Consider the following 51,044-nt stretch of genomic DNA (forward strand, 5'->3'; position numbering starts at 1 on the left):
CCCTAAACCCTAAACCCTAAACCCTAAACCCTAAACCCTAAACCCTAAACCCTAAACCCTAAACCCTAAACCCTAAACCCTAAACCCTAAACCCTAAACCCTAAACCCTAAACCCTAAACCCTAAACCCTAAACCCTAAACCCTAAACCCTAAACCCTAAACCCTAAACCCTAAACCCTAAACCCTAAACCCTAAACCCTAAACCCTAAACCCTAAACCCTAAACCCTAAACCCTAAACCCTAAACCCTAAACCCTAAACCCTAAACCCTAAACCCTAAACCCTAAACCCTAAACCCTAAACCCTAAACCCTAAACCCTAAACCCTAAACCCTAAACCCTAAACCCTAAACCCTAAACCCTAAACCCTAAACCCTAAACCCTAAACCCTAAACCCTAAACCCTAAACCCTAAACCCTAAACCCTAAACCCTAAACCCTAAACCCTAAACCCTAAACCCTAAACCCTAAACCCTAAACCCTAAACCCTAAACCCTAAACCCTAAACCCTAAACCCTAAACCCTAAACCCTAAACCCTAAACCCTAAACCCTAAACCCTAAACCCTAAACCCTAAACCCTAAACCCTAAACCCTAAACCCTAAACCCTAAACCCTAAACCCTAAACCCTAAACCCTAAACCCTAAACCCTAAACCCTAAACCCTAAACCCTAAACCCTAAACCCTAAACCCTAAACCCTAAACCCTAAACCCTAAACCCTAAACCCTAAACCCTAAACCCTAAACCCTAAACCCTAAACCCTAAACCCTAAACCCTAAACCCTAAACCCTAAACCCTAAACCCTAAACCCTAAACCCTAAACCCTAAACCCTAAACCCTAAACCCTAAACCCTAAACCCTAAACCCTAAACCCTAAACCCTAAACCCTAAACCCTAAACCCTAAACCCTAAACCCTAAACCCTAAACCCTAAACCCTAAACCCTAAACCCTAAACCCTAAACCCTAAACCCTAAACCCTAAACCCTAAACCCTAAACCCTAAACCCTAAACCCTAAACCCTAAACCCTAAACCCTAAACCCTAAACCCTAAACCCTAAACCCTAAACCCTAAACCCTAAACCCTAAACCCTAAACCCTAAACCCTAAACCCTAAACCCTAAACCCTAAACCCTAAACCCTAAACCCTAAACCCTAAACCCTAAACCCTAAACCCTAAACCCTAAACCCTAAACCCTAAACCCTAAACCCTAAACCCTAAACCCTAAACCCTAAACCCTAAACCCTAAACCCTAAACCCTAAACCCTAAACCCTAAACCCTAAACCCTAAACCCTAAACCCTAAACCCTAAACCCTAAACCCTAAACCCTAAACCCTAAACCCTAAACCCTAAACCCTAAACCCTAAACCCTAAACCCTAAACCCTAAACCCTAAACCCTAAACCCTAAACCCTAAACCCTAAACCCTAAACCCTAAACCCTAAACCCTAAACCCTAAACCCTAAACCCTAAACCCTAAACCCTAAACCCTAAACCCTAAACCCTAAACCCTAAACCCTAAACCCTAAACCCTAAACCCTAAACCCTAAACCCTAAACCCTAAACCCTAAACCCTAAACCCTAAACCCTAAACCCTAAACCCTAAACCCTAAACCCTAAACCCTAAACCCTAAACCCTAAACCCTAAACCCTAAACCCTAAACCCTAAACCCTAAACCCTAAACCCTAAACCCTAAACCCTAAACCCTAAACCCTAAACCCTAAACCCTAAACCCTAAACCCTAAACCCTAAACCCTAAACCCTAAACCCTAAACCCTAAACCCTAAACCCTAAACCCTAAACCCTAAACCCTAAACCCTAAACCCTAAACCCTAAACCCTAAACCCTAAACCCTAAACCCTAAACCCTAAACCCTAAACCCTAAACCCTAAACCCTAAACCCTAAACCCTAAACCCTAAACCCTAAACCCTAAACCCTAAACCCTAAACCCTAAACCCTAAACCCTAAACCCTAAACCCTAAACCCTAAACCCTAAACCCTAAACCCTAAACCCTAAACCCTAAACCCTAAACCCTAAACCCTAAACCCTAAACCCTAAACCCTAAACCCTAAACCCTAAACCCTAAACCCTAAACCCTAAACCCTAAACCCTAAACCCTAAACCCTAAACCCTAAACCCTAAACCCTAAACCCTAAACCCTAAACCCTAAACCCTAAACCCTAAACCCTAAACCCTAAACCCTAAACCCTAAACCCTAAACCCTAAACCCTAAACCCTAAACCCTAAACCCTAAACCCTAAACCCTAAACCCTAAACCCTAAACCCTAAACCCTAAACCCTAAACCCTAAACCCTAAACCCTAAACCCTAAACCCTAAACCCTAAACCCTAAACCCTAAACCCTAAACCCTAAACCCTAAACCCTAAACCCTAAACCCTAAACCCTAAACCCTAAACCCTAAACCCTAAACCCTAAACCCTAAACCCTAAACCCTAAACCCTAAACCCTAAACCCTAAACCCTAAACCCTAAACCCTAAACCCTAAACCCTAAACCCTAAACCCTAAACCCTAAACCCTAAACCCTAAACCCTAAACCCTAAACCCTAAACCCTAAACCCTAAACCCTAAACCCTAAACCCTAAACCCTAAACCCTAAACCCTAAACCCTAAACCCTAAACCCTAAACCCTAAACCCTAAACCCTAAACCCTAAACCCTAAACCCTAAACCCTAAACCCTAAACCCTAAACCCTAAACCCTAAACCCTAAACCCTAAACCCTAAACCCTAAACCCTAAACCCTAAACCCTAAACCCTAAACCCTAAACCCTAAACCCTAAACCCTAAACCCTAAACCCTAAACCCTAAACCCTAAACCCTAAACCCTAAACCCTAAACCCTAAACCCTAAACCCTAAACCCTAAACCCTAAACCCTAAACCCTAAACCCTAAACCCTAAACCCTAAACCCTAAACCCTAAACCCTAAACCCTAAACCCTAAACCCTAAACCCTAAACCCTAAACCCTAAACCCTAAACCCTAAACCCTAAACCCTAAACCCTAAACCCTAAACCCTAAACCCTAAACCCTAAACCCTAAACCCTAAACCCTAAACCCTAAACCCTAAACCCTAAACCCTAAACCCTAAACCCTAAACCCTAAACCCTAAACCCTAAACCCTAAACCCTAAACCCTAAACCCTAAACCCTAAACCCTAAACCCTAAACCCTAAACCCTAAACCCTAAACCCTAAACCCTAAACCCTAAACCCTAAACCCTAAACCCTAAACCCTAAACCCTAAACCCTAAACCCTAAACCCTAAACCCTAAACCCTAAACCCTAAACCCTAAACCCTAAACCCTAAACCCTAAACCCTAAACCCTAAACCCTAAACCCTAAACCCTAAACCCTAAACCCTAAACCCTAAACCCTAAACCCTAAACCCTAAACCCTAAACCCTAAACCCTAAACCCTAAACCCTAAACCCTAAACCCTAAACCCTAAACCCTAAACCCTAAACCCTAAACCCTAAACCCTAAACCCTAAACCCTAAACCCTAAACCCTAAACCCTAAACCCTAAACCCTAAACCCTAAACCCTAAACCCTAAACCCTAAACCCTAAACCCTAAACCCTAAACCCTAAACCCTAAACCCTAAACCCTAAACCCTAAACCCTAAACCCTAAACCCTAAACCCTAAACCCTAAACCCTAAACCCTAAACCCTAAACCCTAAACCCTAAACCCTAAACCCTAAACCCTAAACCCTAAACCCTAAACCCTAAACCCTAAACCCTAAACCCTAAACCCTAAACCCTAAACCCTAAACCCTAAACCCTAAACCCTAAACCCTAAACCCTAAACCCTAAACCCTAAACCCTAAACCCTAAACCCTAAACCCTAAACCCTAAACCCTAAACCCTAAACCCTAAACCCTAAACCCTAAACCCTAAACCCTAAACCCTAAACCCTAAACCCTAAACCCTAAACCCTAAACCCTAAACCCTAAACCCTAAACCCTAAACCCTAAACCCTAAACCCTAAACCCTAAACCCTAAACCCTAAACCCTAAACCCTAAACCCTAAACCCTAAACCCTAAACCCTAAACCCTAAACCCTAAACCCTAAACCCTAAACCCTAAACCCTAAACCCTAAACCCTAAACCCTAAACCCTAAACCCTAAACCCTAAACCCTAAACCCTAAACCCTAAACCCTAAACCCTAAACCCTAAACCCTAAACCCTAAACCCTAAACCCTAAACCCTAAACCCTAAACCCTAAACCCTAAACCCTAAAACCCTTAACCCTAAACCCTTAACCCTAAACCCTTAACCCTTAACCCCTAAACCCTAAACCCTAAACCCTAAACCCTAAACCTTAAACCCTAAACCCTAAACCCTAAACCCTAAACCCTAAACCCTAAACCCTAAACCCTAAACCCTAAACCCTAAACCCTAAACCCTAAACCCTAAACCCTAAACCCTAAACCCTAAACCCTAAACCCTAAACCCTAAACCCTAAACCCTAAACCCTAAACCCTAAACCCTAAACCCTAAACCCTAAACCCTAAACCCTAAACCCTAAACCCTAAACCCTAAACCCTAAACCCTAACACCCTAAACCCTAACACCCTAAACCCTAACACCCTAAACCCTAAACCCTTAAACCCTAAACCCTAAACCCTAACACCCTAAACCCTAAACCCTAACACCCTAACACCCTAAACCCTAACACCCTAAACCCTAAACCCTAAACCCTAAACCCTAAACCCTAAACCCTAAACCCTAAACCCTAAACCCTAAACCCTAACACCCTAAACCCTAAACCCTAACACCCTAAACCCTAACACCCTAAACACCCTAAACCCTAAACCCTAAACCCTAAACCCTAAACCCTAAACCCTAAACCCTAAACCCTAAACCCTAAACCCTAAACCCTAAACCCTAAAACCCTAAACCCTAAAACCGTAAACCCTAAAACCTAAACCCTAAACCCTAAACCCTAATCCCAAAATTCGATGTTTCACATTCTAGCCCCTTAACTTATATATGTTAATTCCTTAGCATTGTTATTTGTTTGATTTTGTGTTGTTTTATTGTTTTCAGATTTTAAATAAAGATACAATTAATTCCATTAATTTTAGGCTTAAAGCATACTTTGAGAAGATCTAGAATATATTGGTAAGCTTAACCAATCATAATAGAATACCTATATGATGTGGTTAAGTTTAATCACATCAATAGAAGGGTCAAATCGGAATTTCTCTACTAAGAGTCAAAATCGGATTGGATTCAAATTTGGATTCTGCATATATCTCAATGTTTGGATCATAACTTTTGCGTTAGATATTGGATTGTAATGAAATTGGTCGCGTTCGAAAGCTAATAAAAGTGCAACAAATATGTCAGAAATACCTTTTCCTAAATTCGGACATTTACTATGTCAAAATCGCCCTGCAGTAAAAGACCGCAATTCTGGCCGAATTTGGAATCCTTTTCCTACTTGGATTGAAGTTTCAATCTCCTGCTTGGACAAGAAGACTCAAGAGACGGTTTTTCTGGAACTCTAAGAGCTTCTAGGCCTCTCATAGTCTCTATAAATAGACCCCAAAGCTTCAAGAGAAGGTGTGCTTGGTGCTTGGTGCTTGGGCTTGTACTTAGATTTAGACAGAAAATTCTTTTCGGAGTCCTGACAAGTTGAAGAGGAGAAGAACATGGTAGGAGGCCATCTCAGAACTACGATGAGTGGTTAAATTCCTAATAGGGTGTGTTGATGTAGCCCTTTTCAAGTAACAATGGTTTAATTGTATTTTAGTTTGGGATTTTCTCTATGCATGATGGTTGTATAACTGTGAGAATTGATTTTAATGTTTATATTCAATCATTATGAATTTCTTATCTTGTCTTAGAAAGTCTTTTAAATTGATTGAACTCAATCATTCATATTTTCTGTGATTATGTGAATGATTGTTATACAACGGTTTTAATTGATATATGATCAAGAGGATTAGATAGACCATGCCTAGGGAAGACGGATTGTATTACACCCTAGTTTAGTGTAATTTAGGTAGACAGTCTGTGCCAACCGAAGATGGGTTATACTATTCCATTGATTGTGTGTATATCCTATTAAAGACGTAGCTAGTCCATGCCTAGGGAAGACGGGTCGTACCGCATCTTAGTAGTTAGGTGGACGGTCCGTGCCAACCGAAGATGGATTATACTTATTCTTTAAAGGTAATTTCTTGACTACTCGAGTGAGACGAGCCCTATATCATGCATAGTATGAATTTTCCTTATTAATTTACAATTGACCATTGTTATGTGGTGAGTGGTGAAATCAATCCCCTATTCTTTATCTCATCCCTACTATCTTTAAATTTATGTCTTTTACTTTTATGTATTTATTTTAAGAAAACAAAAATCAAATATCTTTTTAATTAAGTTATATTTAATCTTGTGTTATTAAGTTTTAAAGATTGAATTTAACTTGATTCTTTTCTTTTTTTTTTTTTTTTTTTTTTTTGGTTTCTTTATTTTTATTTTTTGTTTTCAATCTTTGTTTTTATTTTAATTTTAATTTTAATTTTAATTTTAATTTTAATTTTTTTTTGTCAATTTAGTTCATGTGGGGAGGCATTCCAACACCCCATGGACCATGTTCATATTGCTATAGTCCTTATCATCATGTTAAAGATTGTCCTACTGCAAAACAATTTTCTAACTATTCTTATGAGCATATGAACATACAGTTCTCTAGACCGAGGAATGAGCCTTACTTTGATTCCTATGACCCGGCATGGAGTAACCAGTCTAATGTCTCGTGGCAAGCTCAAGCTCCTGAAAATTATGCTCCACAATTTCATGAACTATACCATCAGGCATATCCACAGTTCAATGATCAAGCGACCCATCCACCATCTAACTTCCATCCTCCCCACCAGCAATGGCAATCATCTCCATATTGTGCTGAATTTGAGGATAATTGGCAACCTTCTTCTCAGGCTACACCATCTATTCAGTCAGGTTCTGACTTTCAAGCTCAGATGTTGAAACTTATGGGTAAGATCAATCAGGCAATGGAATCTCGGGGTCAAGCACTGATCTCTCTCTCCCAAGCCATTGACAAATTTGAGGCTCAGATGGGACCAATGGTTCAATCCATTGCCGAGTTAAAAGTTTCGATGGAGCAGATAACAAATCAAATAGAAGAAGAAGAGCTTCAAAGACAATCGGTGGCCAATCTTGATAAACACTACGTGGTGGATGAAAGTATTTCTTATCATAAGCAAGCCATCACCATAATGAATAATGGAAAAGTGGTCGAAACTCACGGGAAAGAGAGGAAGGAGGAGCAAATTGAGGCCCCACAAGCTCTACATCAAGCAAAGGGCGAGAAAGTCAACACTGAGGCTCCTTCATCACCCACTCTTATTCTCGAGACACCATATGAACCCCGAGCCCCTATTGCTTGTGATTCACCAAGAGGTCAGGAGAGTAGTTTGTTAGGGATATTAGAAGAGCAAAAAGAGACCATCAAGGTAGAAAACTTCATTGTGTATTATCCTCATTCTACTCCAGTTCATGATTCCCTTCCAGATGAGAAACTGTTTGAGAATACTCAAAGAGATCTACCTCGATATGCGGGCATTCAGAATTACCTTTCTGTATGTAAGCTTTATTCTCTCTGGTCCAAGAGAAGAAAAGATTGGTGCTTCAAATTTAAACTTAAGGGTCAGAGAACACTGAGCGCATCAAGGATGTGGATTTCGTTGGTTTGGCGAATCCCACATATTTCGACTGAATGAGTCAGTTTCATTGGTTCGAGCACAGGTCATGTACGCTCGAGTCCTCTATCAAGCCAGGGTACATGATCTCCGTCCAGGTTTATCTTCTCCATTGTTGCTTTATTCTTAGTTTATATTTTTACAATAATGTGTTGCATTTGACTAGTATTTGGTTGGAGTATCACTCTCTTTTTCAAGACAAGTGTTTTTACAATCAAGTTTGGGGATATGATATGCCTCGCATCTGCTCATTCAGGTATTCTTATCCTCTTATTGTTATGTTCAGTTCTATACACACATTGGGGACAATATGTGATTCAAGTTTGGGGGTATGGAAGAACAAAACACTATCCAATATTTTGCTATGTTATTCTTGAGCATGCTGTTGATTTTGAATTTTGATTCGTATTTCATTGGTGAGCTTAACATGATGAACACATGATCACTTGACTAGGGAATTAAGAAGTTTTGTTATTTTCTTTGGCAGCATGAGATATTACTTGTTTCAATTTGATTCTCACAAGCACACTAGCACGTAGTCTGTGGGGTATGAAATTTGAAATCAGTTATGTCTGTTATCAATATTTTGGATGCAACTGGGTAACTTATGAGAGGAATAACCTTGGCATAAAAAAAATGAAAAGAAAAAAAAAAAAAAAAAGAGAAAAAAAAGAAGTGGAAAAGAAAGAAAGAAAAAAAAAATATTGATCACTTTGAGCTTTTCACTGAATAACCGGATCTCTTGCCTCATTAAGCATTGAGTATTCGCGTCAAAAGATGGAAGTTTGTTTTGATTGATAAAATGACTAAGTTTAGCTTTGTAGCCTTTTTGACTCGAGTTAGTAAGTCTTTAGGGTGTTTTACACCTAATGCCCTAAAACCATCTGGTTTGGGAGTCATTGACCTAACACTTGGTACATGGGCCAATTAGAAAGCTTAAGGGAGCTAAGCATTGCACAGCCTGCATATATAAAAATAATAATAAATATATATGCCTTGGTTGTTTTATCTAATGGGGAGTCCAGCGAATTTTGAGTATTGAACCATTCATGATTGAGATTAATTTTGAAACCTCATGACTATGTGTTAAGTTTACTTTACACTAGTTGAATCTTGTGATATCTCATAATGCCATGTTAGCAGCTTAATTTTTAGTTCCCTGAAATTGTGAAGATGGAGTTTATTTTGTTAAGCTTGCTAATGAATGAGAACCATTATTTTTATGATGCTGCATTCTTGGGGATAACATGGTAGGAAAATTGTTTGTGGGTATCAATTCTGGCAAACCCTCACGAGACTTCACTCGTCCACTAGGGAGTCCTAGGGGTTTAAAAGGCTTGTTGCATACGCTAAATGCAATCGTACATCCCACGAAAGAAGGATTTATCTTCTTGTTTTTAAGTTTTATTTCTTGTTTTATATTGCTAAGGGACTAGCAATATGTAAGTTTGGAGGTGTGATAAGCGTTGAATGTTGCACATTCAAGCCCCTTAACTTATATGTGTTAATTCCTTAGCATTGTTATTTGTTTGATTTTGTGTTGTTTTATTGTTTTCAGGTTTTAAATAAAGATACAATTAATTCCATTAATTTTGGGCTTAAAGCACACTTTGAGAAGATCTAGAATATATTGGTAAGCTTAACCAATCATAATAGAATACCTATATGATGTGGTTAAGTTTAATCAAATCAATAGAAGGGTCAAATCGGAATTTCTCTACTAAGAGTCAAAATCGGATTGGATTCAAATTTGGATTCTGCATATATCTCAATGTTTGGATCATAACTTTTGCGTTAGATATTGGATTGTAATGAAATTAGTGGCATTGGAAATCTAATAAAAAGTGCAACAAATATGTCAGAAATACCTTTTCCCAAATTCGGACACTTACTATGCCAAAATCATCCCGCAGTAAAAGACCGCAATTCTGGCCGAATTTGGAATCCTTTTCCTACTTGGATTGAAGTTTCAATCTCCTGCTTGGATAAGAAGACTCAAGAGACGGTTCTTCTGGAATTCTAAGAGCTTCTAGGCCTCTCATAGTCTCTATAAATAGACCCCAAAGCTTCAATAGAATGTGTGCTTGGTGCTTGGTGCTTGGGCTTGTACTTAGATTTAGACAGAAAATTCTTCTCGGAGTCCTGACAAGTTGAAGAGGAGAAGAACATGGAAGGAGGCCATCCCAGCACTACGATGAGCGGCTAAATTCCTAATAGGGTGTGTTGATGTAGCCCTTTCCAAGTAACAATGGTTTAATTGTATTTTAGTTTGAGATTTGCTCTATGCATGATGGTTGTATAACTGTGAGAATTGATTTTAATGTTTATATTTAATCATTATGAATTTCTTATCTTGTCTTAGAAAGTCTTTTATATTGATTGAACTCAATCCTTCATATTTTCTGTGATTATGTGAATGATTGTTATACAACGGTTTTAATTGATATATGATCAAGAGGATTAGACAGACCATGCCTAGGGAAGACGGATTGTACTACACCCTAGTTTAGTGTAATTTAGGTAGATAGTCTGTGCCAACCGAAGATGGATTATACTATTCCATTGATTGTGTGTATATCCTATTAAAGACGTAGCTAGTCCATGCCTAGGGAAGATGGGTCGTACCACATCTTAGTGGTTAGGTGGACGGTCTGTGCCAACCGAAGATGGATTATACTTATTCTTTAGAGGTAATTTCTTGACTACCTACTCGAGTGAGACAAGCCCTATATCATGCATAATATGAATTTTCCTTATTAATTTATGATTGACCATTGTTATGCGGTGAGTGGTGAAATCAATCTCCTATTCTTTATCTCATCCCTACTATCTTTAAATTTATGTCTTTTACTTTTATGTATTTATTTTAAGAAAACAAAAATCAAATATCTTTTTAATTAAGTTATATTTAATCTCGAAAAGCTTGATAATAATACCTACACAGTCCTTGAGGTTCGACACCCTCTCTATAGCCTTATCCTACAAGGATTCATTCTATTGCGAGTGGTTAATTTTATTATTGATATATTTTGGTAAACAAAAGACCGCATCAGATTTTATAATGTAAAATAATAAACTAAAGAAAAAATGAATTAAAAAAAAAAAAAAAAAAAAAAAAAAAAAAAAAAACACTAAGGTTTTAGAATCCACCTTACCATATCCAATAACACATTCTTGTATTTTATTCATACACCCGATAAATAATTAAGACATATTCATTGTTCAAGGTTCCGTAAAAATTATATTAAATCATTCAATGAATCCAACTTAATAACAAATCACAACAAATACCCAATTGAAATCAAATCATCCAATGTATCCGTTTTGACAAACAAATCACAATGGATATCCTCTTTCAACTAAATCATTCGATGTATCCATTGGTTGAAACACATTGAATATCCAACTTTTCATAAATAATCATTCAATTAAAAGACATAAATCAATTAATTGAATATTAGACTTGAACAATAATTTGATAAATATCGAAATTGCATAAGATAAAATAACAAGAATGAAAGTATTATCAAAGGTGAGGTTTCATCCTCAACCTTAGTTGAAAAATTAGCTACTCATCACTAAAAAAAAAAATACTAAATTTTATTAAGAACATAAAAATAAAAACTTAAAAAGAATAGAAGCCAAAGAACCCAGCTGCTGCTATGTACAATGTTGGGATGTTTTCTAAGTGGTGCCTAGAAGGGGGTATTTATAGCAGAAGATTAGGTTAAACCTAACTTTTTCAAAATGGCACATCTAGCCCTCTAAACCCTAATAAAAGAAAAGAACGCTTGGGTTTATGGCCATATTTTCAAAATGGCACATCTACCCCTCAAAAACCTTAATAAGAGAAAAGAATGCTAGGGTTTGGAGTGTCAGCAGTCCCTAGGAACAAGGAAATTCGCGTTCTTATATTGCAAGTCACTTATGACGCAGCAGACATTCGAAGTAGGAAAATTATATTTCACAATGATTTGTATTATTTTGAATTTTCTTTCCAATGCCACTAATTTCACTTTAATCCAATACTTGAGCTGAAAGTTATGGTCAAAATACTATGACTTGTGCAGAACCTAAAATTTAATCCAATCCGTTTTTGATTTCCAAAATTTGCATTTTTCACTTTAAAACTACCGTTTTCTCTTCATGATCTGCAAAATACCAAAATACAAAAACTAACAAAAAACATTAAAAAATAACGAAGCTAAAGGTCTAGCAAATGTGAATTAAAGGGTCCAAATATACAATATTTAGCACTCATCAAATACGCTCAAGCTTACATTTTGCTAGTCCCTTAGTAAAACAAAATGAAAAATAAAATCAAAGCAAGAAACATAAATCCGCTTTCGTGGGAGAGACGATTGCATTTAGCGTATAAAACAAGCCTTTTAACCCCTTATGACTCCCTAGAGGGCGAGTGAAATCTCCTGAGGGTTTGCCAGAAATGATACCCACAAACATTGAAACACTATGTTGTCAACAAGAAAGAATTTTCACACAAACCATGGTTCATACGTCATTGGCATGCTTAAACAGACAAACACTATCATCAACATCAACAGGGGATCCAACATCGACTCACTCATAAATGGACAGTTAAGACATCACATGTTCCCAAAAGTGTAGAATGAAATTAACATACAATCATGAGGTTTCATTTTAATCTTAAGATAAGTACCTCAAAAATCATTGGAATCCCTATCAAATGAAACAATCAAGGCAAGATATGTAAATTATTTTATTTATAGTTGTTTTTTTTTTTTTTATGTAGGTTGTGCAATGCTCGACTCTCTTAAGCTTTCAAATTGACCCATGTAACGAGTGACGGGCCAGTGACTCCCAAACTAGATGGTCTTAGGGCACTAGATCTAGAAACATCCCTAAGGGCTTAATTACTCAAGTCAAAAAGGCTACGAAGCCAAACTAGCCATACAATCAACCAAATTAAAATTCTCACCTTTTGACGCGAACACTCAATGCTTAGTGAGACAAGAGACCCGATTACTCAGTAAAAAACTCAAAATGATCTTCTTGTTTTTCTTTTTATATATATAAATATATCTTGCAAACCAAGGTTATTTATCAATAGATCATCCAACAATCCTAAAAATACACAATGATTAAGTACAAATTCATACCCCACGGATTGCATGCTAATGTGCTCGTGATAATTCAACTCAAACAACTGAAGTCTTACTAGCCCAAAAATAAGTCAAAAGACTTAAAATCCTAATGACATGATGTGTTCAAAACTGTAAGCAAGCCAATGAAATGCAAACAACAGCTACGGTTTGAAAATATTTATTGACTTCTAAAACAAACCAAGTGTGTGTTTGTGTACAAACAAATATCTTAAATGCGAAATTTAAATAAGATAAGATATTTGTTACGAAGTGGAAACTCTATGAAGAGAAAAAACCAATCCGGGGCAGCCAAACCCAGGAAATTCACTATCCAAAAACAAAGCTAGTTACAAAACACTCGTACTCACATAACCCTATGCAGTAGTCATACCTTTAACTCTGACGTGTAACCCAACACGAACGCTTCCCAACCAGATCTTCCATCTGAAGGGGTTTTTGATGGATTACTTTACCTTAGGGCTGACCTTTAAGATAGACTTCACACGAACACTTGAACACACACTGGCAACGGCATGAGAGCTAGCAGATCTTCGATTCTCCCTAAACACCCTCTCAGAGCCCTATAGAATTCACCATCGAATTCTGTACAAAACACAAACCTAGAGCCCCCTATTTATAGGCTTCAAGATACCTAAAAAACTGTTGAGATTCGGACTCTGTCTGTCGAGCGTCCGAACGGAGAATAGCCTCGTCCGGACGGTTTTCTGCAATATCCTTTCAGAAACAGCGCCCTAAATCTGCTCAAAAAGGGACTCTGACTGTGGACTGTCCGGACGGCATTTAGCCCCGTCCGGACGGATTTCTACGATATCTTTTCAGGAACAGCGCAATCCTAGAGGCCATCCGGATGCTACTCTCTTTCCGTCTGTATGGTGGGCCTTCCAGAGGCCGTCCAGATGTTCAAGTTGTATTATTTTTTTCTTAGCTTTCCAACGACACCAATTTCGTCTCAATCCGATACTCGAGCAGAGAGTTATGATAAAAACACTAAGATGTTCGCAGAAATCTTCCTAAAAGCCTGAAATGCGTCCGGACGGTGTTGCCCTTCCGTCCGGACGGTTGCTGTTTCTCGATCCGTGTCTGAACATGAAATCCAAATACTTGTCGAACACTGAATGGCGTCCGGACGGTATTGCCACGTCGTTTAGACAGATGCACTTGAACACTGGATTCTTCTTGAACTCTTAATAGTGTCCGAACGGATGTAATCTTGAATAGTTCGAAGTTTCTAGACACTTATGGGCGCCCGGACCGAAAGTTCTCGTCGTCCGGATGGATGTTGCTAACTGAAGAGTGTCCGAATGGGAACACCACATCGTCCGAACAGTTGCTTGGAATCCGACTTCTCTGAGTTGGAATCTCTACAGAATCTTATTTGAACACTTAAATAGCCTTCATTAAGCTTGTGACACTTGCAACTTGTCATAATACGGCTCTTTCCACATCAGATAAATAAACTCTAAATATTTGAAGACTCTGAAATATACGGCATTCCTGTGAAAGCAACAACGTTACATAATAGTGATTTTGTCAACTGAATGCTGCCAAAAACTAACAAACTCCCCATTTGGCCATTTTGGGACAAAAACCACTAGACCGGTTAAAAATACATTCTCGGTCCAAAAACTAACATATACTCCCCCTTTTTGTCTCAAAGGGACAAAGGGTAAATAGAGTATAGAAAGACCACAGTATTAAAATACTCCCCCCTGATGTCTCTACAGAACAAGGGTAAACAGAGCATATAAAATCCACAAACCAAAAACGTTCTAAAACCCAAAACAATAGGAAACAAGAGAAGAGTCTGCAAGTGGCCCAAAAGAGAGGAACAAAAATCCTCCAAGTACCAAATCCTGCTGATCCACTAAAATCAAGTAACGGAGAGAAAACCGCATATCGAGCTGGATTTGAACTACTTCGGTTTTTAGCTCCTGAAGTCGGGAAACCATAGACTGAAAAGTTTCAGTCACTTGAGTCTTCTTGCCCGAAACTGATCATCTGCAGAAAGAAATCCTCTAGACAAGTGGTCTGCAAGAAGATAAAGAAGATTCACTCCTGAATCTCTAGCTGGTGCAGATCTAGAGGAAAAGGTTATGGAAGACTCTGTATGAGCAGGGGGAATAAGCTCATCTAAAATTTGAGATCTCTGGAACATATCATTTCAACACTGGTCTAATTTCCAAAGAGCCCTCTGTCTGACACTATGCTGGAAGCCACCGAACAACATATTCCTAAAAATATTTAAACATAAATCTATCCAAAAATAACACCACAAGGAAATATTAGATCCTGTTAGTTTCAAAAAGAATGTGGTATTATGATGGCTATCAATTGGATGCATAAAGAAATACAAAAGTAGATATAGCAATCCAAAAGACACAGATTAGTAATATCCATCCAGCATAAAGACAGAAAAAGATATTCATGCACAATCTCTCAAATCATAATCAATTAAAGATTCCAATATTCTAAAAAGAACCAAAGCTTAAGAGAATAAGGAAATTCAAAGGCAAAAAGTAGTGTGTGTGTGTGTGTGTGTGTGTGTGTGTGTGTGTGTTTGGTAGAGAAAGCAAAAAGCTCGCTTCCAGACGTGGCACATACTCGTCCAGACGGCATGCTGCCAGATAAGAGATCAATAGAGCCAAGCACGTCCAGAAGCAAGAATATGTCCGTCCGGACGCTTCACACTAGAAGCTAAAAAGTATAGGGAAATATGTAAAACAAAAATTTCCTAACGTTAGCTTTAGAACACGCATGTATAAATAACTAATAAAACAGTCAAATAGCATTTCAAAAATATACAAAGATATAATTGAGAGTTAAGAGTCAATAAGCACAAAAATTTCCCTGAAGATAGAAATTTTTCAATAGTAAACTTAACTCATGCAATGCGTGTGTGTGTGTGTGTGTGTGAAAGTTTTCTCAACAAGGTATGAACTTCACTGATATGACTTAAAGCAACTGGATTTTCTAAATAAGAGAGAAAATCAATGTTAGATAAGTCAAAAGTCAAACCTTGTTATGCTAGAGCCTAGTTACCTTCATCTGATACACTTCCCCTAAGCTGCAGCACTTTTCTTTTACTATGTCCTTTAGTGACCGTCTATTTCCGCAATGATATGGTCACTGACTGTTTCTTTAGAGACAAGATCAAGAACAGATTTAGCACAAAAACAGTGGATCTTTTTATTTATCCTTTTTTTTTCAGTTTTGAATGCTTTTTATCACTTGGTGCTGCAAACTAGAAAGAATACCAGAATTTATGGGTTCTAGGTTCAACTAGCGAGTTGGTCAATTTGACCATCTTAGCAAAAAAATCTCTCATTTAAAATTTCCAGAAGCTAAAAGATAGAGGAGAGAAAAAAAATATATATATATATATCTTAGGGGAGCTTTGGATAGTGCACAATTTTTCATCACATAAGAAAAGCAATTATCTATCATTAAGATGCATAGGAAAACTTAGCAGATATCAGACAAAAACTCTTAATCATATATAAGCATATTCAATTAATGCACAATGAGCTGAGATATCAAGCAAAAACACATGCAATATCTGAAAAGCTTATATAAAATTCTGCATCTTCTCTCCTAATTTTTATTTTTATTTTTTTTAAAAAAAATAAAAGCGGAAAAAACAACAAGGACATGCTTAAAAGGAAAAGAACATATGTCTAGACAAAGCATGTAGGTAAGAGCAAACCTGTCCTCAGGGAGAGAGGTTTGACTATACCAAGACAAAAAAGTAGTGACATGTGATGTGCGAATTTTAATACTCGCAAGCGCACGAATCGTTTGCAATATAGTGTATGTGCAAGTGCGAGATCGTATCCACAGGGAATTGCGTTTTTGCAGACAAAATTTAAATCCAAATTAATTTAATCCTAACCTAGTTCCAAAAATTAAGAGATTGTTTTTGTGAATAAAAATTAAAAGCATAAATAAAATTAACTAGAGTGAATGTAATCAAATAAAAAAGGCACTAAGGTATCGGAATCCGCACTCACAAACTCATAACAACATATTCTCATGATCAATAATATTTTCCAAAGTTCTCAAAATAAAATCTTAAATATGTTTTACTTTTGCTTCAAATAATTAATCAAAATCATCTCATGTATCCATTCTTTACACAAATCACAAAAGAAATCCAATTTAAATTAAATCATCAAGTGTATCCGTAAATCACAGCAAGATATCCAATTTAAATCAAAACATCAATTGTATCCGTAGAATAAATCACAAGGGATATCCAATTTTTTTAAACAAAAAAAACCAAGCACAATCAATTCTATGGAACTATCTTAAATCATCAAATGTATCATTGAATCACAAAAGATATCCAAGAATCATTCCACAAAATTGAATTGAAGTAAAACAATTGAAAATTAAACTCATTAAAATTGGAAAATATTGCATCACATGAGAATATTGTTGCTAACATAAGTGAGGCTTCATCATCAACCTTAGTTGAGGGTTTAGCCTTTCATGTCTAAAAATAACATGCTAACTTGAATTGAAAACATTAAAAATTAAAAGAACTTACAAGAAAAATTGTTGCAAGAAGACACCAAAATTATTCTCTAGCCTTACACACCTTTTTCTCAAGAGAAAAGACTCATATATATAGTGCTAAGTAGGGTCTCGGCTGCTTGGTTTAATTGGAAAGAATCACGTTTTCTTGCCTTGTAAAATAATGTATGTGTCCTGCTTGGAGTAGGTCTTGATCTGTTATGGAAAATTCTACCACACGAGACGTGTTACTCTCGTGATTGGGAAAGAATCAAATGAGTCGGTGATGTTCAGGTGGAAAGAAATCAGGAAAGTCCCTTCTGATTAAGACGTGTGTTGCTGTTCAGCTGCTTCTATTTCTGGAAAGAACACATGCACAGCTATGGAAAGAAATAGGTCTTGGCTGAAAATACGCATTCCACGTTGTTGCCTTTGCATGGAAATAACCTACATTCGATGCTGCCTTGCTACCTGTTTTGGAAAGAATTTATGCATGTACAGCTTTGGAAAGGAGATGCCAACGTGTGCTTTGGTGCTGCATGGGATTGGTCTTCAGAATTTCGATGCATGCATGGGAAATATCCGTGTGTGTCCAGTTCTTTAGCACGGACGGAATTTGCCCAGGTCTGGAAAGAATAACATGTGCTAATTCGGTGCCTCCCAACCTTGAGAATCACGATTCGGTGCCCAGGTATATATGGAAAGAATTCTCCTCATGCACGGCTTAGAAATAAAAGACAAATCATGTATCTCTCGGTGCTCCAGCTGCTGCCCTTCAAAGTCCACGTTCTTTTCCTGTTCGGTGCTGGTTTGTGCATGAGTTGCATGAATTGGGTGCTGGGAATTAATTACATGTAGAGCTGGAAATTTCCTTGGAGACGTGTGTCCCACTTTGTCCACCTGTGATGCATGTGTGTCTTCAACTAGACAAAACACAAAATATAATTCTCTTCAAATTTGCAAATTTCACGTAGAAATCGTTATTTTCTCTCAAAGTCCTGCAAGATACTAAAATACTAAAACTAACAAAAAATATCAGAAAATAACAAAACTAAGGTTTAACAAATGCAAATTAAGGGGTCCACATATGCAATATTTGGCACTCATCAACATGCTTTCTCTGTCATCCCTAGAATGTACATGCAGAAAATTCTCAAAGCAACCAAGAGAAAATCTAGGGATAGAAAAGGTGGTTCCTCAAACAAAATGCAAGGCAAAAATAGGATATAATATATGACAATCAATACAATGCAAACATACCTAGTATACACTAGGATTTAGGAACCAAAATCCTAGGCATGGGAGACCTCACCTACTAGGTGAGTCCACTCCCCCTCAAGGGGTGAATGGTCTCATCCTTCCTTACCCATATCTTCTCTACCTGTGAGGCTGGGGTGTGAGCCATGTCCAAATTGATCAGTTTGACTAGGACACTCTTCATCATGTTGACAAGCCCTTCATTGGTCTGTTTCTTCTTGGACTTGTGAGGCTTCATTCTGAAGCATTCGGCCTTGGTGTGGCCATACTTACCACATAGACGGCATGAGGGAGAACCCTTTTGAGGATAATGTCGTTGTTGCTGAAAAGCATGATGATGCTTGGAAGGTTTAGAGCTAGACTTACCTGTCTTTTGCTCTGTTTTCCTCATCCGAGGCTGCTGATGTCGGATCTGAGGACAGTGTGGCCTGAAGTGTCCAGAGACACCACAATGATAGCAGGTAGGCTGACTTCTTTTGCTGAAATGCTTCTTGAAAGATTCTGCCAATTTAAGATTAGCATTTTCACAAATAACAAAGTCCTTACTTCTTTGAGATATATGCCTCCTATGGGGCGGGACATATTTATCCGAAGAGGTTTTCCCAATAAAGACCTTTTTGGAATCCTCCTGCTTCTTTCAAGGTCTGTGGGATTTTAACAGATAACACTTTGGTCTAATGTGACCAACCTTCCCACAACGATGACAAATAGGAACAAACTTACCTTATGTTCCTGAATCCTTGGAATTAGGCTTCACACAGTTATTTAAGCAAGAATTTTTAGAACAAGCTGCATCTACTATCATAGGCTTAATATCAACATAATCTAATTCAGAATCAGAACCATGTGAAGTAAAAGTACTTAAATCATTAACAATTAAATCAGACTTGTTAGAAATATCTGTATGAATACAAAGCATGCTTTTCAAACTATTAGTAGAGAATTTTTTTCAAGAGATCTTCTGATTCTTTTAATTTATTCTCTAGTACATCAACAATATCAAAAAGCATGGTATTCTCAGATTTCAAATAGTCAATCAAAACATCTGATTCAGATAATTGTAAAATCAAAGACTCTTTTTCTTGCTTAATCTTCTTGAGTTCTTTATTGGATTTCTTAAAGAGTTTACCTATCAAAAGGGTATCTTTAAAGAAATCATAAATATCATCTTCAGAGAACTCATGAAGATTTATGTTAGAAGAAGTCATGGATCACACTTAAGAAATAAATCTAAAACACAAGTGTAACCTGCTCTGATACCAATTGAAAATATTTATTGACTTCTAAAACAAACCAAGTGTGTATGTTTGTGTGCAAACAAATGTATTAAATGAGAAATTTAAATAAGACAAGATATTTGTTACGAAGTGGAAACTCTATGAAGAGAAAAAACCACTCCGGGGCAGCCAAACCCAGGAAATTCACTATCCAAAAACAAAGCTAGTTACAAGACACTCATACTCACATAACCCTATGCAGTAGTCATACCTTTAACTCTAACGTGTAACCCAACACGAACGCTTCCCAACCAGATCTTCCACCTGAAGGGGTTTTTGATGGATTCTTTTACCTTAGGGCCGACCCCTAAGATAGACTTCATGCGAACACTTGAAGACACACTGGCAACGGCATGAGAGCTAGTAGATCTTCGATTCTCCCTAAACACCTCTCAAAGCCCTATGGAATTCACCACCGAATTCTGTATAAAACACAGATCTAGAGCCTCCTATTTATAGGCTTCAAGAAACCTCAAAAACTACTGAGATTCGGACTATCTGTCAAGCATCCGGACAGAAAATAGCCTTGTCCGGACGGTTTTCTGCGATATCCTTTCAGAAACAGCGCCCTAAATCTGTTCAAAAACGGACTCTGACTGTGGACCGTCCAGACGGCATTTAGCCCCGTTCGAACGGATTTCTGCGATATCTTTTTAGGAACAGCGCAATCTTGGAGGCCGTCCGGATGCTACTCTCTTTCAGTCTGGATGGTGTGCCTTCCAGAGGCCATCCAGATGTTCAAGTTGTATTATTTTTTTCTTAGCTTTCCAACGACACCAATTTCGTCTCAATCCGATACTCAAGCAGAGAGTTATGATAAAAACACTAAGATGTTCGCAGAAATCTTCCTAGAAGCCTGAAATGCGTCCGGACGGTGTTGCCCTTCCGTCCGGACGATTGCTGTTTCTCGATCCGTGTTTGAACATGAAATCCAAATACTTGTCGAACACTGAATGGTGTCCGGACGGTATTGCCACATCGTTCAGACGGATGCACTTGAACACTGGATTCTTCTTGAACTCTTAATAGTGTCCGGACGATTTGCCATTACGTCCGGACGGATGCAATCTTGAACAGTTCGAAGTTTCTAGACACTGATGGGCATCCGTACGGAAAGTTCTCGTCGTCCGGACGGATGTTGCTAACTGAAGAGCGTCCGGAAGGGAACACCACATTGTCCGGACGGTTGTTTGGGATCCGACTTCTCTGAGTTGGAATCTACACAGAATCTTCTTTGAACATTGAAATAGCCTTCATTAAGCTTGTGACACTTGCAACTTGTCATAATACAGCCCTTTCCACATCAGAGAAATAAACTCTGAATATCTGAAGACTCAGAAATATACGGCATCCCTGTGAAAGCAACAACGTTACATAATAGTGATTTTGTCAACAGAATGTTGCCAAAAACTAACACGGTTTAACTCAAACTTGACAACAACAATTTTTTTTTTCTTTTTTGCAAAATTTTAAGAACAAAAAGACAACTAAAAATAAGCAAACAAACAAACAAACAGAGGGTTTTTTTCATACCCACAAACTTGAATTACACATTGTCCTCAATGTGTAGTGTAGAAATACATTACCAGAAAGGAATGAATATTCGAGGTGTGAAAAAGGCCAGGGAGTCACCCAAACTTAAACACCAAACACCTGTCAACAAAGCTAACAGCAACATTTTCTCATAGAAACAAACATAAAAAGGTTAATTGTTGTCAGAAACAAAAATCAAATAACAAGAAATCAAATGTACAGAAAGTAAAAGGGAAAAGAAAATTTAAAACACCTTCCCCGATCACGCGGATGTCCAACCAATCCCTTCCACCCTTTCTTCTTTGAAATTTGATACCCCTTTGGATTAATGTGTCGCCTTCTTAGGTAGCCAACTTGCTTGCTTCGAAGGATCTTTGTAGGACGATGGTTCCTAGATTTTTGATCTTATGTGCATCGATCATTGAGGCTTTTAGCAGAAAATGGCTTTTGGAGACATTGAATAACTGAAGCTTGGGGCTCATGAAATGTCTCAAGAGGGATTGTGATGAAGGAATGAGCTTCAGTACTCATTTCCTTGTCAGTGAAAAATTTTGGATATGACAAGGGCTCAATGTCCTCAAGGTGCTCAACAGATTCCAAGTGCTCTCCTTTCTCTTCCTCCTCAGCCGCTGATGAAGATGTGTTGGGGAATGATATCTCAGTGGTTTCCCCATTCTCAGGTCATATCTCAAAAGTGGAATCCAATAAAGCCTCATCTTGCTTAGGTACCAAGTCAAGGTCGAATTCAAATTGATCACAGCTCTCTCCTAAAGGAAATTTAAGACATGGCTCATTAATAGTTTCCTTAAAAACTACCTCACTCCCAAATGTGGCGGTGGCTTGGACAAGCTCATGATGAAGATTGCTAGAATCATCCTAATCAATCATGTAATGCCCTGCCATCAGCTAACTTTGAAGCTCTTCTTCCTCCAATCTGTTTAACTCAGCAACCAGTTGATTAAGTTGCCCTTCCAACCTTTGAATCACTAAAGTGTTAGCCATAGTGGCATCTTCGATCTCTCGAATGGCTGGACTATCGACCATGGTGACATTCTTAACCTCTTGAGTGCATGAAAGCTTTGAATGTGTCTTCCCATGATGACTCTGGTTATGCCACTTGAATGGTGGGTTGGCCAATTCTCTCCATAAATTCCTTCATCATGTCCTCCAATGATAATTGTTGAGGAAGAGGATTATATGATGAAGGATCAAGGACTTGGTTTTCGAACTACGGATATTCAGGATAGTGCAATTCATTGTGTGGGGGAGCATAATTTCTCGTGGCTTGATCTTGTCATGAGAAATCAGAATGGTTGCTCCAGTCCGGATTGTAAAAATTAGAATTTGAATCAAACCCTGAGTTGGAGAAATTGGCTTCTTTAAGCTCTTGTATATTCTGTTTCATCTTTTGTGTATATGCTTTGAGTGTGTCTTCCAATGATAATTCTTGTCCCTAATAATTGTAGGATGAAGGAGGAGAAGATTGGTGATTGAACTACGGATTCTCGGGGTGGTGCAGATCATGGTATTGGGTAGCACAATTTCCCATGGCTTGAGTTTGCCACGAGAAATTAGAATGGTTTCTCCAGTCTGGATTGTAAAAATTGTAATTTGAGTCGAACCCTAGGCTGGAGAAATTTGTGTTCATTTGCTCATAAGAAGGATTGTAGAATTGTCCCCGTGATGGACAATTACTAGCACTATGATAAGGATCAAAGCAATATGAACATGGTCCATATGGGTGATAATTCATGTTTTACAATCACTTGTTAGTATGTAAATATCCCACAAAAGAAATGAACCAAGTTTTTTTTTTTTTTTTTTTTCCAACTAAAGAAACTACAAGTGGGGTAGACAGAATTCTCCAAGGGCCTAGGTTCGTTCCCAGGAAAGTGAGGGGGGTCACATGGACCTCTTAAGTCCCAAGACTTTCTTAGCCAGAACTTGCATAGAGACTTGGATAGCGCCGTAAGACCACACTAGCAATTTTTTATTTTTTTTACAAGTTAAAATAACCAAAAATTAAATAAAATAAAAATAAAATTGACACAGACGCACAAACAAATACACCAAAATTTTTTTTCAAAAAAACTTAAACTTAAAAACTCACAAAATGGACCAAAAATAATTTTTTTTTGGCAAAGTTGAAAAATTAAATGGACTTCTAAATTTAGCAAGTGTGTGTGAACAGTGTGCAACAAAATATTAAATGCGGAATTAAAGGAGACAAATATTTTGTTGACGAAGTGGAAACTCAATTAAGAGAAAAACCACTCCGGGGCAGCCAAACCCAGGATATCCACTATTCAGAAGACAAAGCTAGATACAAAGTAGTAACACTCACATACCCCTGATGCAGTGGTCGTACCTTGCTCTCTAACGTGTAACCCAACACGAACGCCTCCCAACCAGGTCTCCTACCTAAAAGGAGTCTTCAATGGAATCCTTTACCTTAGGGCCAACCCCTAAGATAGACTTCACAGCTAATCAAATCACACACTTGGCAAGAGCTAAAGAACTAGCAGATCTTCAATATCTCCCTAAACACCCTCTCTAAGCTGTAGAGAATTCAACCGAATTCTATATCGAAAGCGTACCTAGAGCCTCTTATTTATAGGCATAGGAAACCCAAAATCTAGTCAAAAACGGATTCTGAGGCACGCACGTCCGAACGGGAGCCTTGGGCCGTCCGGACGGGCCTAGTTTTTCTTGTCCGAAAAGTAATTCTGGAATTTCCTGCAGGGCCGTTCGGACGGGCAAATCTTTCCGTCCGGACGCTAGTAATGGCCGTCTGATCATTCAATTTACAGAAATTTTTCTTAGCTTTCCAACGACGCCAATTTCGTCCCAATCCGATATTTGAGTAAAACGTTATGACCAAAATACCTGAGGGTGTCCAGACAGCTTGATCGAGCGTCCGGACGGTTAACTGCAACCGCCTTTCAAAATAGCGCTGAAAGCTTCCATAACAAGGCCGCATCTGGAAAGTGTTGCCCTAGCGTCCGGAAGGTTGCACTTCGACTACACGTAATTACCATAATAAGGCTTGGAGCATCCGGACCCTGAAGGCTAATGTCTGGACGGTTGAACTGGTGCACGCAATTTCTATAAATGAAGCTTGATCGTTCGGACCATGAAGGCTGATGTCTGGACGGTTGAACTTGGTATTCACGTCTTGCCTTATAGAGGACATCATCCGGACGGGATCCTACATCGTCCGGACGGTAGCAGCCGTCTTCCCATAAATGTGTCTTGAGGCAGAAACCCTAATACTTGTCAAACACTGAATGGCGTCCGGACGGTATAACCACGTCGTCCGGACGGATGCGCTAGAACACTGGGATCTTCTCGAACTCTGAAGAGTGTCCTGACGATTTTTCATTTCGTCCGGACGGATGCAAGCTTGAACTGTTCGAGGCTTCTAGACACTAATGGGCGTCCGGACGGATGATGCTTTGACAGATGGCGTCCGGACAGGAATCCACGTCGTTCGGACGGATGATGTTTTGGATAGTTGGGCGTCCAGACGAAATGACACGTCTTCCAGATGGCTGACAGGGAACCAAATTTTCTGACTTGCAAACTGTGCAGAATCTTCTAGAAGCACTTCTGAATAGTGGAATCCTTGTTAAATAGCATCATTACAATGAAGTGATTTTGTCCAACAGAATGTGGCCAATTACAAACCAACAAACTCCCCCTTTGGCCATTCTGGGACAAAAAATCACTTGACCGGTTAAAAATACAATGCAGGTCCAAATCAAAAATTACTCCCCCTTTTTGTCACAAATGGACAAAGGGTAAAATAGAGTAATGAAAAAATACTCCCCATAAATGTCTCAGAAGGACAAGGGTAAACAGAGTAATAATATCCACAATCAAAAACGTTCTAAAATCCAAAACAATAGGAAAATAGAGAAGAGTCTGCAAGTGGCCCAAAAGAGAGGAACAGAAATCCTCCAAATATCAAATCCTACTGATCCACTGAAATCAATTAACGGAGAGAAATCGGTATAAAAAGCTGGATTTGAACTACTTCGGTTTCTAGTTCAAGAAGCCGGGAACCACGGACGGAAAACCTTCAATCTCTTGATTTTACAAAGCCTGAAACTGGTTATCAGCAAATTGACATTCTCTAAGCAACTGGTCTGCAAGATAAATGAGGAGATTCACCACTAAACCTCTAACTGATGCAGATCTGAGGGAATGCTACCAAAGGCTCTGTATGAGCTAGGGGAAAAGGCTCATCTTAAATCCCAAGACCTTTGAAAATTTTGAACATCCGACTTCAACAACTGTCAGATTTCCAAAGGATCCATCTGTCATATATTGAGCTGAGAGTTGCTGGACAACATATTCCTGAAAGGATTTAACAGAAATCTATCCAAACATAACACCACATGGAAATATTAGTTCCTATTAGTTCCAAAAAGAATGTGGTATTATGACAACTTTCAATTTGGATGCGCACGAATTACACAAGCAAATATAGCAATCCAAATAGCACAGATATGACAATATCCACCCAACACTCAGACATAATAGAATTTCCATGCACACTATCTCAAGAAAATATCCCAACTAATATTCCAATACTCTAAAAGCACAAAACTTAAAAGAATAATGGAAGACACAATGAAGATCATGGGATGAGAAAAGATGTGCAAAGAATGCCAAAATCGCAGGAGAGATCCACGAGAAAAACACACAACATGCCATGATAAATCAATAAAAATGTAGAGATGTGTGTATGGCAAAAACAAAAGAGACGCAAGTCTTAAACCTGTAGAAATCCCGTCCGAACATGTCACTTAACCATCTGAACGGCTACTACTAGGATAGCATACGGCAAGACTGCGCTCGTCCGGACATAAGAATGGGTCCGTCCGGACGCTTCACACTGAAAATCTGAAGTTGGAGAAAAATTTGCAGAAAAATATTTTTCCCTAAAGTTAGCTTTAGAACACGCATGTATAATCAACTGATAAAACAGTCAAATAGCATTGTAAAAATATGCAAAGATATAAAAGAGAGTTAAGTATTCAATAAGCATAAATTTCCCTGCAGATAGAAATTTTAAATAGATTACTCAACTCATGCAATGCGTGTGTGTGTGAAGACTTTTCCAATAAGGTATGAAATTCACTGATATGACAAAAAGCAACCAGATTTTTCAAACAAGAGAGAAAATCAATGAAAGATCAGCCAAAAGTCAAACCTTATTCAGTACTAGGGCCTAGCCACCCTCATCTGATACACTCCCCCTAAGATGCAGATCCAATTGTTTTACTTGTACCATGAAGGACAAGGTAAATATTTTACTTGTACCATGAAGGACAAGGCATATTTTAGCACATAAGCAGAAAATATACATATTTCGCACATAATTCATAAAAGTAACTGCTTGATTCTTTTGATGCTACAACCTAAAGAGAATGCCAGAATTTTTAGGTTCTAGGTTCAACTTGCATTTGGTCAATTTGGCCATCTTATCAAAAACCTCTTCTCTTATCTAGAATTTCTAGAAGCAAAAAGTTAGAGAAGGAAAAGATGTACCTTATGAGAGTCTTAGATAGTGCACATTTTTATCGCATGAGGAAAGTAACTATCTATCATTAAGATGCAATAGGAAAACTTAGCAGATATCATGCATAAACTTTCAATCATATATAAGCATATTTAATCAATGCACAATGAACTGAGATATCAGGCGAAAACACATGCAATATCTGAAAAGCTATCAAAAGAAAGAAATAAAGTTCCGCATCTTCTCCCCAATTTTTTTTTTTTTTTTTTTGGTTGAAAAATGAGACAGAGAACAAAAACAACAAAGACATGCTTATGGAAAAGGAAATGACATCTATTCCCTAGCATGTAAGGTAAAACCAAACCTGTCCTCATGGAGAGAGGTTTAGAAATACCAAGACAAAAAAGCAACCGCCCGACGTGCTTTTAACTGTCATCCCCAAAAAAAAATATCTGCAGAAGTTTTCTCAAGACAACAAGAGAAAATATAGGGGATAAAATAAACGGTTCCTCAAACAGAATGCAACGCATGAATAAGATATGACAAGATAAACTATGCAATGCAAACATACCTGACATGCAGTAGGATTTAGGAACCAAAACCCTAAGCATGGGAGACTTCACCTTTACTAGATGAGTCCACTCCCCCTCAGGGGGTGAATGGTCCCATCCTTCTTGACCCATACCTGCTTGACCAGTAGCGGTGGCTTACAAGTCTTCTCCATGTTGTCCATTCTCTTTAGCATTCCTTGCATTAGGCTTAGCCATCCTTCATAGCCATGGATGCCATTGAGCTTCTGCAGCTTTCTCTTGTAGCGCCTTGATTTGTTCTTCTTTAGTTTGCCACTCTGATTGGCAGGAACAAACTGTTGCTGATGCCGTGGAGCCTGATGTGTTGTCGAAGGTAGAATGCCTGATGTAGCTCTTGCTGGAAGCTCCCTTTGAACCTTCGACTTCTGAGCCTGGAGCTGTGGACATTTGGGTCGGATGTGACCAGTGTTGCCGCAGTGATGGCAGGTGGGCAAGCTTCTTTTGTTTGAATGCTTCTTGACATTCTCTGCAGAATTATAGTTAGCATTCTTACAAATAACATTATTCTTACCTTTTATATATCTCCTATGCGGAGGGACATATTTTAATGAGGAAGAATCATCAACTTCAATTTTCCTCATAGCATCCTGCTTAATCCAAGGCGTGTGGGATTTCAATAAATAACAATTTGGCCTGATATGACCAATTTTCCCACAATTATGACAAGTAGGAACAAACTTACCTCGTGTTCCTGGTTCCTTGGACTTGGGCATCACACAATTATTCAAGCAAGAATTATCCAAACAAGCAATGTCTACTATCACGGGCTTAATAATAATGGAATTTAATTCAGAATCAAAAGCATGTGAAGTAGAAGCACTATAATCATCAACAATTGAACTAGGCTTGTTAGGAATATCTGAATGAATACAAAACATGCTCTTTAAATTATCATTAGAGAATTTTTTCAAGAGATCTTCAAATTCTTTTAATTTATTCTCAAGTTTATCAATAATGTCAAATAGCATGGTATTCTCAGATTTCAAAGAGTCAATCAAAGCATGTGATTCAGATAATTGAACAATCAAAGACTCTTTTTCTTGCTTCACCTTTTTGAGCTCTTTTGGAGAAATAAGTTTATCGAATTTTGCAAAAATTTTAGAGAGCTCAATATCATAATTTTCTTCAGATGACTGAGAGAAATCCATGATAAAAGGTGTAATAAAAAAAATAGGAGTCACAAAGAGATGAGGATCACACTCAGGAAATAAATCCTGTCAACGAAGTTTGCCCGCTCTGATACCAATTGAAAAATTAAATGGACTTCTAAATTTAGCAAGTATGTGTGAACAGTGTGCAACAAAATATTAAATGCGGAATTAAAGGAGACAAATATTTTGTTGACGAAGTGGAAACTCAATTAAGATAAAAACCATTCCGGGGAAGCCAAACCCATGATATCCACTATTCAGAAGACAAAGCCAGATACAAAGTAGTAACACTCACATACCCCTGATGCAGTAGTCATACCTTGCTCTCTAACGAGTAACCCAACATGAACGCCTCCCAATCAGGTCTCCTACTGAAGGGGTTTTCAATGGAATCCTTTACCTTAGGGCCAACCCCTAAGATAGACTTCACAGCTGATCAAATCACACACTTGGCAAGAGCTAGAGAGCTAGCAGATCTTCAATATCTCCCTAAACACCCTCTCTAAGCTGTAGAGAATTCACCACTGAATTATGTATTGAAAGCATACCTAGAGCCTCTTATTTATAGGCTTAGGAAACCCAAAATTGAGTCAAAAACGGATTCTGAGGCACGCACATCCGGACGGGAGCCTTGGGCCGTCCGGACGGGCCAAGTTTTTCTTGTCCGAAAAGTAATTCTGGAATTTTCTGCAGGGACGTCCGGACGGGCAAATCTTTCCGTGGACGGATGCTCAATTTACAAAACTTTTTCTTAGCTTTCCAACGATGCTGATTTCTTCCCAATCCGATATTTGAGTAAAAAGTTATGACCAAAATACCCGAGGGTGTCCGGACGGCTTGACCGAGCGTCCGGACGGTCAACTGCAATCGCCTTTCAAAATAGCACTGAAAGCTTCCATAAGAAGGCTGTGTCCGGACAGAGTTGCCTTAGCCTCCGGACGGTTGCACTTCGGCTGCACGTAATTACCATAATAAGGCTTGGAGCATCCAAACCCTGAAGGCTGACGTCCGGACGGTTGAACTGGTGCACGCAATTTCTATAAATGAAGCTTGATCGTCCGGACCATGAAGGCTAACATCCGGACGGTTGAACTTGGTATGCACGTCTTGCCTTATAGAAGACATCATCCGGACGGGATCACACATCGTCTTGACGGTAGCAGCCGTCTTCCCATAAATGTGTCTTGAGGCAGAAACCCTAATACTTGTCAAACACTGAATGGCGTCCGGACGGTATAACCACGTCTTCCGGATGGATGCGCTGGAACACTGGGATCTTGTTGAACTCTGAAGAGCGTCCGGACGACGATTTGCCATTACATCCGGACGGATGCAAGCTTGAACTGTTTGAGGCTTCTAGACACTGATGGGCGTCTGGACGGAAAGTTCTCAACGTCCGGACAGATGATGCTTTGACAGAAGGGCGTCCGAATGGGAATCCACGTCGTCTGGACGGATGATGCTTTGGACAGTTGGCCGTCCGGACGGGATGACACGTCGTCTGGACAGCTAACAGGAACCGAATTTTTTAACTTGCAAATTGTGCAGAATCTTCTAGAAGCACTTCTGAATAGCGGAATCCCTATTAAACAACATCATTACAATGAAGTGATTTTCTCCAACGGAATGTAGCCAATTACAAACCAACAAAAGTTTTAGCTATTGATCTGCAACAGGTGGTGCCTTTTGCGTTGGTGTGCTTGAGCACAATTCCGTGGATTATCTCACCAAAGCTGCAAAATAATGACTGATACTCTTCTTTTTTTTGTTTTCTCTCTCTCTCTCTCTCTCTCTCTCTCTCTCTCTCTCTCTCTCTCTCTCTCTCTCTCTCTCTCTCTCTCTCTCTCTCTTTTTCTTTTTTTGTTAGACAATAAAGCAAAAACAAAAACAAAAACAAAAATTGCAAGAAGAAAAAAAAATAAAACGAAAATCTACCTAAACTAGTAGAAAAATAAAATCAATTTAAGAAAAAATTAATTTCCACAGACAAAACAATTCCCCGGCAACGGCGTCAAAAACTTGATGTGCAAATTTTAATACTCACAAGCGCAAGAATTATTTGTATTATAGTGTATGTGCAAGTACGAGGTCGAATCTACAGGGAATTGCGTTGCAAAAAATAATTTATATATAAACTAATTTTATCTTAACTTAGTTCCAAATTTTGGGATTTTATATGTAAAATAATAAACTAAATAAAAATGAATTAAAAACAATCAATAAAAAAAAAAAAAAAAACACTAAGGTTTTAGAATCCACCCCACCATATCAAATAACACATTCTTGTATTTTATTCATACACCCGATAAACAATTAAGACATATTCATTGTTCAAGGTTCTGTAAAAATTATATTAAATCATTCAATGAATCCAACTTAATAATAAATCACAACGAATACCCAATTGAAATTAAATCATCTAATGTATCCGTTTTGACAAAAAAATCACAATGGATATCACCTTTCAACTAAATCATTCGATGTATCCATCAGTTGAAACACATTGACTATCAAACTTTTCAAAAATAATCATTCAATCAAAAGACATAAATCAATTAATTGAATATTGGACTTGAACAATAATTTGATAAATATCGAAGTTACATAAGATAAAATAACAAGAATGAAAGTATTATCAAATGTGACGTTTTATCATCAACCTTAGTTGAAAAATTAGCTACTCATCACTAAAAAGAAAATACTAAATTTTATTAAGAACATAAAAATAAAAACTTACAAAGAATAGAAGCTAAAGAACCCAACTGCTGCTAGGTACAGTGTTGGGATGTTTTCTAAGTGGTGCCTAGTAGTGGGTATTTATAGCAGAAGATTAGGTTAAACCTAACTTTTACAGAATGTCACATCTACCCCTCTAAACCCTAATAGGAGAAAAGAACGCTAGAGTTTATGGCCATATTTTTAAAATGGCACATCTACCCATCAAAAACCCTAATAAGAGAAAAGAATGCTAGGGTTTGAAGTGTCTGCAGCCGCCAGGAACAAGGAAATTCGCATTCTTATATTGCGGGGCACTTATGACATAGCAGACATTCGAATTATGAAATTATATTTTACAATGATTTGTAATATTTTGAATTAGCTTTCTAACGCCACTAATTTTACTTTAATCCAATACTTGAGCTGAAAGTTATGGTCAAAATACTATGACTTGTGCAGAACCTAAAATTTAATCCAATCCGATTTTGATTTCCAAAATTTGCATTTTTCACTTTAAAACTACTGTTTTCTCTCCATAACCTGCAAAATACCAAGATACAAAAACTAACAAAAAAACATTAAAAAATGACAAAGCTAAAGGTTTAGCAAATGTGAATTAAGGGGTCCAAATATACAATATTTGGCACTCATCAATTATACAACGGTTTTAATTGACATATGATCAAAATGGTTAGATAGGCCATACCTAGGGAAGACGGATCGTACTACACCCTATTTTAGTGTAATTTAGGTAGACGGTCCGTGCTAACTGAAGATGGATTATACTTATTCTTTAATAAGGTATTTTCTTATTTATTTATAAAATGCATAGATTGAATTTATTTGATTAAATATGATTAACCATTGATGTGCGAATAGCGATGAAGTCAATACCTTACTCTCTCTCTCTCTCTCTCTCTCTCTCTCTCTCTCTCTCTCTCTCTCTCTCTCTCTCTCTCTCTCTCTCTCTCTCTCTCTCTCTCTCTCTCTCTTATATTTCAATTTTCATTCTTAAGTTATTTTTAATATTCATAAACTTGATAACAGCATTCCTGCAATCCTTGAGGTTCGATACCCTCTATATAGCTTTATCTATAAGGATTCATACTATTGCGAGTGATAATTTATTATTGATATATTTTTGTTTTAAAAATACCACATCAGTCGGTAAGGAGACCAAAATGGAAGTTGCCCAGTGAGTAGTTGGAGCTGCTGTGGAAGGAGGCAAGTGGTGGTGCTTGACTACATACAAAGATCTAAGTCGTTACAAATGGTTGTAAATGTAATTTGACTATACTTTGAATCTTTCTTGGTGGATTGCTTTATTGGGTTTGACTGTTTGAGAGTGGTTTTACCTTTAATGTATTATTCAAAAAGTTTCCACTTTGTTAACAAATCCTTGTGTTTTACGATTGATTTGCATGTGATGAGTATTCTTTGTGGTTTGGATATTTTTGCCTTGCTACATAATTTACTGCTGCAGATGTTGTGATTAAAATTACTGTACAATTGTGCTATGGGGTCAAACCTTGTGAATTTCACATATAGAAATAAGCAAGAGGTTCCAAAGGAACTGCAATGGGAGGTGAATATGTTGTTTGCTAGGGTTACCAGATTGGGCCTTCAAAGTTACAAAAGTTTTATAAATAATAACAATTTGTAACATAAGTCTTCTATAATGGATTATATTTTGAAGTTGGTTGGCTCCTAGCTAGAGTGGTTTTACTTTTAAGTAGTTCTTTAAAAGGTTACAACTTCGTTATCAAAAGATCTTTGGGTTGATTGATTTATTGCTTTCTTAGATTTTAGTTTTAATATTTGTGTTAACTGAATTGATAATTGACTGAATATTAAATTGAGAATATTGTGTTTGAACAGCTTGGGGTCTAAACCAAGCTCTAGAAAACTTGAACCAGTAAATTGAGTATACGAAGAGAAAAAAGAAGAAGAAGAAGAAGAAAAGAGAAACACTATTAAATTCATGTTTGACCAATGAACCAGTAAATTGAATACTATAAATGATTATACAAATAAAGGAAAAAGATAGCATACTAATAATTGGAGAATTAGGACGAAATTCCCCATCATAGGAAAAAAACAAAAGGTGTTTGGCCCCACCCACAAATTCCGAGTTCTATGTTGTAATGTCAATTGTAGCATAAAGCTGGACTCGGATACTTTGCTTCACTAAAACTGGAAAACCAATAGTCATCAATTTTTTGGGAAGGGAATTTTCAAATCTTATTTTTCACCAAAAGAGTATTTAAAACATCTGGGCTTTTTTGCCTTATTTCTAACATCAACTATGGCCTAGAAGTGGGCGCGCATACATACATACATATATATATATAGTTTCACTAGAATTGAAAAAATAATAAACTATATATAAAATTATGTGAAGATTCTTGATATTCAAACCAAATTAAAAAACAAAAGAATTTTTTTAAATTTGTTTTCAGCAAAATATACTTGGCTTAGATTCCTTTATTTATTCACCATGTTGGTTGCAACTTTCAAGTTTTGAAAATAAGGAACTCAGCTAAACCCAAATCAATGGCAAGTTTGGATAGCATTTTATTTTTAATTATTTTTTAAAAATATATTTGAGTAGGTTTTTTAAATTCATATTCTACTTAAGTTTTATTCAATTTTTTATAATTTTGTCTCAAATTCTTTAAAGGGTAAATGTCTAATAAATCCCTGAGTCGGAGCGCCATTTGAATTCGATCCCTCACTTTTTGAAAGTAAGTATTCGGTGCTTAACTTTTTCACAAATTTGAAACAGGTCCTTACATCATTTTTCCATCCATTTTTCTAACCACCGTTAGTGCTATGTCAGCATTTTCGCCACATCATCTTAAAATATTATTATTTTATTTAATTATTAATTTAAAAACTTAAAATTTATTTTTTAAAAAAAGAAAAAAGAAAAATAGGGGGTCTGGGGTGGCAACCACCCCCATTGGGGAGGGGCGAACCACCCCCAGAGGTGGCCAGCGCCACCCCTAGGGCCGGTGAGTTCTCCAATGGTCGCCGGTGAGTGTTTTTTGTTCTTTGTAGCTTAACCCACAACCTAAGCAAATTCACGAGATCAAAGATTTCATTGTCACTACAAGAAGGAAAGATTTCAAGGTCCGTTGCTCTAAGTACCTCTACACGCTTTGCGTGTTCGACCAAGAGAAGGATAACAAGTTGAAGCAGTCTCTCCCTCCTGGTCAGAATCATGGATCTGCGCTTGGTGGTGTTCCCTTTTAACATATTTTGGTTATTTGTTTGTTAAATTTCTGAATGGTTGAACTGGATTCTTTGGCCAGTGATTATTCTTTTCTCACCTTATGCACAGCAAGCAATAGAGCAGAAAAATGGACGGAATTTGCATTCAAAAGCACAACATCCCTCATCGGCAATCCCTCGTACACCTCCTCTACCTATTCCATCAACCCAAATTTCAAACAAGTATGAACCAAACGCACTTCCAACAAACACATCCAACTCCAACTTGGGTTGATTTGCATTCCTCGAGTTCTTGACCCACTATCGCCGTTACGGTTCTGGAGAGATTGAGAGGGATGACCTGAACCCTCTGGTTGTCGGTGTTCTTAGAGGCTTTCCAGGGCTTTTGGACAAGTTTGATGGTTTCTTGGAAGGTGACAAGTCACTGGGTACAACTACAAAGAAGAGAAAAAGGTCAGAAGATTACTTATCTAACGAGCCCAAATTCTCTAATTGTCGAAGGGCTACTCCAGGCCGGATTACTTATCGGAAGAATCACCTAAAAGAATCACCAAGAAATCAAAGTCAATTTACTAAACAGATTCTTCTTCTAATTGGGTTTCAAGAAAGGCGTAACAATTAAATTTAAGATCTTTTAAACATGAATAAATTGAAATGATTGGTTTAAGAGAATCAGTCACAACCACCACGAAGAGTATATCTAATTCTGCATCGCTCTTAAAACGAAAATCTACACTCTATCGAGGCAACACAAGCATTTTGCTTGAATTGAGTTGTGTGATTCTGCCCTAACCCTCTCTCTCTCTCATATATATATTTTGTTAATTTTACATGGAATTATTAACTAGTGTACGGCCACAAACGCCTTCGAAATCCATTCGGACATCTCGATTGCGTTGGGATTCACCGGGTTTCTGTTCCTAGGGTTTTTTCGTCTCTGCTTTCAAGGTTTCAGGTCGTCAGTTTCATAAGAAATGGCTCTCGTTTTCACCTTTGAACGGATTGGGGAATATTTAGTGTTAATCTTCTATATGATTCAAATGATGCAGTGTGCGTGGGGAGGTGGCGAGCCACCCCAGAGGTGGAGCCAGCAACTTCTAGGGGTGGCTCGCAGGCCACCCCACTTCCAAAGGGGGGTGGCTGCTGCCGGTGGTGGCGGCCACCCCCAAACCAACCCTTTTCATTTTTTTTTTAAAAAGAAAAATAAAATTAATTAATTTTATAATATAATAATAAAAATAATATTTTAGGATGATGTGGCAAAAATAATGACGTGGCACTAACGATAGTTAGAAAAATGGATGGAAAAATGACGGAAGAACCTATTTCAAATTTGCAAAAAAGTTAAGCACCAAATATTTACTTTCAAAAAGTGAAGGATCAAATTCAAATGGCGCTCCGACTCAGGGATTTATTAGACATTTACCCTTCAATGATTCATACATAATTTTATAAAATAAATTTTTTCAATATTTATAATTTTAAATATTAAAAAAAAAAAAAAAAATTACACACTTAAAGAGCCCAACACATTTAAGAGTTGGGCACACTTTCTAGTTTTTACCAAACAATAATAATTAGGAGAAATTGACACTTAATTATAACACGTGCGTGAGGTGAAAGATTGAGAGCATCGTGAGATTGATTATGGGAAAAGCTTGGTGCACAACAAGTTGTGCACAACAAATGCACAATCTATTGTGCAAGTAACAAATCTCATTGATTATTGATTGACTAAAATTGTGGAGAGATATTAAGAAAGTTTAAAAAATTAGGTTAACTGCCTCTATAATAATCTGTATAATTTTGGAAAAAAAATAAATAAACAAAATTAGAATGACATTGATAGATGAAAAGTAGTAATAGCTAGCTTGTACTCTCCGTTGTGCATTTTCAAGAGTCGGCACCGTGACCACCGTCTCTACAAGTCTACAGATGGAGCTAGGCCCCGTTTGAAAACCACTTCTTCTTCTCATTTTCTTATTTTTCACTTCTCTCAAAAAAAACATCAACTTCAAAACTTTCTTAATTTTTTTTTTTTTATATCACATCAACATTTTTTTTATTACTTTTTAAATAAAAAATTCACTACAATACAATTTTTTTTTTCACTTTTTCATATAAATTATTTCAATTTTATATTATATCAATTTTATTTTCTAATCATTAAAAAAAATATAAAAAAATAAAAAAAATAAAAAATAAAAAAAAACTCCAAGGGAAGGGGAGGGGGAACTGGTTTTCAAACGGGGAAATTCCTTGATTAATTTACAAATAAAAATAAACCAAACGTGATGAATTAAATTGATTGAGAGATGTAAAATGGATTCCAAAATTCCACGTACGGAAACTAGCTATTATCCTCTTGTCCCACACTTGACGTGCTCGTCTTTCCTACGGTCCCAACCGTTGATATGCCTTGGAAACCCCGCAAAGTGGACGGCGAAGATTTTGCGCTGGAAATCGTTGTCATTTTTTGTTGCTTGTCTTGTTTGGCTTTCATGGAATACACCTTTACCTTTGCATGTAATGGTTGACTTTGTTGTTAGCTTTAGTTTGACATGAAAGCCCGGGGTTAGCCCCAAGAATCCAAGACAGACAGGAAGAGCAATGGTTTTCGGCTTTTGACCATTTCAAAAGAGAGAGAGAGAGAGGGAGGCGAAGGTTAAGTTAAACTGCGCCACCCCCTCCCTCTAAAATGGCCATAACTCTAAAGGGAACCAAATATCCACGTGTTGTGCGTTTTACTTGGATGAGTAAGATTAAGGGCATGTATAAAATTGTGTTAACAAATTTAAAAAGTATTTTTTTTAGTACTTAGAAAATTATACAAAGTAAAAATGGTTTTGTTTGGTAAAAATTTCATAAAGTATTTATCTGACTTTTTTTTTTTCTAAAAATGTAGAAATGTGAGTTTTATAAGTATTTTTTACGATCACATGTTCAAATTTTTTTAAATTTAAATAAATAATTTGAGAGGATTCTAGTTTATTAACTTTTTAATATAATAAAAAATATATATAATTTATGCAAATTGAAAACAAAATGTCCCATCTTAAAAAATAGAAAAAGAACAAAAAAATAAATATATAAATAAAGAAAGAAGAAATCAAGATATAGGTAGGTAGGAGATCCAATCATATCTAGGGCTAGCAAAACGAATACTCGACACAACCGTTTACAACCCGTTAAGACCCGCGATCCGTTTAAGTTAGACCCAAACACGATCCGTTTATGTTAACGGGTCGGAACTCTAAACACGACACGATAATTTCACGGGTCACCCGACATGACCCGTGAAACCCGTTTAATATAATGGGTCGCATATACGACCCGTTTGACCCTAACCTAATAATCTAAGCTAAATAATGTAAACATCCACTAACACTTAGTTTTAGGGGTTTTTCATTCTCTGAACTCCATATGGTATTATACAATCAGATTACATACCATCAAATTGGGAACTAAAACATGATTTATAAGTTATTTCACTCGGATACCCATTTCTCAATTCATTCAATCAATTCTAGATTTGTCCATTGATTTAGCAAAGCCAAGAAAGCTAATAAAGAAAAGTTGATGAACTTCGAACACATACCACACGCCCTTGGCGGACTAGTGATCATCCAAATCACGCCGCTTCCTCGCACCACCGCCATTAGCACTGCCTCTACCACCACCGCCGTGATTCGTTCTCAGGTCCAAACTCATTGGATTACTCAATTCACTCCCCGAAACGTCCCGATTCGCACCGCTAATGTCCCCGAACTGCGCTCTCCCCAGCCCCAATCCCAGTCCAAACTCCCCCACGCCCCCGCTGCCATTCATTGGAAACTGAAGAAGAAGGAGCGGCGTTGAAGAAGAGCAGAGAGAGAGAGCGTCGTTGCGTCAAGCCGGTCTAGTGGGAGGAAGAAGAAGAGGGGGTGGCGACGGCGGCAGCACGGTGCTAAAGCTTGAAGGAGAAACCAAGAAAGAGAAGAAGACGGAAGGGGGAAGAAGTTAAGGCTTTTCGGCCCTAACATAAATTACCTAAATAACCTAATAATCTAAATCAGTAAACAATAAATCTAATCCCATTTCTTTTTTTCTTTTTTTTTTTAATAAAAAAAAAGAAAAGAAAAAAAGAATTAAAAAAAGAAAAGATAAAAAAATAATTGTGTCCGGGTGCCCCATGACCCGGCCCGCCAAACTAAGATAAACGGGTCGACCTGTTTATGATCAAAATCCGTTTAATGTAGATCCAAATTCGTTAAGTTCGTGTCGGGTTGTCGTGTTATGTCAAAATTGTCTGTCTTAATCATGTTCAACTTTAAGAACTGTAAGGGCAAAGTCGTCTTTTGGAAAACATATGGGCACCCCCGCTTTAGTACAATGATGAATGGGTGTCCCCAAACACATTAAATGTCTTCAGAATAATTTCATGGGCTTTTGGTGATCATGACGACGTTGGCGTACGATAGATGATAGACTTTATAGGAGAGAGAGAGAGATAGAGAGAGAGAGGGAGAAAAGACAAAGGTCAAAGCAAGGCAGTTGTAGCACTGTACAGAGGTAATGATTTTTGTTGGAATGGCAGGATGAGAATTCAGAAGCTCGTGATTTTTATATATTTTGAGAGAGAATTTTTATATATTTTTATATATTTCTTTTGCAGGCAAGCAGGGGGGTAGAATCAGAAGCCAGCAGGTATTTTCAGAAACCCTTTAAGGAATTTGCAGACCCTTTCTCAGCCTCACCTTCGTCTTGTCCTTTTCTCTTATGATCTCCCTCTCTCTCTCTCTCTCTCTCTGCGCCATTTGCTTTCTTTTTCTTCTTGCTTTCTAAGGCCTGTGGGTGCAATATATATTGCTGCTTTAGAACCGAGACAGTCCCAACGGGTTTGAAAGAATATAGCACTCGTTTGAGAAGCCAAACCAGACCAAAGGCGGCGGGTTTTTTTTTTTTTATATTATTTTTGGGGAGAGGAAGAGGAGGTGAAAAAAGTTCGAGTTTTTCAGGGGGATCTAGGAGGATCCAGGTGGTCTAAGCTTGTTTAGAAGAGGAAGTCGGAGTACCCATTTGGATTAAAAGGAGAAAGAGCAATTTTAAGATCAAGAAGATAGAATGAGTTGTGGGAGAAATGGAGCGGTGAGGCAGTATATAAGATCAAAGGTGCCTCGTTTGAGATGGACTCCTGAGCTCCATCGTTGTTTTGTTCATGCCATTGAGAGGCTTGGTGGCCAGCACAGTAACTCTCTCTCTCTCTCTCTCTCTCTCTCTCTCTCTCTCTCTCTCTCTCTCTCTCTCTCTCTCTCGTTTTGGCTTCTTTCACTGATATATGTCCTTGTTATTCTTCTTTTGTAGAGGCTACTCCCAAGCTTGTTCTTCAACTAATGGATGTCAAAGGGCTAACCATCTCACATGTCAAGAGCCATCTCCAGGTTATCTTCATTTTCTCTTGTGTTGGTTCAATTTTTCAGGCCTTAATATTTTTACGTAAAACAAACATCTAATCTTCTTTTGGTTTGTTTACATGCTTCTCTTTGTTCCAACAGATGTATAGAAGCATGAGGGGTACTGACCTGGGCAGACAAGGTATATATCCTAAGCTTTCTAACCGCTCCCTTCCCTCGATCTCCCTTCTTTTTGCAGACATATGTAGAACAACCAAGCATTATAGCTCCTTATCTCCTTCTAAAATTACATTTTCGTTACATTATTAACTTTAGATCCAATTATATTTACATTTAATTCATAAGATTTTCCTCTATTGGTACTCGGTAAGTCTCTGGAATCAACTTTGATGGACTCCCTGATAGAATATCTTTTGTTAATGAGTGGCTGCAGCCTGCATGACCTCATTTATTATTCCCTTTCTTGTATATTTAATTGGTGCCAAAACAGACGATAACATGAGAGTACCATTATCCTATGAGGTCTTCTAGTATTGCCATTTCTGATGAAATCCGCAACCTCATTTACATGGGTCATTTAATTTTTCCAAATCAAAGGCTTGTCAAATGCTAGGACCCATTTGCCTTAATAAACTTTTTGTGTGCTTCATATGTATGTGTTGGTGTGTCCAGTGACAGATAAGAATTCAACCCAGCAAAGAAAACAACCTTTTGAGGAGCATGATGATGGGTGCGTTGATGAAGAGAATGATGTGGGTTTTTACCCATCTTCAAAACCCATTGAGAAAGAATCGGATTCTCACTTGATCAGCTACAGTCCTGTTCCCCCAAAAAGGTCAGCTTTGCTTTACTATTAGCTCTTATACGGGTGTAAGAAAGAGACAAAAAGAAGAGGGGGAGATTGCATGATTTTTGCTTTTTTGAGTTTCTTGTTTGTTTGTTTTGTTGTTGTTTCTCCCTCAGAGCTAGAATTGAAACGATGAGTTCAATCTCTGAAAGCCTGCAATGCAGCCGAAGAATAAGCGAGACAGTCCCGAATCCGTACTCTTTTGATGATTATCTGCGGGCCACGACTGAGCGTAAGAGAATAAAGGAGGGTTGTGGTGGTTCAAGATGGCAGACCCAGCCTCAATCCACACCCACCTTCTTTCTGCCACAACATCTTTACGACCTCAACCCTTTCAAATATGCAGTGCAGAAGTCTGATTTCCTCAAGGTACACCAGCAAAACAGAAGGCTCTCTCTCTCTCTCTCTCTCTCTCTCTCTCTCTCTCACTTTCTCTCCTCTCTCTCTGAGCTATTTCCTATTTTCCTTTTAGCAGCTTTTTTAATGGATTGAGTGTAATGTTGGTTTTTGGTTTCAAATTTCAACCAAGATACATCTCATCCTTTTTCTCTATCTCTATGATTCTGACAATGCTCCTATATATGCCCAGTCGAAGCATGGAATATCCATGCTTTTTAGAGCATTACTAGCCGGAAAAATTTTAAGAAAATCAAAAAAACCATCCCACAGCAGTTTTCCTACAATTATCTGTTCCCTAAGAAGTGAATTGGAAAGCACTGTTCACTTCCCATTCAATTGTTTATTCTAAAATATAATCTCTCTCTTACTTTATCTCTTTCTTTTCTTACTTTTAATTAAAGTAAAAGTAACAAAATAATATTTTAATAATATAGGAAAAAATTAAGGGAAGCTGCTGTTGGGTGTTTTTTGATAGGGAAGCAAAAAGTAGTTTTATTCCCTACATTTAAGAAAAATGAAGAGGAAAGAAAGGGAAGCTGCTAGGAATGCTCTTAGGTCAAGAGCGTCACTTGTATTGTCACACAGCTTTTGGGAAGTCTAGGCTTTCAACATGCTATTTCTTTTACAGTACCACTGCTTTCTTTTAAATGTGCAAACTTGTATTCTGATGGGATTAGAGTACAGTCGGTTGGAAACACTGTTTTTAATTCTTTATTCTGTTTTCCCCGTTTTGTCCCTTCTTTTCTTTTTTTTTTTTTTTTTTTTTTTTTTTTTTTGTGGGGTTTGTTGGCCATTGGTGACAAGAGATCTATAGGGACTAGGCATTTATCAGAGATGGAAGTATGTTTATGTTATGAGATGCAATAGAATTGTGGGCTGATACCAAGTAATATGACAAACATACATATATATGGGCCTCGAACAGATATTGACGCAGGACAAATAAGATTGTTATAATAGAAGCAAAAATTAAGAATCGAAGAATGGAAAAAAAAATTTAGGAAGAGAGAAAATAATAAATAGAGAAGAAAAATGTCATAATTGTTTTAAATAAGCAGACAGAAAAATAACTCTGAAAGACTTAAAATTTAATTGATACTTCAAAACTTAATTCCAAAATAATACAGACATGCTTTTATATAGGGAAAACTTGAGTATTTTTCAAGTAGAATACTTGAAGAAAAATAAATAAAAATACAAAACATAACCGTAATATTGGAGACAAAGTAAAATTATTATATAGAAAGTTAAATATATTATTTTAAAAATAATCTTCAAATATTTTGTATGATTCTTTTAATCCTTGAGCTGATTTTATTCAAGAAATAATCTTCACACCTTATGCTTGATTTTCTCCTGTATCAGGTATCCGGAGGCATAGAGGAGGAGGAGGATGAAAAGCACGCTCCACAAAGAAGGAATGCACAAGAAGGTGTTGGTTGTGAGTTGTCATTGTCCTTGTCATTGCCCAATCCCTCCTCCCACAGAAGTAATGCTTCTTCCATGAACGAGATCAGCGAGGCAATCTCATCATACTCAAGGTCTAACTACAAAGACTGCTCCAGTTCTTCCGAAAAGCATGCCATTAACTTAGATCTATCTGTAGCTCTATGTGGTAACTAATTTTTAGTCTTTCTATATTCTCTTCTTTCTTTTTAATTTTTGCTAACCTAGGGTTGATCCCCATCTGTTTCTTGTTTTGTTTGTGAATTGTTTCACGTTATTGACTCGAGAGTTTCTCAGATACGATGATCAGAGAGACTAGGAATGAGAATGCCTTTCGGTAACAACGTCATTTCAATTTGATTCTGGTGACCATCCATCTATGTTAACAATTCAACTGGGGTGCAAGACAAGATAATTAAACCTGTTGCATGAATCATATATACTAGGTGGCCGGGTTGTTTCATGTTTGTGCTACTGTCCGGTTGGATTTCTAATCCTTGGGATATATATTTGGGATGAGTAATGATTCACTACCACATAAATATACAACTTTTCACCATCTTGTCTATGTGGCAAGGTGGTCCCTCACCTTAATTTATTTTTAAAAAAAAAAAAAAAAACTCAAAAAGTAGTGGGGGACCACTTTACCACATAGGCAAGGTGGTGAAAAATTGTATATTTAGGTGGTAGTGAATCATTACTCATTTGGGATTCTCTCATGATTAACTTTAAGTTTGAATATTGCCCAACGTGGTTGTTGACTAGTCATGTGACGTGGGAATTTCTGGGGTAAATGTTCGAATCGTCAAAGTCGAGATTTGATCAAGGATTCATTCCAATGGTTCTTGTTAGGACATGGGCTCGGCAGTAAACGACCCATATCTTGAAGCCCATTACTAAATAGTGGGCCCTCACTTACTAATGGATAGTAGATTGATTTCGGGCCAGGCCGGAGCCAGGGATCGTTGATTCTAGGAGGAAAATGAAACTATGATGCATAAGTCTCGAGCGGTTGCAACAAGCCTACAGGCAATTGCCTGTACCAACGAACCTCAATTGAAAAAGATTACTAGACTGGGATCGTGAGTCATTAGTACAATTGGAACTCATTCCTTGAAGGAACTAAGCATGTGTGGAAGCGATTGATTTGACAGTTAATTAGTGCTTGACTAGATGTTTAGGTCGTGGAATGTTGGCAAGGAGGGAACAAGAAGAGACTAGCCGCCTAAAAGAAGAGAGAAAGGAGACATGCGTGACATCATCATTCATAAGAACGAGTAAGGTATAAAAGAGAAGAGAGAGAGCGAGGTAAAACGTTACGAACTATCATCAAACACGAGAACACTTCTTTCCTTAAGCTTTCTTTCTCATCAAATTATCATCTGACTTAGGCATCAGAGCTATCGCTCACCGATCCACTCCGACAAACTCTTTTATCTAATTTCTTGTCTTGTAGCAATGCATTGGGTGAATTGGAAGCGAAGGATACCCCTTGAAGACTTAAGAGAATCGACTAAGAATTGTTCAAACAACTCTTATGCTCGTTCTAATGGATTATATTATATGAAAATTCTACAATAGTCAATGCGCCAGGTTGATCACATCTTTCATTGATAGAGCATTATACCAAAACTTGAGTGGATTGGGTGAAATGAGGATCGAAGTTGGATCAATCTCGAACTTTCCACCCTAAATTCAGAGGCGAAGTTGAAAATTTAACTCAAATTATGTAGGAGATGCTACTTCTACATCCTTAAAAATGATTAATGTAGTGGAAATACCAATAACAATTTTTGTCTTTCAATTAACCACATAAACATATCTAATAAACTAACCATAGCTTCAATATCATTACACAATATCAATATATCTCAATTTACTATCATAATGTACAAGTCGCTACAACATAACAAGAGACTAACTTAGGTTAAGTGAGGGCCTCACTCGACATCGATTTTTATGGCCCAAGAAAATTGATCATAAAGTCGTATGGTGACAGTGTCTTCCAGTTGGGACTCACGCATGCTTTTTGCATCAGACCATAGTAATTCGAATTTTTGTGTCCCGGAAAGGTTTCAAACTCATCTTTCTCGCAAATAAAATAAAATAAACGCCGGGTTGTCCCGATTAAATTCCGTTTGGCCCAAGAAAATTGATCATAAAGTTGTATGGTCACGGTGTCTTCCAGTTGGGACTCATGCACGCTTTTTGCATCGGACGATAGTAATTCGAATTTGTATCCCGGAAAGGTTTCAAACTCATCTCTCTCGCTCTTAAAATATTAGAAATGTCGGGGTTGTCCAGATTAAATGTCGTTTGGCCCAAGAAAATTGCTCATAAAGTCGTATGGTCACGGTTTCTTCCAGTTGGGACTCACGCTCGCTTTTTGCATCGGACGATAGTAATTCAAATTTTTGTGTCCGGAAAGGTTTTAAACTCATTTCTCTCGCACTTAAAATATTATAAACACCGGGGTTGTCCCGATTGAAAAATGGAATTGACTTCTAAAATAAACAGCAAGTGTGTGCACAAGTGTTAACAAAAATAAACAATGCGGAAAATAAACAACACAAGAATTTTTGTCAACAAAGTGGAAACTCAAGATGAGAAAAACCACTCCGGGGCAGCCAAACCCAGGATATCCACTATTCAGAAGACAAGACTAGATACAAGATAGTAACACTTACATACCCCTGATGCAGTGGTCGTACCTTGCTCTCTAACGTGTAACCCAACACGAACGCCTCCCAACCAAGTCTCCTACCTAAAGGGGTCTTCGATGGAATCCTTTATCTTAGGGCCGACCCCTAAGATAGACTTCAGTTATAGCGCAGCAACATCACACTTGCAATGGCTTGAGAGAGAACAAATCAGCTCCAATAAGATCACAAAATAACTCTCTAAGCTCTGATGGAATTCAATACCGAATTCTTGCAGTTCTCAATGCCCAGGGGCCTCTATTTATAGGCTGAGGGTTCAAATGGGTGACTGCTGTGATAAGTACGGATGCCGTCCGGACGATGGACATGGGCTGTCCGGACGGACAACTGTGCGACAGAAAATTTCGAGATTTTCGCTAAAAATCTTTCTTGTTTGAAAGCCGCGTCCGGACGGTGAAGCACTGTCGTCCAGACGGTCGCACGTCAGCTGCAAGTAATTTCCATATAAGGCTTCGCGCGTCCGGACCATGGGGGATGGCCGTCCGGACGGTTGATCTTCAACACGCAATTTCCATATTTGTTGAACGCTCGTTCGGACCATATTGACTGACGTCTGGACGGTTGTATTTGAATTTGCTATTCTTGCCTTATGAATTAGCGCGTCCGGACGGGAATCCACGTTGTCCGGACGGTTGCATCAAGCTTCCCTTATTTGAACTTGGAAAGAAAATTTGAAGCTGATCGATCACTGGACGTCGTCCGGGCAGGCTGCTAAGACATCCGGACGGATTGCAAGCTGGAACAGAAGCTTCACGATACAGTGGGGGGTCCGGACGGAAATCCACGTCGTCTAGACAAATGATGCTTGGTCTGTTGGGCGTCCAGACGGAATGGCACGTCATCTGGACGGTTGTCAGGGAACCGATTTTTCTTGACTTGCAAACAGTGCAGAAACTCTAGAACACTTCTGAATAGCGGAATCCCTGTGAAAAACATCTTTACATACAAATGATTTTGTCTAATCAGAATGAGGCCAATTACACACTAACAAACTCCCCCTTTGGCCATTCTGGGACAAAAATCACTTGACAGGTTTGGAAATACATTCCCAGTCCAAAAATAAAAATTACTCCCCCTTTTTGTCACAAAGGGACAAAGGGTAAAACAGAGTAATAAAAACAACAAACTGCAATAAAAATTACTCCCCCTAACGGTCTTGTTAGTATTTTGGCCTCATTCTGTGTTTGGACAAAATCACTTATATGTAAGGATGCTGCAAACAGGGATTCCACTGATCAGAGTGAAGTCAGAAGAATTTCAAAGTTCCCTGTCAGCCGTCTGGACGATGTGTCATCCCGTCCGGACTCCCATCTGTCTACTGTTCCATCCATCCGGACGACGTGTCATTCCGTCCGGACGTCAGACAGACAATCATCATCTGTCCGGACGACGTGTTTCTTCCATTCGGACACCTACATCGTATCGAGAAGCGTCTGTGCCAACTTGCTTCCGTCCGGACGTTTCAGCAGCACGTCCGGACGCTACTCAGTTCTCGAACGGTTCTCTGATTCTTTCCAAGTTCTAAGAAAGGGAAGATCGATCAACCGTCCGGACGCGTATCTCCATAAGGCAAGAATCGCAGTTCAAATTTGACCGTCCGAACGTCTGACAGCTGTGGTCCGGACGTTTGTGCATCGTATATGGAAACTGCCGATTCGACTTCAACCGTCCGGACGTCTCCCCATCATGGTCCGGACACACACGCATCAGATATGGAAATTGCGTGTTGAAGTTTAGCCGTCCGGACGCTCCTGCCCCTTGGTCCGGACGCGCGAAGCCTGTTATGGAAATTACTTGCAGCGGACGTGCGTCCGTCCGGACGATCGAGCCATCCCGTCCAGACGATGTTCTTATACAGGAAAGATTTCTCCGCAAATATTTTAGAAAATCCTGTCGCACAATTGTCCGTTCGGACGGCCATGGTCCACCGTCCGGACGGCTCACAGGCTTATTTTGCCTGACGCCTATTCTAACCCCAGCCTATAAATAGGGGCCTCTGGGCACTTAGAGCTGCAAGAATTCGGTGTGAATTCCATTAAAGCTCAGAGACGTGATATCTCCTCTGAAGCCATTTTTCAAGTGTGCTGTGCTGTAAACCGAAGTCTATCTTAGAGGTCGGCTCTAAGGTAAGGAGTTCCATTGAAGACCCCTTCAGGTAGGTGAACCTGGTTGGGAAGCGTTCGTGTTGGGTTACACGTCAGAGATCAAGGTACGACCACTGCATCGGTACATGTGAGTGTTACTATCTTGTATCTAGTTTTGTCTTCTGAATAGTGGAATTCCTGAGTTTGGCTGCCCCGGAGTGATTTTTCTCTTAACTGAGTTTCCACTTCGTCAACAAAAATCTCTGTGTCATTTACTTTCCGCTGTGCTTTAATTTTTGTTGACACTTGTTGCACACACTTTACTTTTAGAAGTCATTTCAATTTTTCAATTGGTATCAGAGCTTGGTACACTCTGAGAAGATTAATTTCTTGAGTGTTTCTATATTTGACTTCTATTATGTCTCAAACTCTTAATTTTGTCCATACCTTTGATGGCTCGAACTATGGCTATTGGAAGGCACGTATGCGTTTCTTTTTGAAATCTATTGACTGTTGGGGTATTGTTGAGACTGGTTGGACTAAACTAGAGGATACAACACCTGAACTAGTCCCTCAAAAGAACGCTCGTCTTTCAAATGACGAAGCCCTCCATGCTCTATGCCAAGCATTGTCTCCATCTGAATTAGCTAAAATTTCAAATTGCGAATCAGCCAAAGCAGCATGGCAAATTTTGGAAATAACATATGAAGGCACAAAACTTGTAAAATCTGCTAAACTTCAGATGTTGATTTCAAAATCTGAAGAAATTAAGATGTTAGAGGAAGAAACATTTGGAGAGTTTTACTCCAAAATAAATGACCTAAGGAACTCCATGGTGAGTCTTGGGAAACCTATCTCGGATGTAAAACTCATCCGAAAAATTCTCAGATCTTTGCCCGAGCTTTTCAGGATTAAAGTAACGACTATTGAGGAAAGTAAGGATCTTGAAGAAATGAAGATTGAAGAGCTGGTTGGATCTCTTCAAACATACGAGCTGTCTCTGCCCCCGGTCAAAAAATTAAGGACCATTGCTCTTAAGGCTTCCAAGAAGAAGGTAGAAGCCTCCTCTGAAGAAGAATCTGAGGATGAAGAAAAGGCTGTGGCAATGCTTGCCAAAAATTTCAGAAGACTAATGAAAGATGATCGGTTCAAGAAGAAGTTTTTTGAAAAAGCCAAGAAACTCCTCAGAGAAGCTGAACCAGAGGATGAGAAAGATCCTTGAGGACCCCGATGTTTTGAATGCTCAGGCTATGGACATATCCAGGCCGATTGCGGGAATCTCAAGAAGGGCAAAGGGAAGGCTTACAATGTGACTCTCAGTGATGAGTTCAAAGAAGATGCTCCAGAGTCTGACAAATTTCTGGCTTTTGTGGCCCCTTATATTGAAGAAGAAGACTCATACTATTCGGAGCATAGTGAAAACGAGGTAGAGCTCAAGGAAGCATACAAAACTCTTTACAAAGAGTTTGAGAAGCTGAGGGAAGGCCGAAAGCAGCAAGTTAATGATCTGAACAGTCTGCATACTGAAAAGAGTTCATTGCTGCTCAAGATACAGGAGCTCGAGGAAAAGCTACTTGAGACACAGCTCCAGCTAGATAGAGTCACTGATGAGAAGCTGACCCGTATGCTGTCCATCTAGAAGAGCCCACATGACAAGACTGGTCTCGGGTATGTAGCTTCCTCTTCTGATATTCCTTCTTCCTCAAAGACTGTGTTTGTGCCTCCTATAGTCCCAGAGCTTCCTCCAGTTGTTGAAGATAAACAGAAGGAAAAGGTCAATGATGATGTTCCAGGCACCCAGCAGCCTCATTCCATCAGAAGACCTCATATTTGCCATCACTGCGGTCTCAGTGGGCATGTTCGGCCTCAGTGCTCCCTCTTGAAAGCACAAAAGGCCAAAGCCAAGAAAGAAGTGCCTAGACAAGCTCAGTATGGCACTGTACCTGCAGCTCAGCATCAGACTCCTTGGCATCAGGCATCCTATCAAGCACCATGGGGACAAGCACCAAGACATCAATTCCAAGCCCTTTGGATTCATGCTCCTTAGCGTAAGCAGCCTCAACAGCGGTTTGTACCAGCCAATCAGAGTGGCACTTACAAGAGCAAACCTAGGCAATTGAGAAGGCCTCAAGAGCAATACTCCGGTGAGCCTTCTGTTTGGATGCAAAACATGATGGAGTGGATGATGCAGTCTTGTCAGCAACCACCTACTGGTAGGCAGACTTGGGCTGAGAAGGACAGTTACCCCAAGAGGGGGAACCGACGCACCTAGCAGGTTCGGGTGTTCATGCCTAGGATTCTGTTCCTAATCCTATGGCGTCAGGTTTGATTGCTCATTGTATTTGTTATATTATATGCAATCTAGGAACAAGTTATGTTTGTCCCCTTGTGTTTTCTTGAGAAAACTTTGCAGGTATTTTTGGAGAAGACAGAAAAAGCAAGTCAAGCGACTGTTTTTCTGTAATGGCATCATTGAGCGTACGCAGGTTTGATCGTGCCTTAGCATATGATGTTTTTTCATATTGCTGCTTGTTGTTTTTTTTATAATAATAATAAAAAAATAATAATTTGGGAGAATTTGCAGGATTTTTTTTTCTTAGCTTATTAGATATTGCATGCATTCTTGCCTGACATCTCAATTCGGTTTGCATTGATTAAATATGCTTAGATATAATTGAGAGTTTTGACTATATTGGCCAAGTGTTTTTCCTGTTTATGCAAAAAGTAGGATAGCTTCTTTTCTCATGCCATGAAAAAGTGCACTATCTCGGGCTCCCCTAAAGGTACATCTTTCCTTCTCTGACTCTTTGTTTTTGAAAATTTTGGATAAGAGAAGAAGTCCTTGATAAGATGGTCAAATTGACCACAGGCTAGTTGAACCTAGCATCTATAAACTCTGGCACTCCCTACAGTTCACAGAACTATAAGATTAGAGCAGTAATTCATAAAAAGTTATGTGCTTTAAATTCGTTTAATCACTGCTTATATGCTTAAACTTACCTTGCCCTCTATGATCAAGTAAAACAAAATATGTGCTGTATCTTAAGGGGAGTGTATCAGATGAGGGTGTCTAGGCCCTAGCAAGTTATAAGGTTTGACTTTTGGCTAATCTGTCTTTGATTTTCTCTCATATCTAGAAAATCTAGTTGCATTTTCGTCATGTCTTGGAAAGCCTTACCTTGTGGGAAAAAAGTCTCCACACACACACGCATTGTTTGAGTTGAGTTGCCTATTTGATTTTTATATGATCAGGAAAAATTATTTGTGCTAATTGAAATCTCAACTTCCTTTTATATCTCTGTTTATTTCTGAGATGCTCTCTGATTGTGTTATCAGTTGATTATGCATGCTTATTCTGACACTGATTTGAGAAAATTTGATCTCTATAAATTCTTCTAAGCTTTTCTGGTGTTTCAGTGTGGAGCGTACGGACGGTCTATATTGACGTCCGGACGGATTGGTGGTC

General features: G+C 38.3%; 1 protein-coding gene across 1 annotated transcript; it reads left to right on the plus strand.

Annotated features, from left to right (window-relative positions):
* Positions 1–39,218: 39,218 nt before the first annotated feature.
* On the plus strand, positions 39,219–43,134 carry LOC133861742 (myb family transcription factor MOF1-like). Its single transcript, XM_062297540.1, has 7 exons — positions 39,219–39,240; positions 39,344–39,916; positions 40,033–40,109; positions 40,224–40,263; positions 40,755–40,917; positions 41,046–41,298; positions 42,694–43,134. Exons 2-7 carry the CDS (start codon positions 39,793–39,795, stop codon positions 42,949–42,951), a joined length of 915 nt encoding a protein of 304 aa, XP_062153524.1. The 5' UTR covers positions 39,219–39,240; positions 39,344–39,792; the 3' UTR covers positions 42,952–43,134.
* The last annotated feature ends 7,910 nt before the right edge of the window (positions 43,135–51,044 follow it).

This window comes from Alnus glutinosa, chromosome 2 (genome assembly GCF_958979055.1).
Source record: "Alnus glutinosa chromosome 2, dhAlnGlut1.1, whole genome shotgun sequence".
In the NCBI taxonomy this organism is placed as follows: domain Eukaryota; kingdom Viridiplantae; phylum Streptophyta; class Magnoliopsida; order Fagales; family Betulaceae; genus Alnus; species Alnus glutinosa.

What these genes read in the sequence shown, in the direction of transcription:
- LOC133861742 (XM_062297540.1), top strand. Translation starts at nt 39,793, where the DNA reads ATGAGTTGTGGGAGAAATGGAGCGGTGAGGCAGTATATAAGATCAAAG. An exon ending in GAGGCTTGGTGGCCAGCACA is followed by an intron (nt 39,917 to 40,032) that starts GTAACTCTCTCT and finishes CTTCTTTTGTAG; the next exon opens with AGGCTACTCCCAAGCTTGTT. An exon ending in AGTCCTGTTCCCCCAAAAAG is followed by an intron (nt 40,918 to 41,045) that starts GTCAGCTTTGCT and finishes TTTCTCCCTCAG; the next exon opens with AGCTAGAATTGAAACGATGA.